The sequence below is a fragment of the Artibeus jamaicensis genome, unplaced genomic scaffold (genome assembly GCF_021234435.1).
Source record: "Artibeus jamaicensis isolate MK-2021 breed Jamaican fruit bat unplaced genomic scaffold, CSHL_Jam_final contig_391, whole genome shotgun sequence".
NCBI lineage: Eukaryota > Metazoa > Chordata > Mammalia > Chiroptera > Phyllostomidae > Artibeus > Artibeus jamaicensis.
The window spans coordinates 23952816-24024904 of NW_026521814.1; the positions used below are offsets into that span (position 1 = coordinate 23952816).

Sequence of the window (72089 nt, forward strand, 5' to 3'; positions counted from 1 at the left end):
GGGTAAAGCAAATTGAAGAAACACAAGAATATTCAGAGAACTGTAGGGGTGGGAAAAGTTCACATTGTGTAGAGCCTTTTAAGAACTTTTTCTTTGCTGTGGCTGATATGATCGGAGCCTCATCCCATAACCAAAAGGTTGTGGGTTCAATTCTCAGTCAGTGCATGCATGTAGGTAATGGGTTTTATCCTTCTTCCAGGCATTGTGGCCCCCAGTCCAAGTATGTGCTGACCCGTGCACTGGCTCTCAGTGTCCGCGGCATCATGGATGAGATGTGAGACAAATTCACACAGACTACCGAGTCCTGTGGAGGAAAAGGGAACGGCTCACTTCCTCAATGGGGGAGCACCTTGGAGCAGCCTAGCCACCCTCTCAAGGGGAGAGCACGCTGACCCTTGCCTAGACAGGCTTTTATTGGGTTTAATTTGCACAGGAATACAGGTACAGCTCGTTAATCATTGTCAGGCAGTAAGGATCAAACAGTAGATAGCATACAAAGGACTATTAGGGCTTAGAGTCAGGGTCTATCAGCTAAAAGGCTACAAAACTTGGGAAACAAACTCATTTCCTGCTTGGGCCTTTATCATGTAACTAAGAGCATTCTTAGCAAAGCAGGCTTCACAGCATTTTACATTCCCTTTCTCAGGCCTGATCACCCAGGGAGCCCTCCCTTTCCAGCACAGGGCTGCACCACCCTCTGTCATTGTTTCAGGCTTAAGTCAGGCAGGGAGGCAAGATAGCCTCCCAAGGAATTAGGAGAAATGAGGACTCAGGCTTCATCAAAGCCGAGGGGAAAGGGTCCATTACCCCCTTTCTCCATAGCCCCCCAAGTCCTTCCCTGGGGCCTCCATGTGATCATGCCTGTCTTAAGACATTCCCCTGTTGGGGAATCTTACCCACCACTGGCTAACTGATCAAGCATTGGGGGCCAGTTATGAAAAAAGGAGCAGAAGCAGCTCTCCTGCCAGGGAGATAAGTTTTGTCTCCTTAGTGGCTTATGGTCTGAAGGTCGCTCAGTCAGCCTTAGTCATGGGGGGTTTACAGCTCCTGAAACCAGGCAGGGCGGTTCCCAACAATGTGTGACCTCCGATGCAGGTGCATACGGGAGGCAGCCAATTGATGTTTTTCCCTCACATTGATGTTTCTCTCTCCCTTTCTCTCTGCCAACTCTTTCTCTAAAAGCAATAGGAAAAAAATGTTATCAGGTAAGGATCAAAAAAAAAAGAACTGTATCTTTTAGTGAAATGGATAGCCTTTAGAGGATAATGAGCAGTCATATGGCTTTCTCACTCAACTTCTGTGTATGAATAGACTGTAGGAGGCAAGAAGTATATATAACAGGACTAGTTGTTAGAAATTGTTTGGATATGGCAGTGACTCAGACTGGAGTGAAAAAGGAGGAAATGTTGAGAAATGGTTGGATTCAGGATGTATTTATAAGGATATGAGGGGAGAGGATTCAGGGATGTCTCCAAGTTTTGGGTTCTGAACAATGAGAAAACTGTGGTTGCCATCAGCTGAGATTGAAAAGACAGTAGTGGAACAGTTTGGGAGAGGAAGATCAGGAATTTAGTTGTGTGTAAGGTTGAGTTCTTAATGTCTGTAAATATCCAAGGGGAGATATCAAGTAGACAGTTATGTAATCAAGCCTGGAATTTGAGATGGAACCTGGAGATTTAAATCTAGGAGCCCTTGTAAAAGACATAATATTTAAAGTTATTATAAAAATAATGATAAAATTAATATCATTAATTTTAAACAAATAAGGATTAAAATTATGATTAAAAGAATCATAAATAAATTATTAACATTTTTTAAAAATAATAAGGAAAACTATTAGATCGGAGGAGATCATGAACAAAATGAATAAGTAGAGAAGATAAACAGATCAAGGACTGAGTCTGTAACCGAGCAAAGCAAGACTGGTGCATGTGGCACCTTGGTGCACGACCCAACCATTAGTGTTGAGGGAAACAGGTTTTTATTTACAGGATTCCAGCCATGGGGAAGCTGAGAACCCTCCTGCTAGGAATCCTGCTCTCCCATGAGAGCCAGCACTTCCCTTGCTCCCCACCAGGCTAAATGCCCAAACCACCAAACCAGAAGCTCCTCATATCATTATCTGTTCTTAAGCTGGCTGAGCACACAGTTCTCCATTCCCTCTGGGAAATACACTGCTGGGTTTTAAGGTCACCATCCTCTCACAGCAGCTCTTTCTTTCAGGATCTGGGATACATCATCCAGCCTCCATGTAGTAGTAGTCCAGGAAAGCATGTGCTATGTTTCACTGGATCATGGTCATGTCCTGGAAGGTACATGTCCCAAGAAGGTGGCCTCTCTGTCCCTCAGAGGAGAATTCAGCATTCCCCAATCACTTCAGTATTCCAAGCATCTGGCATGAATCCATGCTTGATTTGGCAGGTTCTCACACAGCTCCATGAGATTTGCCAGATCCCCACACAGTTCCATCAGCCCTTTCCCTACACTCTTTCCTCCTGCGTGCCTGCTACTTCACTGCAGACCACATGCCTGCTTCCTTACTACGCCAGGCCATGTGGCTGAATCCCCAGGGAAGCAGGCATAGCTCCTCCCTCACTACAAGCAGCATAGCAGAATCCCTCTCACGTGCCTGCCCTCTTTGCTGTAGACCAACCAGCTGCTTGTTGCTTCTGAACTACCCCATGACAGATTGGCTTTCCTGTCTCTGCCCACCCTTATTTTAAATGGTGACCTGGAGTTTCCTTTGTGACCTTATACCTGGCCCCTCCTACAATGAGCTACGTTTGCAAGTTCCCCAAAAACTTTTCACATTTTTTTGACTGCCATCTTTAGTCAAGGCAAGAGTACCCCATGACAAGGGAGCCTCCACCTCCCTGCCTGTCATGCAGGTGCAGTATAAGTTTGCCAGCTATATTGTAAGTCGATAGACCACCTAAAAGTGACATAGAACTTTTGCCTGGGGCCTTAGCACAGCTATCAGCTTGCTTTTTGTTATGCAAAGTATCTTAAGCACTATAACATTCTCCCATCCCCCAACCATGGGCTGTGGGGAATATTTTCTGGAACCCCTACTGTGCACCCCATTACAAGTCCTGTAATATACCATCCTTAAAAAGTTAGTAAAAAGAGAATGATCTAGCTAAAGGGTCTGAGAAGTAGTGACCAGTAAGGTCCTAGGATAACTGAAACAATAAATCAAGTGAATACAATGTGTCAAGGAGGAGAGAGTAATGAGGTTTCTTGCAAAAATGAGTAAAGAATTGAGGTGGTAGCTGGTGGGGGGTGTAAGGCTAAAGAAACATTTATTTTAAAGATGGGAAAACTAAAACCATGTATATATGTTGATAGGAGTGATCCCGTGGGAATCAACAAAAATAATGAGTTAGGAAAGACAGAAGTATTTCTGGATCTTTATTCTCGAGTAAGAGATATGTGATAGGATCTATTTGTTGTTTATGGAGCTGCATCTTTTAGCAGTGTGCTAAGGCTGGTACATCCATGATGTTTCTTGACTGGGGCTGGAATGACCATCATCATCCGCTAGGGCCTTTCTTCCCACGGCCTCTAGTCATTCATTAGTGTGAAAACCTGGATTTTATATAACATGACAGTTGGATTTTTAAAGGGCTAAAAGAAAGGATGCTAGTCCCTTTAATAACTGTGCTCAGAAGTCCTAGAACATCACTTCTGTCATATGTCACTGTCACTGTGACATTCAACATGACTTCACCAAGCAAGTCACAGGCTAGTGCAGACTCACCTCCTGATACAAGGGGACGTGTGTATGCAGAGATAGAGGGGATCTGGAGACACTTGAACATTTTGATTTGTTCTTCAATTAATTTTCTATTCATTTACATTTTCCATTTAAATTCTTAGTTGTCTTGTTCCAGTAACTTTTAAGAGCTTTTGCTATATTATGGGTTACAGTACATTATTTGTCAATTGCAACATAAATATTCTTTGCCTAAATGTGTCATTTCTGTTGAATCTGTTTATAATCTGTATGCCATACATGTTATTTATTTGACTTGCTCAAACAGATAGATTAGTTAGGTTATAACATTTTCTAATTTAATTACAATTAGAATTTTTGAATGTTTTCTGAGAGATGTTAAAACTTCAATATCTTCTTAATTTCCCCATATCTATAAATGTACCTATTGTTGCCTTATAAAATTCAAGATGTCGTTTAGATACAATAGTGAGTGTGATTGGTACCATGCAAATGCAAATGACAGGTGTGGGAAATTAATGAGATCAGAGGACAGCATCCTGATTACCATAGTGCCCCTACTGAAACTATTGTCAGCATCATGAAAAATGTGGGCTTTTTAGGATTATGAGCCTAGATCAAGCAGTTAGTTGGCTGCTGGAACTTGGAATCTCAAACTTTATTAGACTGAGAAACCAATAAAAGATTTGCAACCTGTTATATATTCATTTTTTAAATACACCTAGTTTTTTCCACTGTATACAAGGACACAGACAAGTAAAGTCGTATTTATCTATACCTTGTGCAGCTGTAGAATAGGCACAATTCCAATGGATCACTAAGATATATCAGTTTTATCTTCCAAATATCTATTCAGGGTGACAACCTTATACTTTTAATCTTCTGTTTCTTGTCTCATCTTTTTTTCTTTCTTGTTTTTATTGTTGTTCAGTTACAGTTGTCCCACCACTTTCCCCGTCGCTCTCCCCTGCCCACCCCCACTCCCTTATCTTTTTTTGTTAATGCTCTTTGCTGGTACTATAGTGATTCATTCTAAAAGTAGATGGACTGCTTGCTAATTTGAGTTCTTTCAGTCACACACTATTTACTGCAGGATAAGGTGTAAAACCTTTAGCAGGGCACCCAAAGATCTGTAGAATCTGCCCTCTGATTACTTGTAGATCCTCATCTCCTCTTCCCACTTTCCATCTCCCCTCATCCATGTCTACAATACACAGATTATTTTTAGATAGTTCAAAAATATTTATGTAAATTATATGCACTCTTTTTGGTGGAGAGTTCTATAAATTTTGACAAATGTATACAGTTATTTAACTGCAACAGTAATCAAGATGCAGAAAATTTTTATCACCAGCAAAAATTACTGCATGCTTTCCCTTTGTAGTCAGCCCCTACCCTTATCCCAGCCTCTGGTGATCTCTGATCTGTGTTTTTTGTCCCTATAACTTCACCTTTTCTAGAATGTCATATAAATAGATCCATACAGTATATTGCCTTTTGAGTCTGGTTTCTTTCGCTTAGCATGATGAATTTAAAATCCACTCATATTGTGTATATAACTAGTTCTGAACCATTTATATTGTATTTACTCTAAGCAAGATGTCTCTAACTATAACCTCTAAGGTCTTCATGACTAAGCACTTTTTATTTGTGAAATGCCGTAATAGCCTATTGAATATCTACTCATTTTTGAAAATTTAATTCATCTTTAACTTCTTTATCAATAAAACATGACCATTCTAGGCAGAGTTAGGCATTGTCTTTTTTATATTACTTTCTACAATGCATTGCAATGAGCAAACTGTGGCCTGTAGGTTATATCCAACAAGCCAAATCCTTAAAACCCTACCGCCTTGTATTTGAACACCTGGGACTAAGAATGGCTTTATGCTTTTTTTTATTTTAGAAAAATTTATGTATTTTTTCATTGGCTTTATATTTTTGAAGAGTTGTTAAGAAAGAGAGAAAGGATGGAGAGAACATGTGACAAAAACAATATATAGCCCACAAAGCCTAAAATATTTCCAATTTCCTCTTACATAAATTTGTCATCTCCCAAGCCTTTAAGCAGACTCATCAAGAAAAAAAGGGAGAAGACCAAAATAAACACAATCAGAAATTAAAGAGGAGAGATTACAACTGATACCACATAAATACAAAGGATTATAAGAAATTACTACAAAGAACTATATGCTAAGAAATTTGAAAACCTAGGTGAAATGGACAAATTTCTACAAAAATATAATCTTCCAAAACTGAATGAAGAAGCAGAAAGCCTGAACAAACCAGTAACAGCTGATGAAATTGAAGCAGTGATCAAAAAGCTCCTAACACACAAAAAGCCCTAGACCAGATGGTTTCACAGGATAATTTTACAAATCATTTAAGGAAGAGCTAACCTAGGGGTTAGCTCTTCCCCTCCAAAAATTATTCCAAAAAATTCAAGATGGAAGACTCCCACACTTTTTATGAAGCCAGTATCATCTTAATTCCAAAACCAGATAAAGACATAACAAAGAAAGAACACTTCAGGCCAATATCGCTGATGAACACAGACGCTAAAACCCTCAACAAAATATAGCAAACCACATCCAGCAGTATGTTAAAAAGTTCATACACCATGATCAAGTGGGATTCATCCCAATGATGCAAGGATGGTACAATATTTGCAAATCAATAAATGTAATACATCACATAAGCAAAACAAAAGACAAGAATCATATGATCATAGCAATCGATGCAGAAAAAGCATTTGATAAGGTACATCACCCTTTATCATAAAACACTTAGAAAAGTGGGAATAGAAGGAGCATTCCTCAACATAATAAAGGCCATATACCAGAGACCTACAACCAATATCATACTCAATAGGCAAAAACTTAGAGCTTTCCCACTAAGATCAGGAATAAGACCAGGATGCCCACTTTCACCACTTCTATTCCATATAGTATTGGAAGTCCTAGCTATAGCAATCAGACAAGAAAAGAAATAAAATGCATCCAAATTGGAAAGGAGGAAGCAAAACTGTCATTGTTTGCAGATGACATGAGAGTGTACATAGAAAATCCTATACATTCCGTGAAAAGACTAGTTGACCTAATAAGTGAACTTGGCAAAACAGAGGGATATAAAATCAATATTCAGAAATCAAAGGAATTTTTGTATACCAACAATGAAACAGTAGAAGCAGAAATCAAGAAAAATATCCCATTTGATTTAAAAACAAGAAAAATAAAGTACCTAGGAATAAACCTAACCAAAGATGTAAAAGACCTTTATTGAGAAAACTATACAACACCAAAGAAAGAAATTAAGGAAGACAAAAACAAATGGAAGCATGTACCATGTTCATGGATTGGAAGAATTACCATCACTGAAATGACCATACTACCCAAAGAAATTTATAGATTCAATGCAATCCCTATCAAGGTACCAATGACATATTTCACAGATATAGAACAAACATTTTAAAAATTTGTATGGAACCATAAATGACCCCAAATAGCTGCAGCAATTTTGAGAAAAAACAAAGTAGGAGGAATCACAATACCTGATATCAAATTGTGTTACAAGGCCACTGTAATCAAAACATCCTGGTACTGGCATAAAATCAGACACATAGACCAATGGAATGGAAAAGAGAGTCCAGAAATAAACCCAAGTCTCTATGGTCAATTAATACTTGACAAAGGGGGAAGAACCATAAAATGTAGTAAAAATAGCCTCTTCAACAAATGATATTGGGAGACCTGGAAAGCTACATGCAAAAAAAAAAAAAAAAGAAACTAGACCACCAACTTACACCATACCCAAAAATAAACTCAAGGTGAATAAAAGACTTAAATGTAAGTTGAGACACCAGAAAAATCCTAGAGGGGAACATAGGCAGGAAAATCTCAGATATTCCACACAGCAATATTTTCACCAATGTGTCCCATAGAACAAGGGATATAAAGGAAAGTATAAACAAATGGGACTACATCAAATTAAAAAGCTTCTGCATGGCTACAGAAAACATCAGCAAAATGAAAAGGGAACCAACCATATGGGAAAATATATTTGCCAGCGATACCTCGGACAAGGGTTTGATCTCCAAAATATATAAAGAATTCACACAACTCCACACCAGGGTGACAAACAAGCCAATTAAAAAATGAGCAAAAGATTTGAACAGAAACTTCTCCAAAAAGGACATACAGAGGGAAAAGATGCTCGTCATCATTAGCCATCAGAGAGATGTAAATTAAACCCACAGTGAGATAGCACTTCACATTGGTCAGAATGGCCATCATAAACAAATCAACAAACAACAAGTGCTGGTGAGGTGGTAGAGAAAAGGGAACCCTAGTGCACTGTTGGTGAATGCAGACTGGTGAGTCACTGTGGAAAATAGTATGGAATTTTCTCAGAAAACTAAAAATGAAACTGCCTTTTGACCTGGCGATTCCATTGCTGGGATTCAGGACCGTAAAAATCCTGAAACATCAGTCCAAAAGAACCTATGCACCTCAATGTTTATAGCAGCACAATTTACAATAGCCAAGTGCTGGAAGCATTCTCAGTGTCCATCAATAAATGAGTGGATCAAAAAAACATGATACATTTGCACAATGGAACACTATGCAGCAGAGAGAAAGAAGGAGCTCCTACCCTTTGCAACAGCATGGATGGAACTGGAGAGCATTATGCTAAGTGAAATAGGCCAGGCGGTGAGGGACAAATACCATATGATCTCACCTGTAAGTGGAACCTAATTAACAAAAGAAAAAAGCAAGCAAAATATAACTAGAGACATTGAAATTCAGAACAATCTGATAGTAGCCAGTAACCAGAGGGGAGATGGGAGGGGATAATGGGGGAAGGATTTTCAGGAACAAGTATAAAGGACACATGGACAAAATCAAGGGCAGGGGGAGTGGAAGCAAGGGAGGGAAGTAGGTTTGGCTGGTGTGGGAGGATTGAGCAGGGCGGAAATGTAGACAACTGTAATTGAACAATAATAAAAATTAATTTCAAAAAAGAAAAGAAATTTGTCATCTCCTACTCCGTTTGACTATGAAATCTACATCCCCAGCATCCAGCTACAGCAGTTAGAATTCAATTAAAAACCAAATTAGGTTTTTCAACACAAGTATTTTGCTTTTTTTTGTGATTGTTTGTGTGTGTGTCTGTTTTAATAGGGAAATGGTAAGAAGCATGAGCAGAGCTCAGGGGGAAGATTTTATTAACCAGAGAACAGGAGCCAATGCTCCTAATAGCTTTGTCAGACCAGAGGCTTTGTGGTTGCCAGAACCAAAAACAATGGTGCCTATCTAATTTCTGCCTCATAGCCTCTCATGAATACCTTCAAATGGTAGAATCTAGCCAGAACCAATTTGGCAATGGACTTTGGAAAAATGTTGTTTTCAAGGTATTAGTCCCAGTGGTTCCAGGGAGAACATAGAAGTGTAAATGTATTGATGACCATCAATGAAAAATACCTGGCATACTGGCATGATGTCTTGCATGTAGTAGGTTCCTGGAAAAAGTTTATTGAATTGAATTCAATGAATATTTTGAGCATTTAGTATGCTAGGCATTTAATAGAATGGCTAGGTTATAAAATCATTTCTTGCCCTCAAGTAGTTTACTACTTGTAAGCCAATCTAGTGAGAAAGGCTGAATTATAAACAACTAAGTATGCCTCAAGGCATAATGTAATAAATGGCAAATAGAGATTACGTGTAAAGTGCTGAAAGAAGAAAGAATAAATTCAGCTGGGAAAATGGAAAGGGGATGGCTTCTTAAAGGTATACTTTAGGCATTGAAAGGGCTTTGAAACTGAGAGGGGATTGGAGGGAATTTCACTTCCAGGAAGAGGGAGCCATGGCTCCAACCTGTGAAAGCAAATAGCATTTTGGGGAGTCAGTACAGTGTAGCTGTAACTCAGTGAATTTTTAGGTTGAAGTGCTTAAGTTTTTTAAAGTATGACAAATATTATTTTATGTACCACATTATTTTACTTAAGCTGTTTTTATATACACTTCAATTATTAATTTCAATGAAACCCAGGTCCAAAACTCCATGATTAGAATTTGAGAACAAGTTTATTGCATGTACTAAAATACAAGTACTTAAACTGGTCTTGGAAAGATTATGTATCTTAGCATTAACTTTATACTCAACACCATTTGTTAAAAGAGTAATATTTCTTGCTCCCTAACCCCACATTGACCTCACCCCACATGCCACATTATGTTCCAGATCCAAGCCTGGGACATGCATGCACAAGGCTCTATTCTTAATAGTCAGTGGGAATCATGTGGTGGCTATGCACTACCAATCAAACTTGACTTGAGGTTTCAACTAACTAATTTCTCTATCAAGTTTCACATGCTGCGTGTACCAATTACATTTTGCATAGAGGGAGGAGTGCATATAAACATGGCCTCTTAGTAAACTTTGTTTTAGTTTTCATTTCATTTAGTTTTCATTTAATTGCAGGAGAAATTAGATTAGAATGAAGATTTAAAATGACATCCTTATTTTTAAGTTAAGTGATGTACATAAGTCTGCCACAATTAGCACCCAAAATTCAGTGTGACCTTTCTGGCAGCTGGTGATACTCTAATATTTCTGAATCGTACATAAAAGGTGAAAGGGCATATCTCCTTTCAATGTGCATATGTAACTGCAATAAGTATTAATAGGAAGACATACTTGTGGGTAATCCTGGAATGTGTGTGTGTGTGTGTGTGTGTGTGTGTGTGTGTGTATAAAATTAGGAATAGTTTTGTGAATTAGATATAAATATCTGTCCTCGGTAGTTTGATCATCCATTTCCCTTGTACATTTTGTAAGCACTATAAGGCTTATGGTAGGCTATTAGGCTATTACGTTTTATAACAAGTAATGAAAGAATGTTTAGAATTTTTAAAAATTTTTTTCATGTGGAACAATATTCAGGATTCCTAAATTTAAATGTGAAGCTGTTTTTTTTTTATTTTTTTATTTTTGCAGAGATATAGTAAATGATCAGACCAGGAATTGTAGAATTTCAAAATGTAATTTTGTACATGAAATTCAATTCTTAACTGTCTGTTTTTGTAACCCCAGAAAAAACTTCAAGAACAGAGGGTGGTGGTTCTATTATATTCTGCTGCCCTCTGAACAGATTTCCCTTTCTTTGCTTGGCTTTTTGGTCATTCTCATTCCCTGCCATTTGCTTCAGATATGTTTAATTACTAGTGAGAAAACAAAATAAACATAAAAGCATGTTTGTGCAAAGAATTTTAGGTAGCTTTTACTTTCTCCTCTATGTTTTTCTGTATTGTTTGACGTTTATAAGCATTAGAAACATAAGAAAAAAAGGTTGTTCTGATCACAAAAAAACTAGCATTAACATTCTAGAAAATTAAAAAAATTGATTAGTAGGATTGTTAATTCATGTACAGGTTTTAGAGACAAGCCTCATATTCCTGTGATTATATTTATTTTCAAATGAATTGATTTGAACTGTTCACGACGTTGCTCTTCCTAAGACATATTTATGAAATAATTAACTGAACATTAGGAAACTATTTACATTTTAAATGTCAAACAAAATAATACCTTCTTTTTTTATTACATTGTCACTGTGAAGGCAGGAACCATATCTGTTTGTTTCTTTAGATGAACTATAGCCATATTCCCTACATCTTTTATCTTTAGTAGATATTTGTTGAGTTGTTTAACATACGGCACACTTACAAATCATTTTAAGAAATTCTCGAACAGAAAAATTGGCAAAGTACCTGACATTTATGTTATTTATATATACATATACATGCATTTAATATACATTTACATAAATAAACATACATTTTGCATGCATTTATGTAAGTATAATGTAATACAGTATATTATTTCACAAAGAAAGAAGCCTAAATGGCCAATAATCATGAAAGATGTATTATCTTAGTAAGAAGCAGAGATGCAAATGGAAACAACTGATACATCTTTTTTCAATAATTCAAAATACATGCTTATGATCAGCACTGGCAAGTGAATAGAGAAAATGTGGGCTCTTATTCTCTTTTGATGAAGTGAAAATTACTCGATTCATTCTGGAAAGTAGTTAGTAAATATGTTTCAAATGTATTATGTATGGAGCATTTGACTCCATAATTCTCTCTCTGAGAATGTAGCTAAAGGTAATAATCAAATGTGGAAAGGTTTCTAGGTAAGGTTGTTCGTGGCAGTACTGATTATTATATAGAAGAATTAGAACTCTACCTATCCATCAATATTTATTAAATAAACTATGCTCCTTTATATAATGAAATTCTCTGCAGCCATTAAAATAACCTATATTTACTGATTTATAAAAATGCTAATAATATATTGTTGAGTGAAAAAACAGTTTATAATACAGCATGTGTAATACGATTCTGCATAACAAGTTCAGCAAACTTTTGCTGTAAAAGGCCAGGTAATAAATCTCTTAAGTTTTGCCAGTCATACAATCTGTCATACTACTCAACTCTCCTGTTGTACTGCAAAAGTAGCTATAGACAATGTGCAAACAAGTGAGCATGGCTATGTTCCAATAAATCTTTATTTACAGCAACAGGCCTCTGTATTAACTTGCTGACCCCTACAGTACATGTAAGTATGTAGGTTGTGGGGAGAGAGAAAGACTATACATTTCTAAAAGAGTGTTCACCCAAATGTTAACAGTATGGCTCTGTGGGGGATATTCTAGATAGTTTTTACTTGCTACTTTATTTTTCTTTATTGTTTGATGTTTATAGGCATTAATATTATTTATTATTTCATAAATGGACTCTACCCTTCAGAAAAACTGGTTCATGGGATAATATACCTGAGAGTTCTATTTCTAAGATCTTTCTTACATATGTACATATTAAAGGCATTAATATTGAAAAATAGTTCACCGTTTTATCTGGTGCAAAATCATCTTATGTCTGCTTCTTTAACACTATTCTTCTTTTCAGTTTTTATAGTCCTTCGTCTTCCAGTTGCACACAACCGCCAGCTTTACCGAAATACATTTTTTTTTGCTTTTTTTTCAATGTATATTTTATTCATTATGCCATGACATGGACACCAGCCTGCAATGTCCGTGGTGCCATGCATGAGACATAAAACAAATTCACACAGACTACTGAGTCCTATGGAGGAAAAGGGGTGGCACAGCTACTCCCTCAATTGGGGAGCACCTCAGAGCAGCTTGCCACCCTCTCAAGGGGAGAGCACACTGACCCTTGCCTAGACAGGCTTTTATTGGGTTTAATTTGCACAGGACTACAGGTACAGCTCGTTAATCATTGTCAGGCAGTAAGGATCAAATAGTAGATAGCATACAAAGAACTAATAGGGCTTCTTCTGAGTCAGGGTCTATCAGCTAAAAGGCTACAAAACTTTGGGAAACAAACTCATTTTCTACCTGGGGCCTTTATCATGTAAGTAAGAGCATTCTTAGCAAAGCAGGCTTCACAGCATTTTACATTCCCTTTCTCAGGCCTGATCACCCAGGGAGCCCTCCCTTTCCAGCACAGGGCTTCACCACCCTCTTTCATTGTTTCAAGCTTAAGTCAGGCAGGGGAGGCAAGATAGCCAAGGAATTAGGAGAAATGAGGACTCAGGCTTCATCAAAGCCGACGACGAGGGTTCATCACCCCATTTCCCCATAGCCCCCCAAGTCCTTTCCTAGGGCCTCCATGTGATCATGCCTGTCTTGGGTCATTCCCCCCTTGGGGAATCTTACCCATCATTGGCTAATTGATCAAGCATTGGGGGCCAGTTATGGAAAAAAGAGCAGAAGCAGCGCTCCTGCCAGGGAGATAAGCTTTGTCTCCTTAGTGGCTTATGGTCTGAAGGTTGCTCACTCAGCCTTAGCCCTGGGGGTGTTATGGCTCCTGAAACCAGGCAGGGCAGTTCCCAACAATGCCATTACAGTTGTCCCATTCCCCCCCCTTCATTCCCCTCCACCCTGCACACCCCCTCCCACTCACATTTCCCCCCTTTAGTTCATGTCCATGTGTCATAAGATCTTTAGATTCTATATTTCTCATACTAATCTTGCTCTCCCCCTATCTATTTTTTCCCGACTGTCTATGCTACTTATTCTCTGTACCTTTTCCCTACCCCTCCTCCTTCCACTCCCCTGTTGCTAACCTTCCATGGGATCTCCATTTCTGTGACTCAGCTCCTGTTTTAGGTGTCCGCTTAATTTGCTTTTATTTAAGGTGTGGTTGTTAATAACTGTGAGTTTGCTGTCCTTTCACTGTTCATATTTTTTATCTTTTTTTCTCAGATAAGTCCCTTTAACACTTCATATAATAAGGTCTTGGTGATGATGAACTCCTTGAATTTGATCTTATCTGAGAAGCACTTTATCTTCCCTTCCATTCTAAATGAAAATTTTGCTGGATAGAGCAATCTTGGATGTAGGTCTTTGGATTTCATGACTTGGAATACTTCTTTCCAGCCCCTTCTTGCCTGTAAGGTCTCTTCTGAGAAATCTGCTGACAGTCTGATGGGAACTCCTTTGTAGGTGACTGTCCCCTTATCTCTTGCTGCTTCTAGAATTCTCTCCTTCATTTTAATCTTGGGTAATGTAATTATGATGTGCCTTGGTGTGTTCCCCTTTGGGTCCACCTTCCTTGGGACTCTATGAGCTTCCTGGAAGTCAATTTCCTTTGGCAGATTGGGGAAGTTCTCCTTTATTATTTGTTCAAGTAAGTTTTCCACTTGTTGCTCTTCCTCTTCCCCTTCTGGTACCCCTATAATTCGGATGTTGGAACGTTTAAAGATGTCCTGGAGGTTCCTAAGCCTCTCCTCATTTTTTTGAATTCTTGCTTCTTCATCCTTTTCTGTTTGGTCATTTTTTTTCTTCCTTCTGGTCCACTCCATTGATTTGAGTTTCAGTTTTATTTCCTTCACTATTGGTTCCCTGTGCATTTTCCAGCATTTCACTTAGTCTAGCCTTCATTTTTTCATCTAATTTGTGACCAAAATCAACCAGTTCTGTGAGCATCCTGATCACCAGTGTTTTGAACTGTGCATCTGATGGGTTGGCTATCTCTTGGTCACTTAAAAGATTGGGCTCTGGGCTTTGATTTGTTTTTCTGTTTGAGCCATTTTGGTCAGGTCGTACCTGTTACGTAGTGAGGGGCAAAGCCTTATGTGTTCACCAGGGTAGGGCAACCCAGTTGCTGGGTTGCGAGGCTGTATGTGTGGGTGGGGTCTGAGAGGGAACAATGGCGCTTGCTCTACTCTCTTGGATCTCAGTCCCTTCTGCCACTTCCCACAAGCAAATTGGGCCCTTCTGGTGCTGGTTCCTGGTTGGGTGGACTTGTGTACATTCTAGGACTCTGTGGGTCTCTCCAACGAACTCTCCTGTGAGGCTGGGATTCTCTCCCAGCACTTCAGCCCCCAAAAGTTTTTCGAATCAATGCTTTTAGGCTTTATTTCCTGTCACTGGGGCCCTGCATTGCGCAGTCTGTCTCATTGTCCTTTTTTGCCTGTTTTATCTGCACTTGAATGTTTTACCATGGTCAGCCAGCCACCTTGTGTGTTCTGCTCATTTCCTCCCTAAGCCTGGGGTCTGCTAGCCCCAGGCCGCCTGTGCTCCCGGGTCTGGTAGCCACCACCTTTTCCCACCATGACCCCTCTTCCCTGGCCAGCGACTCCACCCCTCTTACTGGTCTGGTTGAATGGTTGTCAGACTTCCATACAGTTCAGTTTTCTGTCTGTTCTGGTTGTGTTTTTATTTATAAATCCTTGTCATCCTTAATTTTGGTTGTGCGAGGAGGCAGAGTACTTCCACCTACGCCTCCATCTTGGACATAAGTACCTACGCATGTTTTTAAATCTAGAATTCTATTATCTAGGTCTTCTAGAATCTATCAGAAGCAAACCAATTTTGTAATAAAAATAAATACACACTCACATGCTTTGTGATTCTGTCAGTTTTCTGATTTCTCTTCCCACCCACTTAATATAGAACCCCAAGGTTCTGTCCACATTCTCTTCTCTCACAACATCGTTTCCTCTGGCATTCTCATGAGTTCAAATATTACCTCTGTGTGAGGACTCATACAAATATTCACAGAAGTAGGTGACCGGTAGCCAATTCTGTCCTGGGAATTTACTTTAACCCATGCCTACCTAAAATTACCAGGTACCCATAACTACTTCCACCTCTTCATATAGGTTTTAGCTTTCTATCAAACTCCTCCTATAGATGTGCCAAGTTTAGATTTACTGATTCAGATTTAACATCTGGCTCACCACAATATACCGAGGTTGTGAATGTAGATTTTCAGTATTAGCCTCAGATGAGTCACTTTAGTGCCTTCTGGATATGTATTCAGAGAAGAGTAGAAGCAGAAAAAGAAGTTAGTCTTACCCTAGTTGTCTCGGAAAAATATCATGGTGACTCTGACTAGCTGTATTGCAGTGAAAATAAAAAGAAGTGGTTGGATCCTAGAATTTTTGTTGAGCATATAAAATTTTATTCTTACTCAGAATTATAACGACAGTTTATTTCAAAAATGTTTTTCTACTGTACACAACTTTTCTCTTTTTGTAACAACTTTTTTATTGTCATTCAATTACAGTTTTCCCCATTACTCTCCCCTGCCCTACCCAACCCCCATCTCCCACATTCAGTCCTTCTCCCCCGACCCCATTGTCTTTGTTTGTGGGTCCTTTATACATGTTTCTTGACTTGCCCCTTCCCCTTCTTTCCCTGTTACCCTCCTCTTGGTTTCCCTCTGGTTACTGTCAGTTTGTTCCTCATTTCCATGACTTTGGTTCTATTTTGCTCACTTATTTATTTTGTTAATTAGGTTCCACTTATAGGTGACATTATATGGCATTTGTCTTTCACCATCTGGATTCCAGGATTTTAATAACACCAACATTTGCTATTGGACTAGATTTGGAGAGGGGAAGGAGAGGATCCATCAAAGATAAGTCAGATTTCTGGGGAATAGTAGTTCTCATAAACTGCTGAGAAAGAGAAGCAAAGGGTCAGAAGTTTGAGGATTCTGCAAGGCCAGGGGGCATTTCTGGCAGAAGAAACAATATCAGCAAAGGCTTGAAGGTGTGAAAATAATCACTGTTTTCTGAAAATTGCAAATACCCACCTGTTCAGTAGTGTTAGCTATGGAGTAGGGAATATCGGTGTAAAGAGGTAAGTCTGGGAAAGCAAGCTAAAGCCTGATCGTGAAGGGAGTTTGAGTCCCACGCTAATTAGTTTTTGCCTTATCCTTATAAATCAGCTATCCTCAGATGTTTAGATTCATAAACTAAAAATTTATATCTAATTTATAAGAACAACATAAAATTGCCTGCTTTTATTTTGCTAAGTATCAAAGCAATACTATAACCACTATTTTATTTAAAATCTGAGATCTCTTAAAGTAGAATTTATTTTTTATTTGACAATGGTGACAAAATAAATTCTAGAATCAATATAGAAATTATTGTAATTATTGTATCACTTTATTTTTAACTAATGCAGAATTGCTGGAAATTAACAAACACTAAATGTCTGTTTGAAAAGAACTCAGGGGCTGGTTACTTAACATCAACACCTTAGAAAAGCAGCCACAAATCACCAGTCAAGTGGACAACTTGAGCAACAGGAATAATAGTAACAGCATTGCTGAGCCTTACCCTATGATAACATGCTCAAAAGGGCTCAGCAAATGACTGGACTTCCACTGTCACAGAGGGAACAATGATTTATGTTTGGTAGATAGGACAGAGGCTGTAACAGCTTTTTTCTATTTTCTGAAGATTGCTAGAAAGGGATTCGTGTTCCTATGACATTTAGGTTATAAAATTTAGAATTTTAAATGTCCATTTCAAAAGATGAATCTTAGTATGAATCATAGTTAAGAAATTTTCTTAATTTTATTTAACACATATTTGAAAATATCCATCAATTCTACCTTCACAGACTATCATATTGAATACAAAGACAGTGGTCTGAATTATCAATATTTTCTTCCTGTTTTGCAACATTAACTGTTATTTTTTTCCCTCTTGTTCCATTGTTTATAGTTTTCTACTAAGGAGATCTTGAAAACTGAACACAAAGTGTTTTCTCATGTTTCAGGGATAGTACTAGAATTAACATAACTCTAAATTACATTATAAAGGAAGCTAAAGAACATATAAATCATGCCAAAAATACTTAGGATTGAGAGGATTGGATGCCTCAGGGAATTGGTAATTTGATCCAAAGCCTGTCACCTGTTAAAATTTATCCTTGGTCAGTAGTGATTGAAAATCATCACGACCTGACAGGTGTTCAGGATTGCATGTAAAATGAAGTGGCAGACTCAGTATAGTTCCTATTTGACACGTGTATGCATTACTGAAACTGCTGCAACATTAATTGATAACTATGCTGGCAATCTTGATTGAGGTGCCAAGGACTAACTGGCCTAAACTCTCTTCACCCTACTAATGTGCACTTTTAAATAGGCTCAAGTGTGCCTGTGTAATAGAAAAGTGTTTTGGGGCCTGATTCTTTGACTAGATTACTCCTAAAACTGATCATCTGTGTTTCTTCACAGTAGATTCCTTTATTTAAAAAAAATGTGACTCCTCTCACCCTGCCCAATGAAATGTTTTATCTATCTTTTGAATCATCAAATGATATAAAGCATTAAGTTGCTGCTACTTATCACCCACAAAGATAAGTAGACCCGTCCCCCTAATTTATTCTCTCCTTGGAATTTAATTTAGAAGCATCAATATGGTCTTTTTTTATTTAGTTTTTTACTGTAAGTTGTTTGTTGTAAGATAATTTACAAATATCTTATTGTCTTTAGTAACTTAAAAAATGGACCAATAATTTTCTGCGATCAGGACAGCAGTAAGCTGAAAGCAAAGTCAGCTGGCTGAATTTTCCATCTTTATCTCTTTATTGCGGATGAAACTTGACTTTCATTAATCCGGAGCTGCAACACCAGAGATGATTTCAATCAGCTCCTTTGTGATGACAGCTTGGCGGATATGGTTGAAAGTCAAAGTCAATTTGTCAGTCATCTCAGAAGTATTCTTGCTCGCATTGTCCACGGCCGTCACCCTGGCACTTTGCTCACTCATGGTGGATTCCTTCAGAGAATAGAAGATGATGTTGGCCAGACTGTATTCCTGGTAACTCTACAGCATTTCAGCATCAATGACATCGTAGATACACTCTCAGCACTTGCAGTGCTACTAAGGAAAAGATGAGTTTTTCTTCTGTCTTGTAGCAGATGACAGATCTGAACTTATTAAAGACAATAGGCCTTCATCAAATTCATATCCAAATTTAATAATTCTAGGGCAATGATTGACGCATCTACAAAAGTAAGGGGTTTTCTTCCCACTCCTTTGAATGTCACTAGAAACTGGTCAGAATGAGTCCTGTGAATATACACCTAATTTTATTACCAATTCCAACAATTTTAACTTCTTTTCTTGCTACTTTGAACATAGCTACTTCACTTTTCATCTGTTTAGCAACCAAAGAATGGGTAGCACCACAAAGCCCTCTGGGGATATATGAATAAAGTGTTTCTTCTTGTCTCAGCACCTTAATATCAGTCTTTTCATACAGAGCCAAAGATCCTGTTCCATACACTCAAGCTGATTTCAGCCCCCTCTCAGCTCAGGTGTATTTTACTGGTGCCACCATTTTCATAGACTTGCCGGATGTTTTTGTTTGACTTCAGTTGCCTGGTAATGTCTTTCAAAGTTTCCATATGTCAAACTTGGATCCAGCTTTGCAGCTGCACAGCCCAGGCCAAGACACCAGCAAGGCCTGCCAAAAACAAAAACAAAACCAAAAAACATGGTGGTGCTGGTTCTTCTGAAGCATCATCAATGTGCTATTAAATGTATAAGAATGTACATCATCAAATGGGACTTCATCAATGTAAAAAACTTCTGCACAGCTTAAGAAAACATCAGCAAAATGGAAAGGCAACCAACCATATGGGAAAATATATGCATGCAAAAAAATGAAACTCAATCACCAACTTACAACATACACAAAAATAAGTTCAAGGTGAATAAAAGACTTAAATATAAGTCGTGATACCACAAAAGTCCTAGAGGAAGAAATTGGCAGGAAACTCTCAGACATTCCACACAGCAACATCTTCACTGAAATGTCCCCTAAAGCACACTAATATGTCCCTAAAGCAAGGGACATGAAGGAAAGAATAAACAAATGGGACCTCATCAAATTAAAAAGCTTCTGCATGGCTAAAGAAAACAGCATTGAAATGAAAAGAAAACTAACTATATGCGGAAATATATTTGCCAGTGATACCTCAGACAAGGGTTTGATCTCCAAAATATATAAAGAATTCACATAACTCAACTCCAGGAAGACAAACAAGCCAATTAAAAAATGGGCAAAAGATTTGAACAGAAACTTCTCCAAGGACATACAGAGGGTCCAGAGACATATGAAAAGATGCTCATCATCACTAGCCATCAGAGAGATGTAAATTAAAACCACAGTGAGATACCACTTCACATTGGTCAGAATGGCCATCATAAACAAATCAACAAACAACAAGTGCTGGTGAGGTTGTGGAGAAAAGGGAACCCTATTGCACTATTAGTAGAAATGCAGATTGGTGCAACCACTGTGGAAAACAGTGTGGAATTTCCTCAAAAAACTGAAAATGGAACTGTCTTTTGACCTGGCAATTCCACTGCTGGGATTATACCCTAAAAATCCTGAAACACTAATTCTAAAGAACCTGTGCGCCCCAATGTTCATAGCAGCACAATTTACAATAGACAAGTGCTAGAAGCATCCTCAGTGTCCATCAATAAATGAGTGGATCAAAAAACTGTGGTATACTTACACAATGAAATACTGTGTAGCAGAGAGAAGGAAGGGAGCTCCTACCCTTTGCGACAGCATGGATGGAACTAGAGAGCACTGTGCTAAGTGAAATAAGCCAGGGAGTGAGGGACAAATACCATATGATCTCACCTACAAGTGGAACCTATTCAACAAAACAAACTAGCAAAATATAATCAGAGACATTGAAATAAAGAACAAAGTGACAGTAATTAGAGGGGAGGAGGGAAGGGGATAATGGAGGAAAGAAGGGGAAGGGTTATCAAGAAACATGTATAAAGGATCCATGGACAAAGCCAAAGAGGAATAAGATTGAAGGTGGGAGGTGGGTGTGGATGGGGCAAGGGAGAAGGGGGATGGGGAGAAATAGAGACAACTGTACTTAAACAACAATTAAAAAAAAGATATTTCTTTTAAAAATTTACATCATAATCACTCATAATTAAATATTACTGAAATAATCATTTTTCAGTGTAGTTAATATTTGCTGTTCAAAAAAATTGGTGTTCTACATATTAGTCAGAAATAAAAGAAGCCCACTCAGTGCTCCATAGTTAGTAGTGGATGAAGAAGAAAGAAAGGGATTGATCCTCACTAGTATCATATAGTGAGGAGAAAAACTTTTGCCTCACTAAAGAGTGATAATGGTAATCACGTGGGTCTATATCATGAATTTAGCCTCAATCATGCCAGCAGCAAGATTTTAGGCAGGTGAAACAAAGAAGCAGATTTTTATTTTTTTAATTTAATTTATTTTTAGTTGTACTTTCTTTCTGTTATCATTTATCACCCTTATACCTGCTCACCCCCTACAGTCACTACACTGTTGTCGAAGTCTATGAGTCCTTTTCTCTTTTTGCTTTATCCCTCTACCCCCTTCTCTCCCCTGTTACTTGTCATCCTGCTCTTTGTCTATGAGTCTGCCTGTATTTTGCTTGTTAGGTCATTTTGTTCATTATATTCTACATAGGAGTGAAATCATATGATAGTTGTCTTTCTCTGACTGGCTTATTTCACTTAAAAGAAGCAGACTTTTAATAACAATATAATTTTGTGCTGTTTAGGCTATTACTCTGGTGATCCTTGATTAGTGTTTATGTAATCTCATAAATTTAACTGGCAAATTATCCTCTCCTCTACAACTCTTTCCAGAATGCTAAGGAAAGGCTAAAAAGAGTGGATCTTAAATGCATTTGCTTATAGGTGAAAATAATGATGACCTGAAATATAAATTGGTTTTCTAATAAAGGCAGTATATATAAATGTATTTCCAGAGTCTTGCCTCAAGGTTAACAATGCACCTTTGCAGACAGAGTGACCAGAGTTGTAGATGTACCTTGTGATCATGGGACAATACCAGTTTCTCTGTTTGTAGAATAAATTCACGAGCTCATTAGCAATATGCATTTATAATCTACACCGTTCATAGACTTGACAGTAACAGGCTGGGCATTGATTATAAATCAATTATTCAGTTTTGCTTTGCTGATTCTGCACAATTATTCCAGGCAGTCCCCAGATAGGCTTTGTACTTCTCCTTTCATTTCTTTGCTTGTGCTCTCCTGTTTTCATGGAATCTGCTCCCTTTCTTTTTCTCCCTTATCCCCTACCCTCCCTTCCACAACTTTCTCCTGGCCAAGGAAAGTTCTAATTCATATTTCTAGGTTTAAGAACCTGTAGATTCTCTTCTAGTCCTCTGTCTCTCCTCAGCCATATCCACTTTCCATTTGAGGCAGTATTAATTTTTCTTCTTTACACACCTAGCAATTCTGTTGTAGCTGGTTGTATTTAATTTGTAGGTTTTCTCAAAAGAGAGATTATGGTGGCTAGCAGACACTTAGAGATGTTTATTGAATGAATGGTGGGATGAATAATTAGAGCTTTATTCTTTTCATTTTGTTATGTTTAAATAAATATTTTGTCTCATAATTAGGTAAATTCTAAAGACAGAGAAATATCTCAGAGATACATTTAAGTATTTTTGCTCCAAATGAACTTAATTTTATTGAATATGGCTTTTTTTTACTATGGCTTTTAAGGTAGTTTTTATCATTGCTAATTTGATATATATATATATATATATATATATATATATATATATATATATATATATATGTTAAAAATAGCCAGTGGACTTTTTTCATTGACCAATTGTGTGGAAGTTCCACAAGTTTTATGCTTTGTCCCAGGGAAAAGTGGGGCATGATGGTTGAAGGGGTGTTAATGGCACAAGCCTAGCAGTTTATAATGCAGAAAAATTAACCATTAATTATGGGAAAGTTTTAATTTATTCAGAAGTAGAGGAAATAGTTCAGTGAAATTCCAGTGATCTATCACCCAGTTCTAACCATATCAACCTATGGTCATTCTTGTTTTATGTATTCTCCCATATATTGCCCCAGATTCTTTTCCTTAACAGTTGGCTTATTGACAACTTGTTTATATAAAATATAATGTGCCCCTTTAAATATAAAGTTTGAAGAGTTGGGACAGACGTGCACAGTTGTACATGTGTTCAAGATACAGAATATTTCTACTACCACAGAACTTTTCCTCATGCCACTTTGTAGTCAGTCTCTACCTGCCCCCACTTCCGGGCAACCACTGATTTGTTTCTGTTCCTAGAGTTTTGCCTTTGTCTAGAATGTCATATAAGTGGATCCAAACAGAATGGAGCCTTTTGTGTCTGGCTTTTTCCCTTTACCACCAGTCTTTTAAAAATCATCCATGTTGTTGCAGATATCAGTAATTGTTCATTTGGTTCTCTATTTTATGGATGTAGCACAACTTGTTTATTCATTCACCAGGTGATGGATATTTAGGTTGTTTCCTGATAGGGATCCTATGAGTAAAACAACTCTGGATATTCATACACAAATCTTTTGTGGATATATGTATTTATTTCTCTTGGGTAAATACCTAGGTGTAGAATTTCTAGGTCATATGATGAGTATGTTTACTTTTATAAGAAATAGCCAAACTATTTTTCAAAGTGTTCATACCGTTTCAGTGAAAAATTCAGGGCATAACAGTGCAAATTTTTAAAGTACTGAAACTCCAGATTTTTAAGCTTAAAACTTTTGTTACTAATAAATCTTTGATCTAAAGTTCTTGGCTATTTTTATTACTCAAAGCAACAAGTCTCACGGAGGCAACTATCAAGACATCTTGTTACTTACTGCTGGCAAGATCCTGGCTAGAGTTCTCTTAGACAGACTGCAGTGCAGCCCAGCCAACTATGTGCTCCCAAAATCACCATGTGGCTGTGGGCCATGCTCAATACAGCTGACTTGATCTTTGCAGCGTGTTTGGATTTAGTAAAGTCAGGGCTTAAAATGAGTCTGTCTCTTATAAGATTTCAGATCCCAGGAGATTCATTTTTCTGATTAAATTAAACTGCTTCAGAGTACATAGCCTTGCATATAGAGTTAGAATAGAATTTTATTGAGTAGGGTTTTTAATTAAAAGAGTATATTGCTACAAATTATTTTAGAAAGAAATGAAACAATGGCATCCTAGTATATTATCCTTTGATCTGGTGAAATAATTTGATTAAGTCAGGAGTTCCAGATTCTTGACAGTACTTTTTTTTTTTTTTTTTTAGACATCAGAGTTTTGGAAGATCCTGGATTTAAGACTATGGCATATTTTCTAGTTTATTAGAAAGTTAAAGGCACTTTGTTTTAGTTCTTGCTTTGATATGGTATGGAATAGATTTAGATATAGTAATATTATCAACATTTTATTTTCAACTGCCATTAATTGAGCACTACTGGCAATGAGGCCCTGTACTAGATTTCTATCTAGTATACCCTTTAAGAATAACAGATTAAATTAAAACTGCTGAAATAGCTTCCACGAAGACCAACTACACAAATGGCTTTAGCAAGGTACATTATCTAATCTGTTATGTGAATACACAGGAATTATTCTATGCTAGTAAAAAATATTGGCAAGTTATAAAAGAAAACACTTATGATAACTGTCTTAGAAATTTATAATACAACACGACAGATAAATTGTCATCCAAGTAAGTACGAGGTCTCATTTTATTTTCAGAGAAAATATCTGCTTAATAATGATGCTGTTGATGATTCCATGAACTGAGAAAGTTCCACTGAGACCTGAAATGACTGAACTCCTAGAGCTGAGATGTCCTTGAAGTCTACCCACAGAGTAATCAGACTTGATTTCCTTGGCTTTCTAAGAGTTGATCTAATTATGTGCCATAGCTACCTGGACTGGTAAGTAGTGGACACAGTCCCATAGTAATATTTATGGTGTAGTCATTCAGAACCTGTCTAGGATGCCCAAGATTTTAGACACAGCCAATATCTACATTAAAGAGTGATTACAGACTTCCGCCAAGATAGAGGCATAGGTGGAAATACCGTGCGTCCGCGTACAACCAAATCTAAGAACAACTATTTTTAACAACAATAAACACAACCAAGCCACACAGAAAATCGACAATGTGGAGTCCAAAAAAAAACGAAATGCTCAGCTAAACTGATAAGAGGGGCGAAGCCAGCAGCAGAGCGGGTTGACCAAAAAGATCCCTGACCTGGTGGTACGCAAGCAGCCAAAGGCGGGGATCACAGGCGCCAGCTAGCTAAGGGTGCACACAGGGAAGAGGTGCGGCTGACTGTCTGCAGTAGGTCGCACATTTGCATGCAGATAAACCAGTGAAGAAACGAGCATTGAGACCGCACAGCGAGGGGCAGCAGGCTTGCACAATTCCGATCTGATAAACAGGCCAGGGCGAGTGGTGGGACGGACTGGGCTATTGGAGAGGACCGCTATTGCTCCCTCTCTGACCCTGCCCCCACATACAGCCTCACAAACTAGTGACCTGGGTGGCCCCTGGTAAACAACTAAGGCTCTGCTCCTCATACTTAACAGCGAGAACAGACCAAAGATGGCTCAAGAACAACTCAGAATCCCAGAGCCAATAAATCTAAGTGATGAAGAAATAGCCAAACTTTCAGATGCACAGTTCAAAACACCGGTTATATGAAATGTTAAAGGGACTTACCTAAGAAAAAGAAGACAAAAAAGTTGAACAGTGAAAGGACAGCAAACTCACAGTTATCAACAACCACACCTAAAACAAAAGCAAATTAAGAGGACAGCTAGATCAGGAGTGAACCATAGAAATGAAGATCACGTGGAGGATTAGCAACAGGGGGAGTGGGAGAAGGAGAAGGGGGGAGAAGGTACAGAAAATAAGTAGCATAGACAGTAGATAGAAAATAGATAGGGGGGAGGGTAAGAATAATAGGGGAAATACAGAATCTAAAGAATTTGAGACACGTGTTCATGAACTAAAGGGGGGGAATGGTGGGGGAGGGGATTACAGGGTGGAGGGGAATGGAGGGGGGAATAGAACAAATGTAATGGCATAATTAATAAAAAAAAGTTTAAAAAAAAGAGTGATTACAAATCTTAGATTAGAGACCCAAGTCAGCCTGAGGCCAAGGCCAGAAACTTGTGAAGGAAATGGCATGCAAAGCTCATAAGGGGATGTCCCTTTGTTTGAACTCTGAATTTTCAAAGTATTGAGTCCCTGCAGAAGAAGAAAGGCAGAGACAACTCAAGTCCTAAGTATAGCAGATAGGGCACATTTAGAGAATGGACTCCAAAGCCAGGGTAAAAGGAGTACATGCAGCTAGTGTGTGGCAGTTAAGAACAGTTAAAAGGCCTAAGAAATGCATTGGTGGAGCTATGTTGGCTTTGCAAGAGACAAGGCTCAGCTGATATCCATCTTGCTCTTCAGCCCGAGAGTCAAGATCTAAAGTCTGATGATTCTCTTTCTTTCTTGGAATCCCTGGTGCAATTTTCACATAGTGGATTTGGGTTGTAATAGTCACAAACTGGGTGGAAGAGATGTAACTTACTTACTGTCTTTAACTGATCTCACCTTGCTTTTAAACCTCTACTCCTCAACAATGGAAAATGCTCAAGCTTGCCACTCAAACTTACCTATTTTCCACATGATTTCACTTTATGAAGTATCCAAAGTAATCAAAGTCATAGAAACAGAAAGTGAAATGGTGTTGGCTATGGCTGTGGATGATGGCGGTACTGGGGAGGGGTGCGAATTAAAAGTTGTTCAATGGGTAGAGTTTCAATTTTACAAAATGAAAACATTCTGGACATATTTTGCACAGCAATGGGAATATGTTGACATTACAGAAATGTACACTTAAAAGTGGTTTAAATGGTACATTTTATTTTTTTACCAAAACTTAAAAAATAAAAAGAAATTAGACATCACCAAAAAACATCAGATTTTTTGGGACCTATTACTCTTTTTCGGCATTTCTCATTTCAGAAAGGTTCTCCCCCTACCACCTTTCTGTTCTTCTAGATTAATTTGGAGTAAAGAGGCTCACCCAACTTCCTGGCATTGCAGAGCATTTTCTGGTCCTACTTTATAGGCTTCTTGTTGAGGTGGTTTGTTTTGGTTGGCCTCAGGACATCATTCTGTCCTCTTGATGCAACCGCTTTAACTTAGTTGGGCTCCTTGGTAACTGAGTGTCCTGTACTGGAAGCCACTGGTATATTGCTGGTCACCCGGTTTTTGGAGCATTATGCTGACACCTGCTATTGATGACTACACTATTGCCTCCAGTTATGAGCTCCCTGTACTTTGTCATCCTCATCTAAATCCAGTAGCCAATCCAGGAACCCATCGAATCCATGCTGTCTCCTTTGGTTACCTGGTAGCTCTTGGATGCTTTCTTTGCTTTTTATCTGAAGAGTTCAGGATCCAATATAGATGCCCTTAGTCTGGGTACTTATTCCTGGCTTACTTAATCATCACTTACTCCTCTCTCCACAGTTTCTTCAGTAATATCTAGAACTCAATGAATGGGTAAAATCCAAAAGAATGTCACACAAATATAAATAGAGTTGATATATTATGTCAGAGGGAAAGTATCAGAGATATTCTGAATTACTTCATGCCCTCCTCTTCTGGTAACACTGGGGAGAAAATATTATTCCTTTGGGAGGCTGAGTGGCATATTGAATAGCATGACTGAGAAGCTTTGTGACTTTGGAAAAGGAGAGCTGTGTAATTTTTTCCCTCTGGAGTTGTGAAAGAAAGGGATCTTGGCTTCAGTAGAGGTGAGGGACACTGTGCTGGAAGGACTTGATTATTGTGTGCTACATATCTCACATATAAAGTGAGCAGTAACTAAATCTGACAATAGCAGACAAAATTTTTCATGGAATAAATGGGCAAATATGTGTAGGGCTGTAGCTGGTTATTTCTGAATGGACAGAAAGAAACCCTATTATCATCCTATTGTTGGATTCCTGTTCCACATTTATGACAAAATAGAGTTGAGGTTGATGTAAGAGATTTTAGGAGGCAATAACAAGCCATAAGACCATTAGAAGAAAATAGAAGATATTTTCTTGTATGAAAAGGCCTTTCCAAATATGATAGAAAAATTGGAAGCTGTAAAAAATAATAAAATATGTGACATTATACAAATATTTTAAATTCTGCATTTAAAAAAAAGAAATCACAAAAAAGGCAAATGAAAATTTGGTAAGAAATCATTTTAGCTAATTTGTTAAATATAAGGTATTTTTTTAAATGCTAACAACCAAGACTATATTTTCAGGGATCATTTCTGTAGTTCATTAAAATACTAACCACCTAGTAGAAAAAATGAGCAAAGGATAAAAGTAAACAGTTCATAGAAGAGGAAATACAGATGATTCTTAATGTGAAAAGATTAATAACCTCTTTCAAAATAAGAGTAATACAATTAAAGGTATGATAAGATGCCATTTTTCACTTATTAGGCTAGAAATAAGAATGATGCAGGTGTGGGAAAATAGGCAATTTCATATATTTTTAATGGAAATATAAAGTGGTACAACCTCTACAAAGTACAAATTGGTGATATCCCTTAAAATAAAGCATCATATCCTTTGACTCTGTAAAGGGGATTCCACACACACACAAAATATGGTTCCCTTCCTTCACTTTCTATAGATATTATCATGTAAACTGGAGTAGCTATCTTATACACATAAAGCAAAACAACCTGAGGACCAAGCAAACACAATGAGGCTAACAGAGTGAGAGGTAGACTCTGTCTCCACTGATATTATTTAGCTGATCATCCTGTGCCTAGACTGTCTTACATCTGGACTTAGATGAGTTAATAAAATTTTCTACTGTTTAAGACATATTTGAATTGGGGTTTCTGTCATTTACAGCTGAAAATATTCTAAATAAATAAAAATGAATATAGTGTGTACACACATATGTATACATCAATATACATGTATATCTTTATATTTAAATATACTATTACTAAATCTATTATAATCAATGTAACCATTCTCTATTATTGGAATATATGTTATTTTCAGTTTTTAAAAATAGTAACGTGATTTTACATAAATGTTTTCTTTGGATAAAATTTTAGAAGTAAATCATTTTATAGAAATGTTAAGGATCTTGTTAAATATTGGAAGGTAACTAGTCAGGGCCTCTCTACAGGCAAAGTGTAGAGTATTGCTTTCTGATCACCCTACTAATAACACCAGATATTAATATAAAAATGTAATGCATTTGTAGATGAAAGGATAACATGTAATGTAAATTGATTATTAGTGAGCATTAACACTATGATTTATTAAAAGATTACATATTTTCAGGAGGTAGTTACCAGATCAATAGTCAGAAAAAATAGATGGCAAATATTTAGCTTTTAAGTTCAAGAGTCTAGGGTTCAGGTATGAAATATAAAAAATTAATAAATAGGATCAGTCACATAAAGACTCTATGAGCTAGTTATCTTAGCCAGTTTGATAGGAACAGATAAGCTTAAAATATTGGTCTTTTTTCGTGCCCTATCTTATAGGCTAAGCTGGACATAAGGAGGTAGAGACATTACAATCCTCCTTTAAGTTTGGAGATTTGAGAATGGAGGGATATTGTGCTTTATTTTCTGGGCAAGGTCTAGGGAAATAAGCATCATTAGAGCAGTCCACTGACATCATGGTGTTGCATCCATAAAATAGGAATGGTGACATAGCATAAGGAGGCTTTAGGTAAAAGTGGATGTCAGTTTTGCAACAGATAAAAGTTTTATTATTTTGACATCCAAGCCAATGACTGAAAAATAGTACTACTACATTTGTATTTGTATTTATCCCATCGCGTATACACCTGTCTTAGCCACTTGTTAGTCATGAGCATCTCTGAACCTCAACTTCCTTATTTTAAAATGGAAATAATAGGATTTCAGGAACAACTATAAAGGACACATGGACAAAACCAAGGTGGGCTGGAATCAGGGCAGGAAGGGGATGGCTGGGGTTTGATGAGGGGAAATGCAGATGACTGTACTTGAACAACAATAAAATGAAAACAAAAACAAAAAAATAAAATTCTATGGCACATCAAAAAAAGTGGAGATAATAATATCTGTATAATGTGTGTTTGTCTTGCAAGTAAATATTCATGCTTCTTGTCCAAGATCCCGTAAGTGGTTTATTATTCCTTGCTGACCAGGATATACAAGGGCGCAGCACACTATCAGGTAGTATACTTGGTCAATAGATATAGCATACCAATACAACGTGTGTTGTGTCAATAAATATATTGCCAAATTTGAGCCTTTGGCACAAATTTTGCCCTGATATGGCACTATTCTATTTGGACAGTACCAGGAATTGGTCAAACATCTGGTTAGGCAAGGTGGGGGTCACTGTTCATAATTTACCCATCTCTCTCAGCAAAGGAGAGAGCCCTGCTGGCACTGCAGTTGCAGGGCTATTTCCCCCAGGAGACTCCCACTTGGTGCAACTTGTTTTATTTATGAATTTTAGTCCCCACCAGAGGATATGTTTATTGATTTGAGTGAAAGAGAAACACCAATGTGAAAGAGAGAAACACCGATTGTTTGCCTCCCATATGTACTCTGACTGGGGATCAGACCTGCAACCTAAGCATATGCCCTGACCAGGTTTCAAACCCACAACTCACCTTTTGGTGCACAGGATGATGCTCCAATCAACTGAACCACCCAGTCAGGGCTGGTGCAATTTGTTTTAGTTATAGGGATGCATCCCGACCTATGAGTAGATGGGAACCTAGCAACTTCCTTGGAATTCTGTCTGATTCTAGCTATAAGGAACTTAAATTCACCATAAGACATAGGTTCTGACATATTCTAGACTTTGGGACAGCATTACTGGCTGCAAGATAATATCTGCAAGAAGGGAGGACTACCTTTATCTGCTCTTTTTCACTCAATTTCTATCCCATGGCACCTCTCCTGGTTCAGAGCTCAAGATGACCTGAAGTTCCTTTGTAGAATCCTTTACTTAGAATGGTGCAGGCGGCCACATAACTCATGCCATTACTTGAGTTGCTGAGAAGTATGCAGCTTTTCAGGAAGACATTCTTGGAGCTTGAAGCCAAGCAGTTGCCTCAATGACTGCCTGATTGTTTCCATTTAACGATTTGGATTTTCTCCCACAGTCACTTTAGTGTGCTCAGTTAATTGGTGTTTTATGCTTGATTTTCACTTTCAGAATTCTCTCTCAGTAATATGAGGATTCAATGTCATGATGTAGGCAAATGTTCTTATATTGACATGTTTTGTTTTTGCCTAGTGGAGAGGTAATGCCAGAATTCTGAGTTCCATGGGAATAGAGCCAAGAGATCTTTGGCTTCTCAGTCAGAGCTAGTGTCCGTGGGAGCGGATCTGGGAAAGTCTTGTGGAGGATCCATGGCCAAAACCGCATAATCAAATTTTGTTGTGAATAGTGTCCTTCATAAGACATTAGGAAAAGAGAGAACATAACACTTACAGGAAAAACATTTTTGTATTAGAATAAACTTACATGGTTAGGAAACAAAGAGGTGAGTTAGTAGGTTAATCTTTTTACATTTTTGCTTTAAAGTAACCTTTAAGATTTAATTGAATTAAATTTATCTGTTGTCCCTTCCCAGGAGTACTTTCCAACAAATCTCCATAGGATTGGAATCAGGGAATATGTTTTAGATTTCTAAAAGCTAATTCTAGTGAAGTGCTTTGCCTGTAATGCATGCATAAAATAAAAGAATATTTTATTAAGGTCAGTTTTTAAATAAAGTAAGATATATGTGTGTGTTTTATAAAAACATTACCTTTATTATGAAGCAGGAGTAATAACAACATAATATGAATTTTTTTCTTTTACAGTAACCCAAAACTAGGATAAACTAAAACTAAATATGTATGTCTTTGTTTCATTGCCAGAGTATGTATTTCTGTATCAGGAATATTTTGTAACAGGTCATTTCATTGCTAGAGTAAAATATTCAACCTTTATAAGAGATTATTAGGCAGTTGTGTGTTATTATTACACATACATTATTTCTGTCAATGAAATTGGGCTACTTCATATGTAAAATCTTATATTCTTGAACATCCTGTGATTTTGACAGGATGTACTATTCATTGAGCTATTTGATATTTAATCTATTTGATATTTAATGGAATATTTGCATAGCTTAAATATAAATCTAATATTTATATCTTGTGTTTTAAATGGGAACAAAGATGGTCTTGCTATTAACTCTGCATACTACCTAATTAAAATGTATTCATTTTCCAAAGACTTCCTCTGTAAAATTCCATTGAGACATGAATGAACTAAATTTAGTACCATTTTTCATTGCTTGACATCTTACTCAAGAATGACCAAAATTAGTATAGTTTACTTTGATATGTTTTGCAGTGTGTAAGCTGGAACTGAATGACCATGGAAATGAAATTTCAACACTACATGTCATATGCCAGGCAAGTCATGACTTGCGTAATCATGTTTTAGCCTATGGTTTAATTTATTAGTTATATTATGGGGTAGTATTTTTTATTTTAAAAAGTAATTATTTGTTATTTTAAATGGATTTTTAATCATGCTACATTTTTAACAAGTACTATTGGAATGAATGATTAAGCAAGTATAACATTGATTTATATTTCTGTTTTTAATTGAGGTATATTTTATAGATTTGTATTTCTTATATACAAATATAAATGCTGTATTTACTTGGTAAATTTGATTTTTTCCAAGTGAAAATTTCTTTTTTTAATAGCTCATTTTTATTGTTTTTTTTGCATTACCATTTATCTTCTCTATACCCTCTTCTACCTCCACCCACCCCTCTATGCCCCGCCCCTTCAATCACCACACTGTTGTCCATGTCCATGAGTTCTTTTCCATTTTTGCTTGATCCCTCCACCCCTCCAACCTGCCTCCCCACCTCCACAGCTCTCAGCCTGCCCTCTGTCTATGAGCCTGTCTCTATTTTGTTTGTTAGTTCAGTTTATTCATTAGATTGCACATACGAGTAAAATCATATAGTGCTTGTCTTCTCCTGACTGGCTTATTTCACTTAGCATAATGTTCTCCAGGCCCATCCATGCTGTTGCAAAGGATAACATTTTCTACTGTTTGTGGCCAAGTAGTATTCCATTGTGTATGGGACACTGTGTAAATGTCCCATAGTTGTTCTATCCACTCATCTACTGATGGACATTTGGGCTCCCTCCAGATCTTGGCTATTGCATGGATTAATTTCTTTTAGCCTCAATTTTCTTTATAAAATGGGTATAGTAATAATACTTAACTTTCCACATTATGGAGATAATATTATATCAGTAATGTGAAAGTACTTTGAAAACTAACTAGTAAGTATTATTTTAATTTTGTATCCTTATACCCAATAAAGTAGTAGTTTTAATCACACACTACTATAGATTTCCCATTGGAGTCTACTTGTCCTGTCACAAAAGAAATTGGTCCTGACACTTCCTTTCATGGTCATAACTGGTTTCAGGAGAGAGCTACCACATCATAAAGTGGATGATGTGATCCTGGGACCCCATGATAAAGTTGAGTATAAAGACTGGGGAGCTGGTCCTTGGAAACTTAGGTGTTCCTTCCTCACCCTCCCCCCCGAAGAGGTCAGGGTCTCCAGTTATTTGTACTCCAAAGCCTAAGGTATGTTAATGGACCTACTGACCTAGAGTTTTGGATTATGTATATTCATGGTCCTAGAAGAAAGTAAGTTCCAGTATGTGCCACTGAAAGTGGCCTCACTCCAGCACCATAGCTGGCTCCTTCCCCCACAGGGGCAACCTGCTTACAGGTCCAGCCTTATCAATGTGAACCATATTAAAATCAGGAAAAGAACTACACCTCGTATGAGTGGACATTGTTGTAGTATCATTGATAGTTGAAAATCACATTTATATTAATGGTAAATTATGTACTTAGGAACCATGAACTGGATAGAACTTTAAACACTTGTAACTGCTTTCCAGCTGTGTTACTAAACTGATGAAGGGTGGGGAAGAGAGTTTACTTCAAAAAGATTCATGTACAGTGCTGCAGGTACAGATTTGTAGGCACTTTATAATTATTTTTTCAATTCAGTTTGAAAGCTGATGCCCACAAACCTCAGATAAACGTGACAGTATCATTAAGTGCTAGAAAAAAAGATGCAGCTCCCTGTGTCCCTGTGGCTTCAGTAGAACTTGTAACTCTAGGACCATATACCCTTGCCAACTGCAATCACTTGGAAATTGAACCTATGAAAACATATAAATAGTTTTCAGGTCAAGATAAAGAGAAATGAAACGGATAAAAGTAGTTCTTGCTTTTGTATGTGTAAAGCAACTTGACTAGGACCAAATTAACAAGAATTCCACTCATAAGAACTAGAGTAGCAGACCTAAAATTCCCAAACCAAACTCTTATGCTAAACCATAATAATAAAGTGAAAAATCAGAAATCTAGAATTAACCTTCATAGTATAAAACTGTTGTGTCTTTCAAAAAAAGGGGAAAACACTTTAATATAATTTATATTGTTTCTACACATTACACATAAGAAATAATTTCACTTAATCATAAGTACAATGAATTTGATTAAACAAAATCTTAATTTACAGAACAGAAGTAAATATATGCAGAAATATATTCATTACTGAGTTATAAAATAAAATTAACAGTTCTTGTTAAGATATCATCAGTTTATTACTCTGTATTTCAGATAATAGAATGAAGTCATTTTGGTAAGCTTAATAATACTTGTAAGTATTAATAATGGAACGTTGAGATTTGAATACAATGACAGTAAACCATTGAAATTTCACATTCACATTATACAGCCATCATCAATCCATAAGTGAATGTTAATAATGTAAAAAAATATAAAATGATTGTAATGTAACCATCTAACCATTAGCATATGGAGTTTTAAGAACACTATTTTATCTGCTAATTTTCTCTGAAATATAAGCAGTTGCTTTTCTGTTGTATAAGACATCTTTGTGCCTTAATACTTAATTTGAAATGTCCTTCCTGTGTAAAAATATACCAAAGTAAATAAAAAAGGAGACACTTATTTACAAAAAAGTATACACATTATATAAATGCAATTGTTTTAAAGTCTTTTTATGTGATATTGATAGAATCTGTCATTTTCATTATTTTATAAAAACTGCAGTGTTGCAAAGGCTATAATTTTTCAGTCTTTGTCATTTTGAAATTTTGATGAAAATGAATACTTTCTGTCTACCTTTTAAGATAAATCAGTTTCTCCAAGTATGCTACAAAAGTTATTCTTCTTTTATTAAAGAAAATCCATTCCCCATTTGGAGGTGTATGAAAGTGCACCTGAAGAAAGGAAGAAATTATTATCCTACTGAATGTTTTTACTTGATAAACCTGATAACATCAACCATTCAGCATATTGTATTAGCACCATTGGCATGGATTGTTAATGTACTGTACCAATTATAATAGGAATGGGAACTTGCGTATTGGGTACCATCCCTATTTTTGTGGAATTTCATCTACCAAGTATGCTATCATACAATATAAATTCAAGTGTATAAGGATGATTCAAATGGTGGTATATAACAATCCTGCATTTCACCAATACTATATATAGATTTTTCTGTAGATACTAAATGAAACTCTAAAGAAATAGACTTTAAAGCGTACTCCTTTAATTCACTAGAACACAAGGAGAATTGCTTTCACATACCTGCATATGTGGTGATATATATATATATATATATGAACATAAGTGTAATTTAATCTCCTACTCCAAAAGCTCTGGAAATCATAAAGCTTTTATGATTTATGATTTATTTTGATGGTTAAATGCCAACCATTGCATATATTCTCTCTTTTAGTTTATATACTGTAATTTACGCTTAAATGACTGTAGCATACTATAGGCTTGTAGCCTGTGGTACATAATTTCACAGTTTCAAAATTGTTGCAGGGAAGGCCTTCCGTGTTTTAGGAAGTTATGAACCAAATATAAATTTCATGAGCACCCACAGCGATCTACTACCATGGCTGGAATTTTCCCGTATATTATTTGTTCTTTGCCATTAAAATATAGCATATTAATTGGAGACATCTTTGTGGGAGTGCAGCAGGGGCCTGCTGAACCTCTGGGGTTTGCTTGGTGTACAAGATGAGTATGAGGATATTTTTGTAAAAATACAAATTCACACTCTCCAGAGCAGTAATTGGCCTTATATCTTTTGGGTGCAATAATCCAATCCCATCCAAACGCTTCAAAATCCACAGTTAGAGGGTAACGACAGCATCGAGATTCCGTTGAGTGCTCATCACAGTCAAGTCCAAAATCTCTTCTGGACCTTTTTGGTGTGTCTGTTACCTTGATTTCTAAAAATGGATTCTATGTGAAAAGGAAAGAGCAATCAGTAATTTACATAGATCCTGAGCACTTTCCTATCTCAAGAACTCATTACTGAAGAAAAACTAATAATTTGTTTATACCATATTTATTTTTTAAAGATTTTTTTATTTTATAATTGATTTTAGAGAGAAAGAGAAAGAGGGTGGGAGGAGAGAGAGAGACACACGTCAATGTGAGAGATAAACATTGATTGGTTGCCTCTAGTACACAAGGGATCCAACCCGCCACCCAGGCTTGTGCCCTCACTGGGGATCAAACCAGCGAACCTCCAACAGACTGTGCCACACTAGCCAAGGCTACACCACATTCATTTTTATAAGTCAGGGCATTAAGGAATTTTAATTTACACTAGGATTGATTTTTCCCTTATAGCTGAAATGTATACAGCAGCAATACCAATTTCCTTGTGGCATATCATAGATGCTCTGAAAATATTTATAGAATATTTATGAGAAGAAAGAGAGGGAGGGAGGGAGGGAAAGAGAGAGGGAAGAGGTTAAGCTACTCTCTGTCTTCCTTCTTGTCGATCAAATATGTGGGCTAAATATGTCTGATGACTCCTGGAGAGACAGGTATACTCATCCATCCTCCACTCAGGGAAACTTGGGTATTAAAGCCAAAACAAAACAGTTATCTCCCAGCACTGTATGGATTATAGTGGGGAAAAGGAAGGAAGGGTGATGGAGGTGGTGGTGTGTATAGTGGGTTGGAAACAGAAACTTTAAGAGAGGGAGGGACAGATTCAGAAAAAGATAGAATATTTCCTTTATTCTTTCACTGGAAAATGTTTCTAATCAGATATTTAAACAACAATTTTCTAATCCTTCCCTTGCTCCAAACTTTTCATGCATTTGAGACTTTTTTCCTTTTACATGAAAAATGCTGAGGAACATGTCATATTGACCACCTGTTTAATAATAATTAAAACCCATCACATTACCCACTTTGATCATTAAAATGCTACCCATAAAAAAGAACATTTTCCTAAATTAATAGTTTTTATCCTATACCAAAATCAAAATAGACCAAGTATTCATTGTTATTTAGCATTATAAAAGCAGTAACATTATTTTGAGAGTCAAAAACATTTTATATAGCATATTTAAAGAAAAAGAGGTCACTTGGAAAACTGTGTAATCTCTTCAAGAATGTTTTCATTAAAGTAGATCTGACAGTATCACTAAGAACACTGAAAAGATAACATTTATTGCTTACAAGTATGATCTTTTGTTGTAAATTATGTCAATAGGTGGAAGTAAAAATATGGTCACATTAAATAAGTCTTTGAAAACATAAATAAACACAAGCATAGGTAAATGAGAAAAGTAACTCTAAATTTATACTAGGTTTTAAAGTTATTTTTATTATTTTTATGATATATAAGGTATTGTCATCTGCTTGGCCTGTAACCAAATTAGCTGGCATTGCCTAAGTAAACTCTTGAATGTTTACTTTTGAAGGATAAGGCAGTTCAAATAAGCTAAACAGCACAATTAACTAGCCTAAACTTTATATTTTGTTAGCATAATTCACAAAATAATCTATATATGTATCAGTGAATTAATACCCTATAAAATAATGCATATATTTATCATTAAGGACCTTAAATATAGTATGTTTAATAAAATATAAGATTAAACATATTGTACTTAATCACTATAAATAAAAGCATTTGTTTTAATTATAACTTTGAGATATTTTTTTCTGCTTTATTAAGCCAAAAAGTTTCAATACATTACACTATTCTAGGGGGGCTAATTTTAATTTCATATATACTAGAATCAACTATGAAAAGAGAGCTGCCTAAGAAGTTAAGAACTATGGAATAACTTTAAAAAAAACATGCAAAGTAAAAGTATCAACAGGATGTTTCATAGAATATGAAATTAGATACCTACTCTTATTGGATATTGGGCTGCCATTGGGAGAAGATACCTTCATTTGGCTTATGACCATAGGAATTTGGTAGCTATTTCACTGTTACTCATTCACATTATGATGAAAACATAACAAGGTTGTTAGATTGTTATTTTCACCTACCACTTACCAGCCCATCTTCTCCTGGTCCTGGGAAGGTTACAGCAAGATCATGACCATTCTCATCTAAAGCCTTGATTTCAATGCCTAAGTTGGATTCAGGTTGTTTGAGCCAATTTTGCAACACTGTCTTCACATCAATGCTCTGCCAAATACCAGTGCCTGGGTTCATGTCGAGTTTCAGAGATCGGATTCCAGTATACCTTGTACCGTCTTTCATGGGTTTGATGAGTCTCAGGATTTGCACAAACACCGTTGTGGGAGTCTTGACGGGTCTCAGATAAATCCACAGTTGGGCCTTTACTACTTTATTGAATTGTATTTTAGAGCTAAATTTAAAGAAACAACATTTGGGTTTTCCTTCCACTTGCATTAGAAGATCAGCTATAAATGAATCAGAGAAGAGTTATTGAAATTATTTCTCATATAAAATGAACAAACCCCTGCATAGTAACTGGAGAGTATGTTTTCTATTGGATTAATGAATGTGTATTTAGTCTTTTAAAATTGAAAAACTATGTAGAATTTAATCCATAACTCAGAAAAATATCAAAAAAATTATTCTAGCTTTATCAGAATTTTTAAGATATGTGTTTTTTCAGCTGTTAATGGGGCATCTATTCACTTTCCAAAGAACTGTGGATGAAGCAAAATTCTATGAAGGAATGAACAGTGGATGAAATTTTAAAATGATGATGATTAGAGAGAACAAGAGACACCGTGGAGGAACATCCACTTAGAATTCTTTGGGAATCTGAGTAGTTACACTTACTGAGCAGCTGTACCAATCAGTCTGGAAGAAGGAACCCTCCCCCCAGGCCTGAATTACCTGGGGACAAGACACACTGAGCAGCTAACTGAGCCTGGGGAATTAATAGAAAATATAGTACATCTGTTATGTTTTGGCTCTGGAATAGCGTTTTAAGGGATCAAAACTAAGCAGGTAATTAGCACCAAAAATGAAATGTTAAATTCAAAAGTTAGGAAATATGTCTTTAGTGCCAGGCTGTCAGTGTAAGCAGAAGCACTTAAAAATTTCTTTCCTCTTGTTTTTCCAAGACTGTTTATAAATAAAGCAAATCTATTTCAGGACCATCTGATAACAGAGACTTAAAGGAAAATTACTTGTTGCACTATATCCACATTAGTTAATAAGGAAAATAATATTTTGAAACTGTTTGAGGGCAGTTCACAGAGTATGAAACACTGTATAAAGCAAGACCACAGACACATGACACAGATTCTTCCTTGTCATGCTTTCTCTCTGAACATGCCTGTCTCCCTTCCTTTCTTTGACTAGAATTTTGAACTGACTGCAGAATGCATTGTATGAAATGCATTCCCTTTCAAAAGCAATGTAGGCACTACAGGTAAGAGTGCTCCCTCCCATAAAGAAGTGAGTAATATTTTAGAAAGTTCTTAAGCCATGTCCCTGCCTGGAAATGTACACACGGGGAACTCACAGCAATAGTACCATGGTCAAGGTTTAAGTAGGACTTTGTGAGCCATAACATACTCAATTAAAATGTTTATTTCTTAGGCATTTTCTGATAATTAGCTCATGATAATCATTATGCTATGTTTGCTTCATCATTGCTGTTATTAATACATTACATTGTTAAAAAATATTTTTTCATATTCTCCAGTGTAATAGCTTTCAAAATTAAATATTTTAATTTGTAAAGAACATAAAAAATGTGAGAAATAGTTTTGAATAACAAGTCATTCTAAGTGCTCAGCAAATGCCCAAATGAACTTAAACATCTATGAATTTCTTCCTTTCTCTATTCTTAGTGAAAAAAGCTTGTTACTACAAATGCATATTAAAGCAACCAGATGCATTTATGGAATTTTATATAAGTTTTAAACATTGCATGTAGTATCCCTCAGAAGTTGCCTGGTAGTATTAAGCTGTAAAAGCATAAACAGGTTTATTTGTCAAATTATACTAAATAACATTAATGCTTTTGCAAGCATGTTTAGATATTAGTCTCATTAGTATCTTGAAAAAAAAGAAACCTCTTTTTCCTCCTACTTACATAAAAGCCAACAGCTTGTTAAAAGAGCCTGAAAATAGATCTGTTTCTCATAAACACTAGAACAACAGTCAGCAGAATTGTTGATATACACTAAGAGGACTACTTACACTCTGTAGGCATGGTAATGATCGTTTCTGTCGTGGCGTGATAATCATCATCTTCCAAGGATCCATCACTGCTGTCATCTCTCTGGACATCGTACTGATCAATCAGTTCCCGGAGTGGAGGAGCTTTGGGCAAAAGTTGTCTTACAGCATCTTTGCTGATGTTAGGAGCTGTTTCTAGCCGAAGTTTACTGAGGATTTGAATTTTTATGGCTTCTATTCTTGAAGATTTAGTGTTTTGTCTCCAAGTGCATGCATTACACAGCCCCTCTTTTTCCACATTTTCTTTTTGCTCGCTGTTCTCATTTAGATCCACTGGACCAGCAACAATCAGCATAAACAGGTAAATATAAACATAGATTTGCAGTTTTTGCATGATTTTAAAATCAATACAATCTTTTCCTTGTTCTTACTTCCTTCTTTTACTTTTCTTTTGCTTTTGAGTAACGCCAAGCAAAATTGTAATGCCTCTACAGTCGAAGAGACAACTTGCCACACCAGTGAATCTTTTATACTGTATTCCAAGTGGCTTTTTATATTCCAACTTTGATGAGACAAGTGTCGTCAGGATCTATGATTGGCTCTTGCTCCACAATGAATCTCGCTGTCAGAGGTTAAAACCCTGTCTGTCACAAGTCATGAAACAGTATTTTGTTACAGCCAAGGGTGAGCTGATTCATTTGAGCACTTTATAAAAGAAATAAATCTACAAATAATGAAAGGTGTATGTAACATTTGAAAAGTTAAGTCTATATAAACAATAATGTAAACTACAGTTCACTCTTATTAATCTTTATATGTGAAATTCTTAAGTTGTAATTTAAATAAGTATTGTAAATCTTAATTCACACTGCATGCTTAAAAAGTTGAGATGTTACTTCCTCAAGAATTAAAATGATTTTATACTATTTAAGCAAGCATTTAAGTAAAAAATTATTTATTTGTTATATTACAGTATTTTTAGTCCTCTGTAATTAGGAAACTATAAATTTAAATTAGGAATATCTCAATGAAAAGAAAAATCAAGATTGTAATATTAGTAAAAGATTTTCAGCTATAATTTGAGAAACTTATTTTCTTGACTAAATTTTTAGTACATGTTGAAAATCATCATAATGCATGTGAAATTATTTTAAAATTATTTAATATTTTATTTGTACAAAAATTATGCTTAATTTTTGACTAATTATTGTTGTTACTTCCTATTCTAAAACTGCAGGCTACTATTGCTCAGAAGATGTATTTCTTCATTGTTTATTACCAAGAGGATAATGTCAGTCAGTAGAAAATTCTTTGAACTTAGAATAAGAAGATAATAGATTTTATGACTGGTGATGTAGCACTTATTACAATTTGCCTCAAATTTCCAGTGGTAAAAGTAAAAAAAATGTATCTGTTCTCTATAAGTTATATCAGAATATTTAGAATACATAAAGGGAAGAGCACCATAATAAAAGTGTTCATTTTTTGTGGGGTTTTTTTGTTTGTTTCCCAACTGTGAATAGGTTTGCACCCCTTTGCCAGTTTTTTATTTTGACCAGAGGGCAGACACCTGGCAGGGATTTGGGGTAAGGTCTGAGAGCAGAGAATAGAGCTTTTTGTTCTTTATATTTAAGTGGCCTCTGTAGGGATCAAACTCTCAACCTTAGCTCTCGGAGCCACAAGATCTAATCAAATGGACTATTAAAGAGCTAAACAAACATAGGCAGCAAGAAACAGAAGCTGTTTCCAGGCCACAGATTTCTTCTTCCTACTCCTTTTTGGAAAGCTATAGACTCCTAAGAGAGTTAACATATTATTTTTTATTTTTCCTGAAAGAATGCAGTGGCTCATATCAAATAGTTATTTTTTAGGTCACTACCACTTTTGCACATTGCACACTAATTTACTGCCTCAGTGCACTAAAATGCAACTCAGTAGCCTGAAAAGTTAATGCATTTTCATCAAATTCTTAAGAGGTATCTACATCTCTTGAGAAAAAATGGCCTTACATAATGCATTAGATTTGCCCATCATTAAAGATTAAGGAAAACCAGACACAAACCAGATGCCTTGAAGGATTTCAGAATTTCAGATACTCTTTGTTGTAGGACAATATTAAATCAGGCTTCTAAAGTTTTGTTTGGTAAATTTATTTTTCAATACATAAATCTTTGTAATGTTATAATAATTATAACATGAAAAGTCAAACCTCTTTAAAACATGTTTTTTTTATTAGAATTGCACAGTAAGGCTCTGGAGTCAGACCTGAGTTCAAATCTCAACTGCCAATTCTAACTATGTGATAATGGATGAGATACGTAAATTAGCTAACCTTCAGTGTCCTCATAAAGTTTTGGGGGAATGTAATTTAATAATCCATGTAAATTGCTGAATATAGCGCCTGTCATATAGTAAGTGATTGATAACTGGTACTTGAGTGCTTGGTTTTTGTTTCATGTGGAGGGGTTTGAGATTATGCTTAAACTTATCCTCCACATGAACTAGAACTTCTTCACATTATAGTTGCCAATTATATCACACAGGCTACTTTTCTGGGCCTCTAAGTTAAATAAAATTTTCTAAGGCAGCTTGATTATAGGACATGTTTCAGCTCTTTATTGTTACTTCTTGGAATAAAGAAACTATGGTTGTCATCTCCACATACGGTCAATGCTTATTTATTCATGGATTCCATGTTTGCAAATTTGCTCACTTGCTAAAATTTATGTTTAACTCCCAGATCAATATTTATGATATTTGTGGTCATTTATGCACATGTACAGAATGGTAAAAGTTTTGAGGCTTCTGACACACAGGTTCCCAGATGAGGTCACATAAGACAATTTTCTGCCTTGCTTCAGCTCTCATGCTATAAACAAATGCTCTTTTGGCAGTCTATTTGGCACCATGTTTTTCACATTTTGTGTCCCTTTTGGGGGTAATTCAGTGTACGATATAGTATGCAGATGATGCTTTACTGAATTGTACACTTGAAACCTGTATTGTTTTACAAACCAATGTCACCCCGGTAAATTAAATTTAAAAAGATAATAAGATAAAATCAAGAAGTGAAAGAAGTCAGACAAAGACAAAAATATAAATATAAATGGATAAAATGGTCCCCAAGCAGAGTGCTAAAGTGCTATGCTCCTAAGCTCAAGAAGGTGGTGATGGAAAGTAGAATAGTGGTTGCCAAGGGCTGGAAGGGAGGGTTGGGTGTGAGGAAGTCACAGTTTAATAGACAGAGTCTCAACTGGGGAAGATCAAAAAGTTTTGGAGATGGATGTTGATGGTTGTACAACAATGTAAATGTACTCAATGACACTGAAAAGTACACCTTAAAATGGTTAAATGGTCGAATTTATGTTAAGTATATTTTAGCACAAACATTTTTTTAAAAAGAAGGTTGTGATATGACTTAAGAAGAAAATTCATTATGGGAAAATGTGTGTTAGATAAACTTTGTTCAAGCTTGAATTATAGTACTTTTGGCCTTGAGTTCTATGTTAATGAATCAACAATAAGATTTTTTTAAACAGAAACTCATATAAAACAAGGTTCTATACTTATTAGTTGGTAAAAATGTTATGACCAGGGGCTCACAGGAACCTAACCTTGTATTTCCCCTAGGAGCAGTGGTTCAGTTATCACTTATTCAGTGTTGGCAATGACCTTGCAGAATGTAACTACCATGAATAATAAGAATCGACTCCTCTAAAGGTTAGTAGTGAATGAGTCAATGAAGTGCTGAAGAAATTTTGAGAACCCACATTGCTTTTCCAGTGGCAGAGATTGCAACTGTCCCAAGGCCCCAGAATAGGCAGGTTCACCAGCTGTAGGAACCTTCAACGTAGTCAAACTGCTGGGGAGCCTAACTTTGGCTGCTTCCAGCAAGGAGATAGGACAGTGTGTCATTATTGTGCATGAGTGGAGACATCTTTTGGGGTTTTTTTTCAAAAAAGGTTTTATTTATTTATTTCCAGAGAGAGGGGAAAGAGGGAGAAAGACAGTAACAGAAACATCAGTGTGTGGTTGCCTCTCACATGGCCCCCACTGGGGACCTAGTCTGCAATCCAAGCCTGTGCTCTGACTAGAAATCGAACCAGCAACCCTTTGTTCACAGCCCACACTTAATCCACTGAGCTACACCAGCCAGGGCTGGAGACATCCTTTTGTTGACTGGGAGAACTTGGTTGACTTGCTCGTTGACTTTGTTTAGGTTGGTCATCTTTAAAAGCAGTTTCCCACAAGAGTTAGGATTTAGGTGGCCAATGTCTTCACAAGACTTGTGTTTGTCTTTCCCTCTCTTCTTCTTTGTACTGGCCTTAACATCTCCGTAACTATTAGTAAGGTAGCAAGTAAATTCCCCTTACCTCTGTTACAAATACCAGAGGGTGTTTCAAAACAACTTTGAGAGTATAAAGTATACTTCCAAAAAAATGTTAATTCTTTACAGTCTTGGAACTATTTGGTGTACTAATGTAAAGGCTTGCTAGTTTAATGCTGTGGTCAAAGAAAGGAGAAGGAGACTAGGAACTAAAGTAGGAATGGTTCATAAAAATTTTAACTCTGTTGTGGGGGAAAACCCAGAAAGTTGTATTTTACTGATCACTCCTGCCATTTCCTTGCACTTCTGTATCACTCTGTGCTGGTGCTTAAGGCGAGGAAAAACTATGGAGTGCTCAACTCACATAACTGCATGAGAAGGTAGTCATCTCACATTGATGATTCCTGATTATCCATGCTTTCAACAGATTATAGAAGAAAAATGAACAAAAACAAAAATATTCTTGAGTGGGGGAACAACAGTAGAGAAATAGAACACAGGAAACCTGGAATATAGTTCTGGCTCTGCAGCTGACATTTTATGTGACCTTGAATAAATCAGTTAGCAAAGACTTCTCTTATAAGTGTATGTATTAATTCACTTATTATTTTATGAAATATTCTAATGTCAATTCTATGCCTGGCACTGTGCTAGATTCTGAGGAGAAAACAATGAGCCAGACACCAACAGTCACTATCTTCATGAAACCTACAGTCTAGTTTCTTCATGTAAGCAAAATATAAAAAAATTTGATGAGGTGTGCCCTAAGTTCAGGTTTATTCCCTGAGGCAGTAATTCTCAAACTTTTTGGACTCAATATTTTTTATACTCTTAAAATTATTTATGATCTTCAAAAGCTTAGTTTATATAAGCCATATCAATCAACATTTAACATATAAGTTAAAATGAGGAATTTTAGAATATAGGCATATACAAGCATATATTCTATCTGCTGAATGAATGATGATGTCATATATTGTTGAAACTCTGGAAAAATCTCACTGTACACACAAGAAAGAATTTGAATAGCAAAAGAAATCTTAGGATTGTTATGAAAATAGTTTTTAATACACAGATTTTCTTCAAGGGTCTTTACTTCAGGGATTCCCTGGACTACACTTTGAGAACCATGCTTCAAAGTAATAATTTTTATACTACTTTAATTGAATATTTTCCCCTATAACTCAAAGTCCCCTCCTCCTATTACCTATAGCTTTGCTTTAAACAAGACATCAAATAGTCACTTTGAGATATTGTATATTTATTTACTGAGATGTAATTATTGCCAGAATGGAAATATAAATACTATTGTATTATAATCACCAAAATAACAAATTGTAGGTTAACTGGAGAACATCTGTACATTTGTCAGTTCTAGGGTATAGACCGAGATCTGTGGTCTTGAGGAATTCCTTGTGCCTTCTCTTCAAGTCTGTCTTGAGATGATAACATGCATTTTATGGCAATGACTCACAATAATGTCCCAGTTGATAAAGTCAGAGGTAGAATTCACTCAGGAAAACTTCAGAAATGCTATTTCTCTCCTCCTTCCTTTCCAAAGTGGGAAGACTAGTTTATTTATTGTACATTTGAAATACAGAGAGTAAAAATAAGTCCTAAGTTGGTTTATTTTTCCATTGAAAAAAGATACTAGACTCAAAGACTTTGTGTTAAAATTGTATAGATTGCGCCCTCCTCTATTACTACAGTTTTCAAATGTTTGCTTTTGTTTCCTTACTTATCCTTCCTGCCCTCAAATGGACCATGAGCTCTTTCAAGGTAGGGGATTATTTTGTGCATTTTTTATCTCTTCAGCTGCTGGTCCAGTACTTGCCACATTATTAGGTTAGCAAAGGATGTTTACTGGATAGAACCAGTAAGTAAATTAATTTCTCCTTAAATACAAGAAACATCAACTTTCTAATTTTTCAAGACATATGAGTAGTATATATTTACAGATTTTCTAAGTGACTCTAGTGTGTTTTCAGTTTGCTCTGACTATAGTTGATAGCATTTCTTTTGGTTTTCTTACTCAAACTGGTAGGGGAGACTGGTGGTCCTTGCCACCTCTTGTCTTTACTAGAGCACTGGGCACATTTAACCAGGAGGGCTGTTGCATTTAATCCTGTGTGGCTCTTAACAGGAACCTTGAAAAAAAGTGACCATGCTGGCTGTGACACCACTGTTTAAGACTACTGGAGCTCTTAACCCAACACAGGTCGTATTTGTTTAGGGAGCAACAAAGGTAACCAGAGCTCTGGGTGTGTGTACGTACATGTGTGTTTAAACAAGGCAAAAGCATGTGTCAATATGCCTTGACACAGTGGGGAGAATGGTGAACTTCTGTAAATGTGTTACAGTCTTCTTCCTTCATATTTTTTTCTGTAACGTACTAAGTTTCTCAATGATCCTTCTCTCCCTGCTTTCTCCTCATACCAGCAGCAAGGAGATTTCCCCTGAAATTGTGATACAGTTTATCACCTCAGTTTAACCCAAGAAGGCATAGCTATTTGAGTAGCATCTAACATGGGTCAAAAGTCAACCTATTTTTCAGAATAGTCTCTCAAACAAGTTTCCTACCTTCTCAAGTTCATCTTTTAGTTCCATAAGTAATTTCATAAAACTTAGACATATTTGGATCATCCAGATGACCACCTTACATCTGAGTACTATGTCAATGTCTTTGTGTTTTACAGTGTCTACAAACAGTGTTTGCAGGTGAATTTCTTTACTATTCTCAGTTGGCTTCAAGCGCCATCTAAAGTGATAGGGGTTGACTTTTATGTATGGGTGTTCTCAAAAATTTGGTTTTCCTTTGAAAGAAATCTTTACATTATTCAAGTTTAAGAACCTGGCTTCAAATAATCTTCTTATTTTTCTCAATAGCAAAGAGGGATAGCTACTTACACCCTCACCCAAAGGTAGTAGCTAGTGTTTGGAAAAAAGTCTGTGATTCATTAATTCAGCCCCTTTTACTGGACTTAGATTTTCTTTTTGTTTATTTGAATGTACATGCAGTGTGATATATCATAGGAATGTTCCAAATTGGCTGGTAGGGGTATACCTGTCTTTAGTTGGGCCCTCGTATTTTGGTACAGCCACGCTCTTGCTTTCGGTCTGAACTTCCACACCATTGTCAGACTCCCTAGATGAAGAAGCACAAACTTATGCCTGCAGCTATGCATTCCACCCACCCCCACCAAGTTTAATGAAGTCAAACTTTTTAAATTTACTAATGAGAAATAGGGTAACAAAAAGTTCATTTTCATTATTTTTGATGACTGAGTTTCTTCATGATACTTTGGGTTACTTTAGAAAAAGCATAGTTTCCAGGGCAACGACAATATAGATTGAATTGGCAGACATTGCTTTAGTTTTAAAATCTTCACCCTTAAAAGTTAAGCTTTTCAGTAAACAACCACTCCCCAAAGAAGGTCTTCAGGTTTTTGTTTTGGGGGACCTTCGAAAACTATAGACTCAATACAAAGAATGTTTCTGTAGATAAGAAAAAGAAAGATTTAGATTTAAATATAAAAACCCTTTAAAAAAATTAACTCCCTCATTAATTGGATTGGAGATAGTGATACCCTTATAAGAATTCAGTTCTTTCCAAGAAAGTTCAGAAAACATTTTCTTATTTGCTTGGAATTGCCTAAAGTATTCTTTTTCATAATTCACAGATGATTGGTTTTCAGAGAAATCTGTTTCTAAATTATTTTCTAAATTCCTAGAAATATCCATTTAAAAATGTATTCATTTTTTCATTTATTTGTTGTTTAAACTCTTACTATGCACCTGGCTTGTGACAGGTATACTATGCAAGGAATTGGAGACTGGGGGTGGGGAGGTGGGGGTAGGAAGGGCAGGGAATGATGCTTTTTGCCTAAGGAAAAAAATTTAATTTTGGAAATAAGAATTTTAAGATTGTTATATCTAATCTACCCATGAACAGATGAGAAACTGAGGCCCAGATAGAGGTTACATGATTAATTTACAAAGATATTTTTCATGGAAAATGATGTACCTTTGATGTACCAAGTACTTCTTCTATATGGGTTAAGACCTTTTCTTTTAATGTTCTAAAATTAACAAATAAGGTCAGTGCTCAATTTCCTGGGTTGGAGCCATAGTGGTGCCCTTTGTTCTTGGACCTAATCCAGGGTCTGACTTGGCAACTGAAAGCCCCAATGACCAGTGTTGGCAATTAGTGTAGGGGTTTAGTGTCTACCAGCTAAATGTAATCTGGTTGCCCATTTGCTCAGATGTTGGGGCTCAGTCTTTTGCTATTAGAACATCACTTCTGTTAAACTAGATTTTCAATATTTTCAACTATATATTTACATTCTTGATATTTAAACTTAATGTCAGTAGTTTCTAGTAATTTTAACTATAAAGAGTCTAATCTGACTTTCTTATTGGTTTGAAAATAGATAAAACCTTGAATTATATTAAAAACATTTCCATTTAATTAGATTTAACATGAACATTCTGGCCCCTGCTGGGAACTCTTAGAACTACATCACTGTTAGGCCATTTTTTTAAGGTCTTAAGGACTTCAGACTAAACCATGAATTCAATTTTATATATTTTTTCTCTTTTTGAATTTGAAATTTATTGAATAAAATATATAAGTAAGGCATTACCATGATTAAGACTCAAAATTTGTCTTGAATATTGGACATTTTTACATGATATAATAAATTTAAATTTACTATAATATAAATTTTCTACCTTAATTTTACATTTTGAAGAAATCCAATATGTTTCATCTCCACTCAATCTCACTGGAGAAATCTGATAAGGGAACAGGTAAAATTTACTTGGTAAACTGTGGTAGACTCTACTTAGAATTTGATTTCATTATTTACTTCCCACCATTTGCTTGGTTATGGGCAGGCATTAAGTATATTTATATAAAACATTGCCTTTGCCCCAGAAAGGAGTGGGTAGTAGTTATAAAACAGCTCTTCAGCAAGTTCAAAGTTATGGAGTGAGCACTGTAGGACAAACTAACAGTTTCTTGGGTGTTGCTGGAATGATTTGTGTATGTGGAGATTTAGGAGTGGAGGACAAATGGGAGACTGGAAACAAGATCATAAAACCTCCCCTGTCCAGAACCTTTGAATAAACAAACACTTTTGCCCAGGTAGTCTCCACAAGCTCTCTGGCTTGAGTAAATTAGGTAACCTCCATTTCCTGCTTTGTGAGGTGGGAATATTAGTCAAATTGTGAGGACTAAATAAGATAATAATGTAAAGTGCCAAGAACAACGTCTGGTGACAAGTAAGTGCTTAATAAAGATTGGATATGAAAGCCATCGCCAGTGGCTACTACCAGGAGTACCGAACAACATTTATATCATTAATATTAATTTCTATTAGAAGTCTTTGCAAAATTGAAAATTTATAAATTGAACCTTTCAAAGTAAGGAATTGTGAAAGGGCACGCCACACCATGGGGGAGGATTTTGAACCACACATGTGTGGGAATGGGTTTTGCAGGGAAAGCTGACTGTCTTTATTTCAAATTGCATGCCAAAAATAAAAGATTCTTTTTTCCTTTTCATTGAACTCTGCTTAGAGTCTTGCCTGATAAGCGGCACAGTCCTAGGTGGCGGGTGGTAGGACCTGCCCTGCACACACACCAGGTGGGTATTGGTGACGGGATGGGTCTGTATGATGTACGCAGGGAGGACATCTAAAGCTCTGATTGAAAAAAGAGACAAAAGTAGGGAAAGGTGTGCCAGGCAAATGCTAACAAAAAGAGAACTGAGGTCATGACATTAGTCACAGGCAAGATTGAATTTCAGACCATGTAAAACAAGACTAAGAGGGAAATTTTATGACATTAAAGAATGTACGGAAAAGCTATAATTTTCATAAATATTAAAGCTCTAAATAATAAAATAAAGATACATAGAGCAAAACTGCACAACTAGAAGGAAAATGATCAGAAACAAAGTATTAGTTGATTATATTTTTAATCCTCACCCGGGGATATATTTGTTTACCTTTTTTAGAGAAAGAGGAAGTGGGAGAGAGGGAGTAACATGGATATGAGAGAGGTTGCCTCCTGTACACACCTCTACAGGGGAATTGAACCAGTAACATAAGTATGTGCCCTGCAGGTTGAACCTGCAACCTAGGTATGTGCCCTGACCAGGAATTGAAAGCACAACCTTTTGGTGTACAGGACAATGCTCACCTAGCCACCTTTTAATTCACTTAGTGGACCAAGCAGTCAGAAATTATTAAGGATGTATTTTAACAATGAGGTTGATGAAATAGATTTCACTAACAGAATAGATGAAGTATATATTAACTAAAATAATCAATCTTATTTTTAAAAGCTTGAGAAATATTTACCAAATTAATTATATATTGGCCCACAAAAAGATCTCTTAATAAATTCAAAAAATTAGAAGTAATCCAGACCTCATTTTCTGATAGCAGTGTAATGAAATTAAAATGAATTACCAAAATAAAAATTAACCTCTCCACTACTCGGAAATATAAAAATTATTTAAAACAATCTTAGGTCCAAAGAAGAAATAAAATTGGTATTGCAGGATGTGTACAAAATAATAATTAAAACATTATGTACAAAATAATGAGGAGACTGGATGAAAAAAGGTGAAGGGATTAGCCAAAGAACGTATGCTTTACTCATAGACTCAGACAAGAGCATGATGACGACCAGAGGGTAAGGGAGTGGGTGTAGGCAAACCAAGGGGGAGGGACATGGGAACATCTGTATTAGTGCAACAATAAAAATAAAGGGGAGAAAAGGAAGAAAATATATAGTGTTCATTATAAGATTATTAGAAAATACAAATAAATTTTTAAATGTCCTACAATGGTATTATTGTTCTTTTTTGATTATTTAAGAATATCTTTATCCTAAAAAGATATTAAGTATATCTTTATCCTATGAAGAATTTAGCCCTATTGTACTGTTGATGGAAATGCAGTATGGTGCAGCCACTGTGGACAACAATATGGAATTTCCTCAAAAATCTAAAAATGGAACTGTTTTTTGACTCAGCAATTCCAGTGCTGCGAATATACTCTGTGAATCCTAAAACATCCATTCAAAAGAACTTGTGCAGTGCTATTTACAATGGCCAAGTGTTGAAAACAGCCTAAGTGCACATCAGTAAATGAGTGATTCAAAAAACTGTGGTACATTTACACAATGGAATACTACACAGCAGAAAGAAAGAAAGAACTCCTACCTTTTGCAATAGTATGGGTGGAACTGGAGAATATTATGCTAAGTGAAATAAGCCAGTTGGTGGAAGACAAATACTATATTATCTCACTTATAAGAGGAATTAATGAACAAAATTAATTAAGGAGCAAAATAGAACCAGAGGCATGGAAACATGCCTGACGGTGACTAGAGAGGGGGAGGGGGAATGATGGTGAAAAGAAGAGGAAGGGACTGGTCCAAGGACATGTATGAATGATCCGTGGACATGAACAACAGTGTGGGGATGGACTGTAAGAGTAGGGGGTGGGCTGGACCAAGAAGGGCGAAGGGGGAAAAACTGGGACAATTGTAGTAGAATAACAATAAAGTATTTTTTTTAAGTTACGAAGAATTTAAAAAAAAAAAAAACATTACAGACCAAAACTTGCAGGATGCAACTACCACTGTAATCAGCAGATATTCAGAGCTTCAAACATGTTTTATTAAACAAGAAAGGTGAAAATAGTATATAATTTAACTAAAAAATCAGAAAATGAACTACAAAATAGACTGCAAATTAGACCTTAAAAAACAAGAAAAATGAAAAGGTAAAATCGAAAATTAAGTCAGAAACAGCTAAGTAGTAGAATTGATCATATAAATCTATAATCTGTTTCCTCAAGGAGAAAAAAGAAAAAACCACAAGGCACTATCTAAGCTAGATAGATTGATCTAAAGAATGCACGTGTATTCTACATTAGGAGAGAAAAGAAGAAATGATGTATAGAAAGTGTTAGCAAATGAATTAAAAGAATTTGTATATTGCAAAAGTGTTATGCAAGTAAATTTGAAGACCTGTATGAAATTAAGATGATACAGATTTTCCAGGAAAAACATAACCAACAAGGAAAATTAAATGATTATCGGAAAGCTATTCTGTGAAAAGTGCTGGTTTATAAATGATTTATCCAAATCCTCAAAGGACAGAAATTATTTTTCAAACTAGTGTTTTGAGCATTTTTACTGAAATAGAATAGTATAGACTGCATACCCATAATATAGGGCAAGTATTATAATGTGAAACTTTTGTTTCTGTATATATATTTATACTAGGTCTCTTTTAAAGCTCTATTTCTTATCTTGATCACAATCAAAATACTCTGAAAGCCATTATTCTAAAATTTTAATAAATTAAAGTTTCATACATAAAATAAACGAATACAGAAAGCTTTTTAAAAAATTAGGCTACCATAATATTGATGCTAACATCTGGCAGTGAAAGCAAAAAGGGATATTGACCTTGAATATTAAATTTAGTATTCCCATGTAGGATTCTGTAGTACTTTGAAAGAATAAAATGCTGTAACAAAGCCCAGCTGTTTCAGCAATGCAAACATGGTTCAGTATCTGAAATTTATTAATATTTTTCAACATATCAGTAGGTAAAATGAGGGGGAAACGATCATTTTCATAGATTTCTGCAAGGTGTTTGACAGAATTTAAATAGGAATCTTTTAATTAAGACCATTCTTATTAAAACCTCCAATAAAATCTGAGTAGTATTTTCTTGAAGTGATAAAAGTGTTATGCTTAATGATGAAACACTACACATGTTCTCCATGAACTCAGAATATGAAGGATACCCTCAGTCATAACTTGTTAATTTTATGGAATTATTAGCCAACACAAAGAGACAAGATAGTGGAATAACAAGCATAAATATAAGACAAGAAAAGGCATAATTGTCATTATTTTTGCACCTGTAGAAATCTAAAGACTCAACTGAAAATGTATATAAAACAAATTAAGTAAAAACACTTTAAGCAGAAGTATGCAGGCTCTACATTAATACAGTAGTTTTTAATTAACCTTGACTGGGGTTAAGCTCTTAATAAATACACAGCACCTGTGACCCACACCAAACCAATTAAGCTTTTGGTAATGGGGCCTAGACATCCTAGTTTTTAAACCATTCAAGTAATTAATTGTATGACCAGTATAAAGAACCACAGTTCCATATGAAGAAAATATTAAAACAAATAATGAGTGAAAAGACATATCCTATTCTTGAATAGGAAGGCTCAATGTCGTATAAATGCCAGTTTCTTTTTTTATTTTGATTTAATCTTTATTTTTCCCATTACCATTTAGTCCTCTTATACACCCCTCCCCCCAGCAATCACCACACTGTTGTCCATGTCTATGAGTCCCTTTTCCTTATAAATGCCATTTTCATTAGTCTATAAATGCAGTATAATTTCCAATTCAAACATCAATTGATTTTTAAACCTAAGTATTTCAGAATAGCTACATAAAGTTTGATAAGGAGAAAGAAATGAGAGGGAACTAACATTAATAGATATGAAAACAATTTAAGAACTGCAGGGGGTGAGGATTTTAGCAAATAACTTTTTTATTGTTGTTCAGTTACAGTTGTCTGCACTTTCCCCCCAGTACTCTCCCCTGCCCTAACCCCCACCTTCCACTTTCAATCCTCCCCACCCCTGTTGTCTTTGTCCATGGGTCTTTCATACATGTTCCTTGACTTGGTCATTCCCTGGTTTTTCCTCTACATACCCCTCTTCCCTCCCCTCTGGTCACTGCCAGTTTGTTCTTTATTTCCTCATCTCTAGTTCTATTTTGCTCACTTGTTTTGATGATTAGATCCTGCTTATAGGTAAAATTATATGGTATTTGTTTTTCACTGCCTGGCTTATTTCACTTGGCATAATACTCTCTAGTTCCACCCACACTGTCTCAAAGGGTAGGAGTTCCTCCTTTCCTTCTCCTGTGTCATATTCCATTGTATAAAATGCACCATAGTACATTTTTGGTCCACTTGTTTATTGATGGGCATTTAGGCTGTTTCCAGCACTTTGTTATTGTAAATAACTCTGCTATGAACATTGGGATGCATAAGTTGCTTTGAATAGGTGTTTCAGGATTCTTAGGATATAATCCCAGCAGTGGAATTAATTGCCAGGTCAAAAAGCAGCTCCCGTTTCAGTTTTTTGAGGAAATTCCATACTGTTTTCCACAGTGGCTCCACCAGTCTGCATTCCCACCAACAGTGCACCAGGGTTCCTTTTTCTCCACAACCTCCCCAGCACTTGTTCTTTGTTGATTTTCTCATGATGGCCAGTTTGACTGGTATGAAGTGGTATCTCATTGTGGTTTTAATTTGCATCTCTGATGGCTAGTGATGATGACCATCCTTCCATATATATCTGGGCCCTCTGTATGTCCTCCTTGGAGAAGTTTCTGTTCAGATTATTTGATCATTTTTTAATTGGATCGTTTGTCTTCCAGGAGTGGAGTTGTGTGAGTTCTTTATATATTTTGGAGGTCAAACCCTTGTCTGAGTTACCATTGGCAAATATATTTTCCCATATGGTTGGTTCCCTTTTCATTTTGCTGATGTTTTCTTTAGCCATGCAGAGGCTTTTTAATTTTATGTACTCCCAGTTGTTTATTCCTTATATCCCTTGTTTTACAGGACATTTTGTTGAAAATATTGCTGCATGGAATATCTGAGATTTTCCTGCCAATGTTCTCCTCTAGGACTTTTGTGGTGTACCGACTTACATTTAAGTCTTTTATCCATCTTGAGTTTATTTTTGTGTATGGTGTAAGTTGGTGATTGAGTTTCATTTTTTTGTATGTAGCTTTCCAGATCTCCCAACACCATTTGTTGAAGAGGCTATTTTTACTCCATTTTATACTTCTTCCCCCTTTGTCAAACATTAATTGACCATGGAGACATGGGTTTATTTCTGGGCTCTCTGTTCTGTTCCATTGGTCTATGTGTCTGTTCTTATGACAGTACCAGTGTTTTTTAAGAATAGCATGGGATTAATAGAATAAAAAGTGAAATAAAAAAGTGAAAAATAGACACAGCATGTAAGCAAACCACATAAGTTGACTAAAAGTGTATTTTGAATTAGGTCATTAAATAGATGACTATGTATTGCTAGTGGGACAGATAAATAGCCACCCAGACCTCCAACCACTAGACTAAAAGCCCCATGAAGTCAAGGACAATTTCATATTCATCAAAAATTTAAATCTCAAAAATGAAACCAGAAAAGTATGAGAATTTTTAGATATCATGATATAAATTTTAGAGTGGCTGTCATACACTGTAGGCATGAATTTGTTTGAGGATCTCTGTGCCATGATGAAATTTAAAGTTAACTAGGCATCTTTATCAATCTTTTCTGTGGTAGCTTGATAAATGTGCCTAGATAAAAGCTTCAGCATAGCAAAAGAAAACCTCAAGGTCATGCACTATACAAAATATTTTCTAATTTTTCTTCTGATTAGTTCATCTATTTGTTATATGTAAGTATGTTAGTTAGTTTTCAAATATTTGATGACTTTTAAGATATATTTTTGTTACTGATTTTTAGTTAAATTCTGCTGTAATCAGAGAACATGCTCTGTGTGATTGCAGTCCTTTTACATTTATTAAAGCTGCACCCATGGCCTAGCAGATGATTTATCTGCGTGAGGGTTTCATGAGCACATGTGAGAATGAATATCCTGTTGTATGTATGATTCAGTAGGTGCCAGTTAAGTAAGTTGTTTAGGTTTTATAAGTTCTTACCTATGATCCATCTACTTGTTCTCTCAACTACTAAGAGAGGAGTGTTGAAGCCTTCAGCTATAATGATAAATTTGACTACTTTTCTTTTCTGTTCTGTCAGTTTTTGCTTCATGTATTTTGAAGCTCTGTAATTGAATGCATATGTATCTACAATTAGATGGACTAACTTTTTGTTATTGTGAAATGTCCCTCTTTATCTCTAGTAATATCCCCTGTTCTGAAATTTTCTTTGTCTGATATTAATTTAGCCACTTCAGCTTTCTTAGGAGTAGTGTTTGCATGGTATATCTTTTCCCATCCACTTACTTTCAACCTATGTGTCTTAATTTTAAATGAAAAAAAAACGTGGACTTTATATCAGGCTTCTTGTAGACCACATATAATTGGGTCTTACTTTTTTAAATTCAATCTTGCATCCTCTACCATATTTCTATAAATATAAATAGAATTTATATTTATTGCCATTATCAGTATGATTTGGTTTAAGTCTAGCGTGTCCCTTCTTGTTTTCTGTTTGTCCCACCTGTCCTTTGTTCTCTTTTTTTCTTGTTCTATCTTCTATCAGACTGAGTATTTTATTAGTGTTTTGTTTTATCTACACTATTCATTTATGTACTGTTTGCTCTAGAGTTTATGATATGCATCTTTAACTTACCACTCACCATTTCACTGCTTCGTGTGTAATATAAGAACCCCATAACAATATACTTCCATATGTCTTATCCTGTCCTTTTTGTGGTTACTTTCATACATTTTACCTCTACCTATGTTATAAATTTCCTAATACAGTGTTGCTGTTTTTGCCTTAAACAGTCAATGTTCTGTAAAAAGTTTTATATTTATACATGTACTTATCATTTCCAGTGCTCTTCATTCTCTTGTGTAGACCAACATTTCTCAATCACAGCACTATTAATACTTTGGGTTCAATAATTCTTTTTTTAAACATATTTTTTATTTTATTGATTATGCCATTTCATTTGTTCTATTTCCCCCCTTCATTCCCCTCCACCCTGCATACCCCTCCCCCACCATTCCCACTTTAGTTCATGAACACGTGTCTCAAGTTCTTTAGATTCTATATTTCCTATACTATTCTTACCCTCCCCCTATCTATTTTCTATCTGCTGTCTATGCTACTTATTTTCTGTACCTTCTCCCCCCTTCTCCTTCTCCCACTCCCCTGTTGCTAGCCCTCCATGTGATCTTCATTTCTATGGTTCACTCCTGATCTAGCTGTCCTCTTAATTTGCTTTTGTTTTAGGTGTGGTTGTTAATAACTGTGAGTTTGCTGTCCTTTCACTGTTCATCTTCTTTATCTTCTTTTTCTTAGGTAAATCACTTTAACCTTTCATATAATAAGGGCTTGGTGATGATGAACTCCTTCACCTTATCTGAGAAGCACTTTATCTGCCCTTCCATTCTAAATGAAAGCTTTGCTGGATAGAGCAATCTTGGATGTAGGTCATTGCATTTCATGACTTGGAATACTTCTTTCCAGCCCCTTCTTGCCTGTGGGGTCTCTTTTGAGAAATCCACTGACAGTCTGATGGGAATTCCTTTGTAGGTGACTGTCCCCTTATCTCTTGCTGCCTCTAGGATTCTCTTCCTCATTTTAATCTTGGCTAATGTAATGATGATGTGCCTTGGTGTGTTCTTTCTTGGGTCCAACTTCTTTGGGACTCTCTGAGCTTCCTGGACTTCCTAGAAGTCTATTTCCTTTGTCAGAATGGGGAAGTTCTTTTTTATTATTTGTTCAAATAAGGTTTTCACCGGTGGCTGTTCCTCTTCCCCTGCTGGTACTCCTATAATTCGATGTTGGAACATTTAAAAATGTCCTGGAGGTTTTAAGCCTCTCCTCATTTTCTTCAATTCCTGTTTCTTCATATTTTTCTGTTTGGTCATTCTTTCCTTCCTTCTGGTCTGCTCTTTTGATTTGAGTCCCAGTTTCCTTTCCATTACTATGGGTTTCCTGTGCATTTCCCTTCATTTCAATTAGTTCAGCCTTCATATATTCCTCTAATTTGTGACTAAAATCAACCAGTTCTGTGAGCATCCTGATCACCAGTGTTTTGAACTGTGCATCTGAAAGTTTGGCTATTTCTTGATCACTTAGATTTATTAGCTCTGGGGCTCTGAGTTGTTCTTGAGCCATGTTTTGATCTGTTTGCGCCTGTTACCTATGAGGAGAGGCATCTTAGGTGTTCACCAGGGCGGGGCCACCCAGGTAGCTGGGTTGTGAAGCTGTATGTGGGGGCGGGGTCAGAGAGGGAGCAAATGGCAGTCCTCTCTGCTCGCCCAGTCTGCCTCACCGCTCCCCTCCCCTGCCTGTCTATCTGAGCACAAATGTGCAAGCCTACCACCCTGTGCCAGCGCCTTCGAGGTTGTCTCTTCACTGGTTTATGTGCGCACAAATGGGCCGCCGCAGACAGCCAGCAGCACTGCGCCTTCCCTGGGTCCACCCGAAGCTACCCCGCACCTGGGATTCGCACCCTGGGCTGCCTGCGCACAGGTCGGGGGATCTTTTTTGCCTGACCTGCTCTGCTGGTGGCTTTGCTCCTCTCTCAATGGTTTAGCTGAGTGGTTTATTATTTTCGGACTCTGTAATGTTCGATTTTCTATGTGGTTTGGTTGCATTTATTATTGTTAAACTTTGTTGTTTTTAGATTTGTTAGTGTGAGGAAGCAAAGTGTTTCCACCTATGCCTCCATCTTGGTGGAAGTCCCTGGGTTCAATAATTCTTTCTTGTGGGAAACTGTCTGATACACCCACCACAAGATGTTCAGCAGCATCACTGGCTCTACTTACAAGATGCCAATAACAAATCTCCACTAAGTTGTACTTACCACAAATGTCTCCAGACACTGCCAAATGTTCCCTGCAGGACACAACTGTCACCAGTTGAGAACACTGATTTAGGTTGAGGTTTTCATATGATATCATTTTCCTTAAACCTAAAAAATACCTGAACACTTGTTTTATTTCTGGATTGTTGTTAATAAATTCTCTCAACTTTTGTCTACAAAAGGCATTTACATCACTTTTATTTTTTGAGGGATATTTTCACTGGATGTATAATTCTCTATTACCAACATTTTCCTTTAAGCATTTTAAATATATAATTTCATTGTCCTCTTCATTTCATTGTTTACAACAAGAAATCAATGGTAATTCTTATCATTGTTCTTATATGTAGTATATCTTTTTATTTGACTGCTTTTAAGATGTTCTATTTATCATTGGTTCTCAACAATTTTATCATTATGTGCCTTGATTGATTTACTATTTATTACCTCTGCTTGGGTTTATTGGCTTTTCTGAATATTTATGTTTTTAGTTTTCATCAGGCTTGGGAGGAAACTGGTGATTTATTTAAACCTTTATCCTTCCTAATCCCTTTCTTGGACTGTAACTGCACATATATTAGTTAGACTAATGTCCCAAAGATCATAGAGGATCTATTAATATTATTTTTCACTCTCTTTTACTCTCTGTGCTTCAGTTTTGGAAGTTTCCATTGCTATTTCTTCTGGTTCACTGATTTTTTCTACAGTATCTAATGATCTATTAATCTCATCAAATGAGATTCTCATTTTGGGTATTATAGTTCATCCCATTTGGTTCTTTTTTTATATCTTATATTTTTTGTTATTGTATTCATGTTTTCCTTTAGAATTTTGATCTTATTTATGACTGTTTTCAAATTTTTATCTGAAAATGCTATTATCTATGTTTATTTGGGGGCATCTATTTCTGTTAACTGTTTTTCTTCTCCTGGTTATGAGACACATTTTATTTCACACTTATATTTCTTATAATTTTTATTGAGTTTAGGTAATTGTAAAGATTATGTGTTAGAATGATTGAGTTTCATTGTCTTTCATTATTAAAGAGTGTAGAAGTTGGTTTAGACAAGCAGTTAAGTTACTTGAAGATCAGCTTCATGTTTTTAAGGCTGACTTTCAAGCTTTGCTAGGTGAGTCTACAGTAGTCTTTACTCCAAGGCTAGTTTGTTTCATTTATGAATATTTGACCCTTGTAAGGTCTTAATGCCCCGGGTATTCAACAAGTCTTTTACTGTGGCTGAGCAGAACTTGGAGCTCTTTGTGATTTTTAAGACGTGTTCAATTTACAGTTCCCCAGCATTCTTTGTCTGGACCATGGAGTTTCACTCTATTCATGTGCAGTTTATTTCAGACTTAAGGGAACCCCTGTCTGGACTTTTCTAGTTTTTTGTTTTTGTTTTTGTTTTTTGTTTTTCACATAGCTACCTCCTCTCTGTCACTCTGCCCTCTAATACCCAGTGTTTTTAGCCTCCCCAATTTCTGATCTGTTTTCTCAATTTAGAAAGATTACTGTACTCTGCTTGGCTTTCCCTTCTCTGCATTCTGATCTCATATGTGCCTCCAGGGCAATTCTATGGATCACATCATTTGTTTCTCTGCTGTTAGGGATCACAGTCTTATTCTTCCTGTGTCCAATTTGTGAAACAGTTGTTTTGTATATCTTATCCTGTTTTCTAATTGTTTACATGAAGAAGTCAAGCAGAGTACCAGATAATTAAATGAGACCTGACGTAGAAGTTATCTGAGAAGATGAACATAACAAAGAGGGAAAAATGAAACATTTATGATAGGAGAAAGGCTAAATTTCTACCTTTTAAAAATTATTTTTATTTTTTATTATTTATTGTATTTTTCCATTATAATTTCCTTCTCACCTTAAATCCAGAACCCTTAAGAATAAAAAAAGTTAACAACCCAGGAGAAAATGGCCAAAAATAATGCAAATCTTTTATAAACCTATGAAAAAATGTTTAACTTCACTCATAAGTAAAATAAAGTAAAATTAAACATCAGCAAGATACCATTTCACATTTAAGTGTCATGATAAGCATGGGAAAATAGCCCCCCCTTTTCCCTCTTTGTGGGAGTATAAATTTTAATATTTATCTGTTTTTTCAGGGCCTTTTGGCACTCTCTTTGAAATTTTAAACACACCCTTTGTAGCAATTCTGTTCTTCAGGATTCTACCCTCAGATCAACTTGCTCAATCTCTCAAAAATTTTTGTAGCCCTGGCCAGGTAGCGCAGTTGGTTAGGGCATCATCCCGATACACCAAGGTCATACGAGTGATCTCCAGTCAGGGCACGTACAAGAAGCAACCAATGAATACATAAATAAGTGGAACAATAAATCAATGTTTCTCTGTCTTCCTTCCTCTCTCTAAAAATCAGTAAATAAAAATTTAAAAACATAAACTTAGTTTAACATTTAAAATATTTGTAGAGTTCATAATGTTGAAAATTTGGAAAAATCTGCACATTCAACAATTAGAAATAAGTTAAACAGATTATCTCCAGGAAAACTTATATGTAGGTACTTACACAAAAAGGTTAATAAGTGACTTCCGGCCAAGATGGAGGCATAGGTAGATATACCGTGCCTCCTCACACAACCAAAATAAGGACAACAATAATTTAGAAACAAAATAACAACCAGAACTGACAGAATATTGAACTGTATGGAAGTCAGACAACCAAGGAGATAAAACAGACACATTCATCTAGACCAGTAGGTGGGGCAAAATCAGGCAGCAGAGCGGAGAAGGGTCACGGCACAAAAAGTGGTGGCACAGGGTGCACAGGGCACCTCAGGCATGCAAGATGGCAGCGGGCGGACCCTGGGTGTGGGGTGGCAATGGGCAGACCCAGCGAGACAGCGGTTATGAAATGAGGCACTGCGTGCAAGGCGGCTGGCTAACCATGGGGTCCCACATTTGCGTGCATATAAACAGGCAAAAGTGGGGAGTAAGACAAACTGTGCAGCCCAGGGTACCAGTGCCAGGAGATTAAGCCTCAAAACACTGATTGAAAATACCTATGGGGTTTATGGTGCTCGGAGAGACTCCCAGCCTCACAAGCAGAGTTTATTGGAGAGACCCACAGAGTCCTAGAACATATACAAGCCCACCCACCCAGGAATCAGCACCAGAAAGGCCCAGTTTGCTTGGAGGAAGCGGCAGAAGGGACTGAAATCCAACAGGGATTGTTACCTCTCCGGCCCCGTCCCCACATACAGCGTCACAACCCAGCAACTGGGTTGCCCCATCCTGGTGAATACCTAAGGCTCTGCCCCTCAAACGTAACAGGCATGATGACAAAAAATGGCTCAGACAGAACAGATTAAAGCCCCAGAGCCAATGTAACTAAGTGATGAAGAGATAGTCAACCTATAAGATGCACAGTTCAAAGCACTGGTGATCAGGATAATCACAGAATTGGTTGAATTTGGTCACAAATTAGATAAACAAATGAAGGCTATGCTAAGTGAAATGACGGAAAATGCACAGGAAACCAATAGTAATGGGAAGAAAACTGGGACTCAAATCAACGGAGTGGACCAAAAGGAAGAAAGAAACAACCGAACAAAAAAGAATGAAGAAACAAGAATTTAAAAAAATAAGGAGATGCTTAGGAACCTCCAGGACATCTTTAAACATTCCAACATCCAAATTATAGGGGTACTAGAAGGGAAAGAGGAAGAGCAACAAATGGAAAATTATTTGAACAAATAATAAAGGAGAACTTCCCCAATCTGGCAAAGGAAATTGATTTCCAGGAAGTCCAGGAAACTCAGAGAGTCCCAAAGAAGTTGGACCCAAGGAGGAATACATCAAGGCACATCATAATTACATTACCCAAGATTAAAATGAAGGAGAGAATTCTAGAAGCAACAGGAGATAAGGGGACAGTCACCTACAAAGGAGTTCCCATCAGACTGTCAGTGGATTTCTCAAAAGAGACCCCACAGGCAAGAAGGGGCTGGAAAGAAGTATTCCAAGTCATGAAATGCAAAGACCTACATCCAAGATTGCTCTATCCAGCAAAGCTTTCATTTATAATGAAGGGCAGATAAAATGCTTCTCAGATAAGATGAAGGAGTTCGTCATCACCAAGCCCTTACTTTATGAAATGTTAAAGGGACTTATCTAATAAAAAGAAGATAAAAAACATTTATAGTAAAATGAAGCAAACACAGTTATTAACAACCACACCAAAGCAAAAATAAAAACAAACCAAGCAAACAACAAGAACAGGAACAGAACCACAGAAATGGAGATCACATGGAAGGTTAGCAACAGGGGAGTGGGAGGAGGAGAGAAAGGGAAAAGTTACAGAGAATAAGTAGCATAGATGGTAAGTAGAAAATAGACAGGGGCAGGGGCAAGAATAGTATGGGAAATGTAGAAGCTAAAGAACTTATGACACATGGACATGAACTAAAGGAGGGAATGTGGGTGGGAGAGGGTGTGCAGGTAGTGGGGACTGAAAGGGGGGAAATGGAACAACTGTAATAGCATAATCAATAAAATATATTTAAAGAAAACAATAAAAGAAAGGTTAATAAAATATACTAAGTGGAAGTAAATTTTAGAACAGAATACATTTTATAACTATGAAAAAAGGAAGTCATATTCATCACGTTTGCTTTCCTTATAGATATTTAGTTAATATCATGACCTTTAATATTTAATATTTGCCAATGTTTGCTCCAGGCTCATATTCACTAGCCTACTTTACATTCCTTTTGGATAAGTTAACAGGAATATCCAAGTTAACTTGGGCAAACCAGAAGTCTTGATTTACCAACTCTCTCCTCCTGCCCAGACTTCTCTGTTTCAGTAAATGGCACCACCATTCAACCACTTGCTCATGTCAAACACCTGAAAGTCAATAAATTTTTCTCCCTAAGCTCTCCACTCCACACTGCTCAGCGTAAATAGTCCAAAACCCGGAAGCTTAATAAAGTATTGCCCGGTGTGGAATGGTAAAATAGCTACCACTTTTTTAGCTAACAATAAATCAGTCACTGTATTAGGTACTTCGTATACATTATCTCATTTAATCTCCATAAAATCTCTAAGGCAGGTGTTATTTATCCATTTTAATATTCCAGGTAATAATGCTTTAGTGAAAAATGAGTTCTCTCTGTGTACGTATAAGTCCTTTCATGTTTCTCTTTCTTTGTTGCAGTCCATAAGTCCTACCAGGAGATGGTTACAAGGTAATACAGATATCCTGGGATTACCAGTTTGGTCCCAAAGTAGAAGTGTGCATATTAGGCACTTCCTGTGAGGTGCTGATTCTCACAGTTGGTATGTGCAGACAAGCCTTATACAACACTTCCTCACTACTTCAGATTCTGTGATACAGAAGTCATTTTTTGTCATTATATAAAATTGTCCTCTTGCTCGATTTTATAAAAATACTTGGCTTTATGTGGAGAAGGATGTAGTTTTTTAATAAATGTATTCAGTGTGGCATTATTTAGCAGAATTGCAAGTGTTTTGAAAATTAATTCTATCATGCTGTGCTAAGTAACAAAAAAATTAATAGAGGCACGATGCCCTGCTGACCTCCCACTGCAGTGGGGTAGACAGACTTGTAAACAGATGTGTTAAAGTAGAAGGTGGTAAGTGCTCTGCTGAAGACTGAGCAGAGGGCTGGCAGTGCAGTGACCCAGAGGACTCTGCCTGAGAGAGTCAAGAACTTTTAACAGAATTGGTGACATCTGAGCTAGTTCTTAAAGGATGAGCAAGAGTTTGCCAGGCAAATGAGCTAATATCTATATAAAGTGCCTAGTACAGGGCCAGGCACTTGGTAAGACCCAACAAATGTTAGCATCTAGTTCTAGTTGGGAAGTGTTCCAGGCAGAGGACACAGGTCAGTTCAATTCAAGGAACACTTATTGAGTATTCTGTATATGTCAGGCACTGTTCCAGGTTCTTTAGCCCTATGTGCCAAGTACATCCTGTGAAGACAGATAATTCCACAAGGGTCTGGTGTGAGCCATGTCCAAAACAACTATTTATAGATTTTGCTCTCAAGATGGAGCAGGGATGTTTGTTTTAACACTGCTGACACATTCCAACTTGATTGCAGCCCCCTATGCCAGCGTCGACAGCACCAAGATGTCAGCAGCTAATGATTGCTCTAGACTCAGTTTCATAAAGGCAGTGAGGACATTCTAGCCTGGCCTCCCCTTGTGTTGGGCCACTTCAATCTGTGCTCAGGCCAGGCCCAGGCAACAGCTTTTGCTCATGACATGGATGGAAGAGTCCAGACTCCTGCATTTCTCTTCCAGCTCGTTGATCCAGAAGGTTCCACTTGCCCTGTCTTCAATAAGTTCCTTCATCATAGCCAACCACCAAATCCTGATGCTTTATTCTGCAGTAGAATAGGGAACAGTACAGAATAAACAGAATCTGTACTGTTATCTGAATTTATCATACTAAATACAGAACCTATACATTTCTACATCTCAAATAAAACATTTATAAATGTAAGGGACATTCTATGACTGTTTCCGGTGGTAGTTTTATTGGCATAGCAGCTGGTTTACAAAAAATAGAAGGAATGTGTCAGGTGTTTTACAAGCACTTTATTTAAATCTCACAACAATTCTATAAGTAGGAGTTATGCTAACTATTATACAAATTAGGAAACTAAGGCACAGAATATTTAACTTATCCAAGATTAAAAATGGTAGCACTGAAGTTTGAAATCAGGTCTATGTAACTCCGACCTACTTTCTTTCTACTCTGGCATATTGTCTACTTTTAATGCTGCTGTTTAATGAATTTCTGCCATGTGCCAAAGTCAGTGTGAGTTGTTCAAATACATTCTATCTAATCCTCATGAGTTTTCTTTAACACAACATTTAAAGCAATTAACTGCCTTGCTAGAAATCACACAGTCCATTTCTTAGAAACTTCCATTCACACCTAGTGCTGAGAATCATAAGCCTATTTTCTTTCTGTTGTACTACACCAGTGACTCTCAGTCCTGGGCATGCACTGGAATCAAATGGGGAACTTTTTTTTAAAAAGCCCTACCCCCAGAGAGTCTAATTAATTGGAGCAGAACCCAGGTGATTTTAAAGCTTCCAGGTGATTTTAATGTGCTGTCTGATTTGAGACCATACTCTCAAAAGTTAAAGTGATTAAGAAGTTTAGAGTAAGAATAGTATGGGGAATGTAGAAGCTAAAGAACTCATAAATATGACACATGGACATGAACTAAAGGGGGGAAGGTGGATGGGAGAGGGTGTGCAGGGTGGAGAGGAGTGGAGGGGGGATATGGAACAACTGAAATAGCATAATCAATAAGCTATATTTAAAAAGTTTCAGGTAAGCCATAATTTCTCTCTTCATGATAGATTGGTGGAAAAAATCCACTTGTAAACTAATTTTTAAGTGATTGTATTTTCCTAGAAAGCACTGAAGAACATAGGGGAAGGGGTATGGGCTTTGGAGTGACATAGACCTAACTTTGAACCTCCCTCCTGCTGAGTGGCCCTCAGCGAGTTCCTCAGCATTCTGTCCAGTGTTGATTGTGCAGGAAGTACAAGGTGTCCTTGAGAAGAAGATTCTGTCTTGAAATAAATGGAGTAGATTCTGTCTCGGCGGTCTCTTATCGAGAGTAGGTCTGCGCACAGTGCATTGCAAAGGCCCTGGGAATACTCTGGTTTTCCTAGTCGACCTGACCATAAAACCCATCCCGCTGCCAAACATTTCCCAGGCAATCAGAGGCTCCTCTCATTACAGCTGCTCACAGGGGTTCCTTTACTGTCAGACCACGTAGTGGTATTGAGAGAGGACTAGGAGAGCAGGTTTCCCTTTGAGCCCGGACGCCAGGGTAAGGTATGTGTGCTTAGGTGGGAGGGAAGGGAGAGGATATTTTTATGTCCTACATTAGGCTTGAAATGCATTTGGTTTCTTGGTTATTCAATTAACACCCATTCATAACTTTGCCGGAAAGGTACTGTATTTGATATACAAATAGCACTGTTATTTCGGTAACCTTCTGGGTCCAATAAACTGAGGAATCAGTGTGGAAGGGTTACCATCATTTGCAACTTTGTTTCTATGAGAGATTTGGGGTCACTAGAAAATCCAAGTATAATAACCATTGCCATCTGTGTTATTTCTTTTTTCATTCTTTTTCTTAGTCCAATACCAAGAGTTTTTTACAGGTTAATAAAGGGAAAAAAACATGAAAAGCATACTCAAGGACGAAGAAATATTTCAAAAAGATCAAAATAGCAGAAATGGAAAACAGAAGTTACCTGGAAAAGGCAGAACAACTTAAAATTGCAGAAATTAAACTCAAGTCTGGTATGAAGTGTATCAGTTCATAAAGGTCGAAGAAGAAAAAATGTGTCATGTTAATGTCAATTAGAAGATTAGAATTTTCTCCTTTCAGCAAAATTGAACCCAAGTTAACCAAATCAAGAGAACAGTTTATTTTAAAATCAGGGTAAGTTCCTAAGACTTTGCCTGGCTTCATTATTTTGTGTTATGGATACTTTTATTTGTTATGACAGAAAACTCCACCTGTATAAACAGGTCCCAGAACTGGGCAGACATCTTTATTTGCTGGTAATCCCAGGTCTGTGACCTAAAGCAAGTCATTTAACCTCACCGGGCCACAGGCCTGTTTCATCAATTATGAAATAAAGAGATAATGCTAAATGTTCTCTAAACCTTCTTCCAACTTTTAAACTCAACTAACTATGCTATGAAAATTGTAATTATCTTTAGCTATACAAGATTTTATTTAGGCTCTCAAGTTTAAAACTAAAAAGATAGAGTCCAGCAGGGGTCACTGTAGTCACACGAGCCCTAAGTCTGATTTTCTTTTAGGTTTTAGTTGACTATACACATCACATCCGCCCTTGATCTCAATGTTCTGTTTGAGACCCCATAGACCCTCTCTGTACCTGGGTGTTATCTGAATGGATCTTAAGATGTACTCAGAAAACCCACTGCAATTTCTTATTCTTTGTTTCTTTTCCTTCATTGTATTTATTATTCCTGTCATTGACAGTTCATTTACTTACATTAACGCTGAGGTCCTTCGGGAGAATTTATTTTATTAGCTATATTAGATTTTTCACCTCTTAGTATTGGGATGAACATAAAATACTGCATACTTCTTTAAATATATGAGATTATATTATAACACACGAAATTCAATCCTATCCTGAAGGGGTATTTTTTTAAGTCTTTGAAACCTAAAAAATGCATTCACCTCTTTTAGAATCCATCTAGCCTGAAATTTCTAGAATTCTATTAATTGCTTATACTACCCCATAGTTATTTTTCTCTGTACACAAAACCATATAAAGACTATTTCATGTATCCAGGAGTAGGAGAGAATTTCAGTGGCAGTTCCAGTTTCAAATATCCTGTCTGTTGTCAAATGATATATATGTTTTTGCTCTGAAAACACAGTGACTACACTTGCAACCTTCAGAGCTGGGGGTCACTGCATCCGGGATCCTGGCAGACAGGCGCCCAACACAGCCGGCATCGCTCCCAGGAAGTCACACTACTGCCCAGCGTCCTCAGTTTCAGAACTACAGCTGCAGTTAAAACATTACCAGAATTTCTTCAGTTTGACATCTTATTTTTAAATTCACTTCAGAAGTCTGTTATCTTACAGGAATCCTGATACTGTGATATTCTGGTAATTCAAAGGAATTTATTTAAGCTATACTGAAATTGGTTACAAGTGACCCTTCAAAGGTTTCTTAAAATAAAAGATAATTTATTTTTTATTAAACTAGTAGAGTTTATCTTCTTTTATTTAAAAATATTACAAGTAGCCCAAATGGAACCATTTTAAGGACTAAAGAGGTTGTGATTTATGGACTAAAGAGGTAGCAATTACAAAGCCTAGTCAATGATATAAATTATGTCTCTTAAATTTCTAGAGGCCAAACTTTGGATCTAAAGTTTGTTCCAGAATGTCCTTGTGATCCCTTTCAACTATGAAATTTTATGATTCTAATAATGAATACAAATACACATGTAAGTAAATTTCATAAATCTATCTTCATAATTATTTTATAGTTTATGAAGCAAATTTTATAAATACAAATATAAATATGCTTTAAATTCTGTGTTTTTAATACTTTATAGAATGTGATTACAAACTAAAGAATATTCATCATGGAAATTTTCTAAAATATTAAAAGCATAAAGATAAAACTAAAAACTACTATTAACCCTTTCATTTCTGAATGATTACTGTTAAAATCTTGGTTTACTGCTCAATAAATAAACTAAAATTAAGTGACTACAATATAAATATTTTACCAAGTCATTAAATATGTTCTATACAATATTTTTTAGTAGCTATGTAGTATTATGTCATTATTATTTAACAATTTATTTAATCAATACCCTATTTTATCACAGGACACTTAGGTTCTTTTTTTTTTTTACTCCTTACTGGGGGATACCTTTATTGATTTGAGAGCTGGACGGGGGGGAGAGAGAGGAAGGAAGAGAGAAATATCAGTCACTTGCCTCTGGAATGTGCCCAGAGCTGGAGCTGAGCCCACAACCTAGGTATATACTCCGACCAGGGATTGAACCTGTAACCTTTTGGTGCATAAGATGACATTCCAACCAACTGAACCACTTGGCCAGGGCAGGACTTTTAGGTTGTTTCAAATTTGTCACAATAACATTTCAAAACCTATTATTGATGATAAATCATTTTGTAAATATATACGTATTTTTAAAAGTCACACATTTTTGTTCCAGTTGGTGTGGCTCAGTGCATTGAGTGCCAGCCTGTGAACTGCAAGGTCACCTGTTTGATTTCAAGTCAGGGCACATGCCTGGGTTGCACGCTGGGGCCCCAAGTGGGGGTGTTCAAAACAATCGATGTATCTCTTATACATGGGTGTTTCTCTCCCTCTCTTTTTCTCTCTCTTCCCCTTGCTCTAAAAATAAATAAATAAAATATAAAAAAATAAATGTCCCATATAAAGGCACACATTCTCATAAGTATGTTTCTAAGAATTTGAATTGTTTTTCCAAATTATTCTTCATAACAATGTATTGATTTAGACATCTAGCAATAGTATTCAAAAGCGTATGTTTCCCCCAATCCTTGCCAATCCAGAGTAATAAACTTTTAGAAAATTATTATTCATCTGATCTGTATAAAGCATTAGTCTCCTTGTCCTGGGAGTGTTTTGTACCTGATCAGAGGAGAAGACTAACTATTAAAACCAGAGTTCTATTATTTAGTTTTCTGAATAAAATTTCTGAGTAAAATTTCACTTACATTGTACTTGTTAGTACAAACAAAAGAAAAGGAAAATGCTAGAAATGTTCAATTCTCAGTTTATCATTTTAGGACTATTAACAATGTCTCTGTTTATAAGATGGTGCTCTTATGACCACACATCTACAGAAACCATAAACCAAAAGTAGAAAGTATATAGACAGTACAAATAGGCATATCAGGGTAAGAAATGAATGATTATAGTAAAAAGTCATTAAATACTAAATTAATAATAATACATGTGGCAAGAATCAGAAAATAAATAGCCTTATGACATAGGTATGGGGAAAATGGGTTTTTTTTAGAGGTTATAGAAGTAAAGATTTGCACTCTTGGACCTGTTTTTTTAAGATTTTATTTTAGTTATCTTTAGAGGGGAAGGGAAGGAGACAGGGAGAGAAATATCAATGTATGGTTGCCTCCTTGTGGCTGGGAACTAGCCTGCAACCCAGGCATGTGCCCTGACTGGGAATGGAACCGCAATCCTTTGGTTCACAGGCCTGCGTTCAATCCACTGAACTACACCAGCCAGGGCGTCCCTCTAATTTTTTAAGCTAATGTCTGTAATAGGGTAATGTTTTGTTTTCATGTCCTCATTTCCTCATTTATAATTTCACTTCATTTGGGGGCCATTTTTATTTATGTGATCTCTTCATTTTTATTCAGTCTTTTGGGGATGTTTCCTGTCATCATTGCAAGGTCAAAGTTGGCCCTGTGTATAATTGTTAAAATGTTGTTAATAGATTTGAAACACTCTGTCAGTGTGTTTTCACTTTGGGACTTTCCTGGCTTGGTAGCCTGATGGTGAGAACCTGCAGAAGAAGGTGGGGAAAGGTTGCAGAAAAGCAGTCTCCTTACTCACCCAGTTAGCTCCAAACTGGGCCGGGAAGGGCCTGCCCTCCTTTTGCCTTCCTGTCTTGACTGAACCCCTGGTGAAGCTACTGAAGCAGCAGCTCCCTGATCAAGGACTGGGTCTTGCTCTCTCTGAGGCCCAGATGCTCTTGCCAACAGCTTCCACATTCCCTCATTCACAAAGAGGTTGAGCTCCTGCAGTGCTTTAGTTTGACCTCAGACTCTATAGAGAAAGATTTGGTGGCTGGGAAAGATTTGGTGAGTGGGCGTAAGCAATTGGAAAGTATATGCATATATACATCTGTAGGGATTTTCCAGGGCATCATTTTCAGAGATATATTTATATATTTTTTTAAAGTACTAACAACAGAGATACATATGCTATTTGAAGTGTTTAATAATAATAGGTAGCATTCCCTTAGTGCTTT

At 36.5% G+C, this 72089-nt stretch overlaps 1 protein-coding gene and 1 pseudogene across 1 annotated transcript; both read right to left on the minus strand.

Annotated features, from left to right (window-relative positions):
* Positions 1–18688: 18688 nt before the first annotated feature.
* Positions 18689–19545, minus strand: LOC119062135 (ATP synthase subunit gamma, mitochondrial-like; annotated as a pseudogene).
* Positions 19546–35758: 16213 nt separating this feature from the next.
* Positions 35759–41118, minus strand: MSTN (myostatin). Its single transcript, XM_037162972.2, has 3 exons — positions 40561–41118; positions 38425–38798; positions 35759–36356 (listed from the first exon to the last, which is right to left on the minus strand). Exons 1-3 carry the CDS (start codon positions 40931–40933, stop codon positions 35976–35978), a joined length of 1128 nt encoding a protein of 375 aa, XP_037018867.1. The 5' UTR covers positions 40934–41118; the 3' UTR covers positions 35759–35975.
* Between the last annotated feature and the right edge of the window lie 30971 nt (positions 41119–72089).

Excerpts from the sequence above, each read along its gene's own strand:
- MSTN (XM_037162972.2), bottom strand. The coding sequence starts at position 40,933 with ATGCAAAAACTGCAAATCTATGTTTATATTTACCTGTTTATGCTGATT. Across the intron at positions 38,799-40,560 it reads CATTACCATGCCTACAGAGT|CTGATCTTCTAATGCAAGTG; the intron begins GTAAGTAGTCCT and ends ATTCATTTATAG. Across the intron at positions 36,357-38,424 it reads GACCAGGAGAAGATGGGCTG|AATCCATTTTTAGAAATCAA; the intron begins GTAAGTGGTAGG and ends CTTTTCACATAG.